The sequence below is a fragment of the Amphiura filiformis genome, chromosome 4 (genome assembly GCF_039555335.1).
Source record: "Amphiura filiformis chromosome 4, Afil_fr2py, whole genome shotgun sequence".
In the NCBI taxonomy this organism is placed as follows: Eukaryota; Metazoa; Echinodermata; class Ophiuroidea; order Amphilepidida; family Amphiuridae; genus Amphiura; species Amphiura filiformis.
Window position 1 is genome coordinate 46,370,145 of NC_092631.1, and position 55,374 is coordinate 46,425,518.

The following is a 55,374-nucleotide window of genomic DNA, read 5'->3' on the forward strand; positions in this document are numbered from 1 at the left end:
TTTAATTATAATGAACATTAGTATAATTTTGAGTTCAACGGAATGCGTTCATCATATTTTTATTTATCAAAAAAGCTCAAAAATCAACTATGGCATAGTCTATACATCATTATGTGAAGGTGACTTTAGGGAAATTCGTACGTCGTATAGAGAGTATATCTCTGCCTAGATTAGTGTGCTCAGCCAGAGGTGTGGGAATGATGGGTTAATAAGTTAATCTTCATTTATTTTCCAGGCGATACTTCGTACAATCGAAAAACTGAATAAAGACCTGACATCCTTTAATACAAAAAACGACATTGCAGACAAAAAGACAAGAGCTTATACTTTAGCATATAAATGACGAGAGCCGCAGTCGTTGCAACGGTCGACCCACGATGATAAGGCAACAGGCTGGACTATTATAGTGTAAAACTACGAAGAGTGCTATTGAGAAATAGTTCATTGGTAGGGTAGCCAGGACTTTTTCAGAAGGGGGGGCAAGGCAAATTTCAGAGAGGAAAACTTTGACGACAATGGTCAAAACTTAGAGCGGCCACCATCCCACGGGGGGGCAAGACTTCTCACAGGACAGGAGAGTGCAGCTGTCCTCCTTGCCCCTGCTACGCCACTGGATAGAACACCGTTACCATATGTTACCTTCGGAGCCTATTTTGTTCCGTGTTTAATATAAGATAAGCACTCTTGGTCATTCTTTGAATGTTTTTTTTTATTATTTTTTTTTATAAACCTTCAGTTTTTAAAAAATCCCCTCAAATATTAAATAATGCTTCTTCAATTAGGGGAAATTTGTCAATTTTGACTTCTGGATACTTGTTAGACATATTAAATGATGAATTTAAGACTAGTCTTTCAATAAAATATTAATTTTAAGTGAAAAACATTGATTTTTTGAACAAATCTGTAAAAATCATCATTCAAAAAAAAAAAAAAAAAAAATTGCGACCCTGATTTTTCAGGATTTAGGGTCGGTCGATTGAGGGCAACACAACAAATTTTTTGGCCTAGTTATACGAAGTGTGCTCTGAGGTTTCCGATCTTGGGACAAGACTTTGGTGAGTTTATCCTGGCGCATATTGCTGTTGTTATAGCTCTCCAGCTGTCTGAATGTCTTTGAGCTTTTGCATGACCAGATGATCATGATGATGTAACTCACTCTGAGTTCAATATCGGTTGCTATAGACGAATCCAACGAGCCAAGTCATGGTCAGGATTTGGTCGGTCATTTTTGGGTCCCCGCAGCACCTAACTGGTGTTGTGACTGCCCAATTGGGTGGATTAAAGCCGCTTAAAAATCGATATTAGATTCTTTTGTGTTGTAAACTGTCATCTTTCTTTTGTCTACGTGTAACACGGGTGATAGAATGCAGTTTAAAATACCCTCCACGGCCGCACACTGAAAACAAAAACTCGTATTATGTAAGCTGAACTAAGCTTTTGTTTAGTAGGACCACTAGTTTCCCCTGGTAAACTAGTTTTTAATGTCGGACTAAACGTCCATCTAGTATGCTTGGCTAGTACAGCATGCAGTGAGGGAAATTGTTAGTACGGACATGCCGAACTATGCCAAATTATGGTACTTTACTAATAAGTGAAAATTAGTTGCACCGCAAAAGTCGGTCCAACTAACTTTTCTGGCTTTACGAATTGGTAGAACGAATCATGGTTGTGGACCGTACCAAGGGTTGTACTAAAGTTGAATTTACCGCCCTTTTGATCACATGACATGACTCTTATGACAAATAAAGCTAGTAGAGCTAGTCTGATGCAGCCGTAGACATAGCACATCTAGCGTCTTGAGATGGACATTTTAGCCCCGATTCTAGCCCGTTAGAAATGGTCGAAGAAATGGAAAGGTATGTTTTATTGACATTTTTCCCAAGCTTGTTTTTGAATAACTTACAAACCGTTAGAATTTGAAATGAGATTGTAAATCGGAACACAAATGTCATGATCATGGACCGTGGGTTTGTGCATGCATGGTTGAGGCTGCCATGGTTGCCGAATTCGTGGAAACCTTCATCACGCCTTGTGTAGTAGAAAACAGGGCTCGAAAAACGGGGCCAAATCTATTTTTCAAATTCTAACCATGCTAAAACGGTTTGTAAGTTATTAAAAAATACAAGGTTGGGAAAAAATGTTAATAAAACGTAAGTTTCCATATCTTCGACCACTTCTACCGGGCTATAGAATTGGGCTAGTTCCACAGACTAGTTCAGTCAGCTGAACTAATCGAACATTAGTACAGAATGCCCTATTAAAAAAAATAGTCGTACTTGACATCGTTTTTGATAGTAGAGCCCATTAGTACACCCCAATATATTAGTAGAGTCCCTAGTAAGCATTAGTAGGTCTAGTTGAACTAATTTATTATATTAGTAGGTCAAGGTTGAACTAGTATTTTGATAGTTAAGTCCCTAGTGTATCCTGACCTACTAACATATAGTTTAGTCCAGTCCAGCCGTATTAGTTACAGGTTAGTCGTACTTGACATTGTTTTAACTAACTTTTCCTTAGTTAGTCACCCCAAGTTTCGTTTTCAGTGCATCATTTCACATTTTAGGTGAAATGGAGCCGACGGGGACCCATCTAATGGCTGCCATTGAGGTGTAGGAATGCGTGAAATTGGATTCGTCTATATCAGCTATGTAGCCTTATTCTTTCCTTTAGGGATGCCCAAAGGATGAAAGACGATAACCGATGTGTTACAGAACCTCTGCTTTCTATTATACTTCTACGGCGGAGTAGTACGTAGACCAATAAGACCATCCTTTGCTCTCGCAGTCAGCCACTAGATCTTGGTAGGCTGGCACTTCTTTCTGGTGTAAGCATTTGAATATTGTCGGGTCTATGATGAAAACCGTCTTTAAATTTGCTCTACAACGTGGAGAAGATGACGTGATATCTGGTTTCTTAACGGTCTTAAAAATTTCAGGAGGGAGCACTTTGTGTTCCTCATCCATCAGGAATTCGATTATTAGCCTTCTTCAGGATGCTGGTTGGGCACTTTCTTTGGAAGTGGCAGAAATGGATTAGAGAAGTTGTGCCATCAGCTGTACGCAAGGCTATTGTGGAGATGGAGTCCCACGGTTGTTTGATGTATATAGAATTTGCTTCATTATTAAGAAAATGCAAACTATAGATGGCGCTACTTATCCTAAATCATATTTCACAATTTGGAAGGGGTAGGTAATCAATACTGCCAATAAAACAGATGGAATAGGTGAAATAAGTAACAAAGATATTTTATAAACATATTTCATCAACAAAGAAAAGGAATTATTTGTAATTAAAGCTTGAAAGGGTAATTTGCAGTAACTAAATAGCGCCGCCAATCTTGTCATAAATAGATACATTTTATATCCGAAAAAGCTTTAAAAAATGATTTTAATGTGAATAATGTTGTAAATATGTGGAAATTAAAGTTGAAAATGACTAAAAAGCATCTGTATACATCAGCATGATACCGCTTTTAAGTATAAAATTAGATAGTACATGACGTTTTGTTTGAAAAACTAATAAATTATCGCATAAACAACCGCGTCCAGAGTCTCGGGCGTATTGAATTATTCTGGTGTGCCAGACTAGATCAATTGCTCTCAATGTTTGGTTATGGCGCCAGTTATGCCTCCCACTTTATAATGAGCAGTGGTGGCGCCAGGAATTTTTTCGGGGAGTGAATTTCAGGGGGGGCAAAATTGGCAAATTTTCCGCAAAATTGCCGCAAAAAGGGGATTTTGGGAGTTTTGCCTCAAAAGTGTGGGGGGGCAAGAAAATATGGGGGAATGCCCCTCCCCTGCCTTCCCCACCCCCATAGCGCCGCCACTGATAATGAGTAGCTCATTGAGGATATGGAACAATTTGCGATGACGATGATGACATAGTCAACAGAGTCAAGATTGGTCTTGCCCAGCAGTTGGAAGTTGATTATAAATTACGTTTAATATTGTGAAAGGACAGCAACTCTAGTGTTTCTATCATAACATGAGTACTAGTAACTACTGAGCTACATGTACACACACTGAGGGACAGCTTAGTGGTTAGACCGTCCTCCCGACAAGCGGAAGGTCTGGGGTTCAAATCCCCGCACAGGCATATATGTCCGAAGTTTTACTCTGGTTTATCTGCCTGCATGTTATGTTTTCATTGTAATTTCATGTCAAATTGTGCTAGTGTGCGATCAGTGGCTCTTCTTTCCCCTGTATAAATACAAGCGGCTAGCACACTAACACGGGCGTCAATCCTGGGGCAGAGGGGACGTGTCCTCCCAACTTTTGGCAAAATGACCAATCTTTTCTTCTTTTCAGCCACTCTTTGACAATGCAGTCGATAGCCCCCCCCCATTCAAGATGGATTGACGGTGATGCACACTAACCATGCTAACTAAAAAAGAAACCGAACCTAACCCTATACAGACAGGGATAAAATGCCTAGTTTGACACTGTCAATCAAATTCCCTACGATCCTTGATTGGTTAATAGCGCGTAAAAGGAAGGCCGATATATCTGGTGCCGATCGGAGAAAAGGAATAGCACAAAATGGCGAAAAATTACGTAATTTTACAAAGCAAACTTAAAGCAACATTTCTAGGCATTGTTGACATGGTGCCTTTGCGAAAGAAAGTTTCCTACTATAAAGATTTAAATTTTGAGATGGTTTGTATGTTTAAAGGTGTAAAATTAACAATAAGGCGCCCGGTTTTACCGCCGCGTTCAGCAACTCATATCATCACGCCACTTGTAAACAAACCGTGCTCGAGTTTGATTGACAGATGACGTCAGACGCAAACTAGTCTTTTTTTTTTATCTCTGTCTTCAATTATAACACATATTTAATAAAAAAATGTGAGATGAATTAATATTATTATTTATAATGTTATGAATACAAAATTATAATGAATAATAATCATGCTTAACTCATCCAAAATAATTTCACAAATCATGCATGGTAAGCTTTTGAAAGGATAGACACTGCCGCAAGTACACGATTGTATCCCTACATCGTATAAATTCAAAACATAACGTTGAATTTATTTACCAAATTGATTTCGAAGACAAGCTGTGAATACAATATTTCTAAATTTAGCTTCAATTTTGTGGATGCATTTAAATTTATTACATTTTAGCTACTACTCTGTGTGCATTGTTCTGCGAACAATTAACCGATTCAGTGAATCTTGCAGTTTTGCACTTAAGGGTGATATATTTATATGAAAAGAATTAAGTAAAGCCTGTGCTAATTTAAGCGGAATAACAAGATGGGGAAGAGGATGAGAAAAACATAATATAACATATACATGCATATGGCAGAAATATGACGGGAAATTTATAATGGCGAATGAAAGGGAATGTTTATTAACTCTCTTCACGCGGGTGTCGACTGCAGACGACATGTTTCAATTTTTTTTTTAAATTTCAGAAATGTTAATTTTCATGACCATATTTGGAATCAGCTTGAAAAATGTATTAAAATGAGTACAAACACGCCTAGTATTGGTGCAGTGGTTCCGAAGATAGCTCTTGATATTTTGAGAAAATATCTCAAAATTTCAACTTTTTCTGTTGAAGCGCACGGATAGCACGCAGAGCACTGCATTAAACAAAAACAACATAGGACCACTGTGGAAATAAGTGTGCTTTTCTGTGTTTTTTATCCTTGGTTTGAATCCTAAATAAAATGAAATTAAACATTTGTTCAATTTGGAGCCTGGCGATGAGTTGATTGACGAATAATCCGGGTGACGAATGTGACATATCCGAACAACAGGATGTACAAGTTTGCTATCTTATGGACCAGACAATATTTTTCAGTTCTTTTTTGTGTGAGGTTTCTATAACATTGTAAAAATAAAATAAAGCATCACTGTCCTGCGTATCCTGTTTTCTTCAGCGAAAAACAAAACAAAGCGTAGGTATTTTGGGCCAAAATCGGGTAAATTGCACAATATGGGCGCATTGGTCCATCAAACTACATGTACCATTATTATGTTTTATTATGAATCCACATGTGTGAAAATATTGGATCCAAAACATAATAAAATTGTATGTTTTACGTCCAATATTTTATTGGTCTCGCTATCAGTTTCATCTAATATTTTTCAACTCATCGCTCTACCAATAACTATGGGCTCAATCGATCTCAATTTTACGGACATTACTCGTTGCATGAACTATTCTCGATTGTAAAAACATTTTTTCAAATGATTAAGAACAAATCAACGGACGAGTTGATTCAGTTGAAAAGAAACTGAAGCCTGTTTAACAGGGTAACACCTCGTTATTTCGAAGGACCGTTGTTCCAAAGGAGGTACTCCAAAGGGTCGTTACTCCGAGTATTGACTATTCGGAATAACGAACCTTGTCGTAAATTTGAGGGTAATGACCCTTTGGAGTAATGAACATTCGGAGTAATGAACATTCGGAGTAATAATGACCCGTCGGAATAACGATATTTCATAATAACGATCTTTCAGAATAACAATCTTTCAGAATAACGATCTGTTCCCCTTCAAAAGACTGACACGACACACGCATATTTTTACTGTACAGTTGTAGTAATTATTAATTCAAGATTTATACAATGATACTGTCATTTTTAGATTATTCTTGGCAAATAATTATACAAAATTATCAAGACGTCACAATAATTAAGGTTCATGAACCCAAGCTGTCCTTTCACTGACACACCCCCACACACCCACACCCCTACACACCCGTACAATATGGCTTCTTGGCATCTATGCCTTCTTGCAGTGTTATTCCAATACATCTCTCTATTTAAACTTTGGTTTCACAAATTACGAAACCAACAATTTATTCATTCGTTCTTGTTTATCATGTTTATACAACAAATATAACAAAATAATATAATGACATTGATGAGGCATACTTAGGAAACTGCACTTTTGGAGCACGTTGCACATATAAAAGTGCACATATATAGCACAATTATATTTCATTTATTTCATCATCATCATTTGCAATAAAGTTCTTCATTTAAACAACAGCAATATCTCCATTCTAACTTCCGGACCGTAGACATGTTACGTCATTGTAACTTCCGTAAACAGTTGACGTCATCACATTATCATCACACCTTTTACTCTGTCGACCAGTGCTGCTACATTCTAGAATATGTAATACTGATAATGACTTGTCACAGGAAAACATTCTGGACACATTAGGTTTCACTGCCTGAAGAGATTTGATCAAAAATCGAATTCCCTCCTGAAGTTGGTATCTGTCAATAAGGTGACCAGATCACCAGGCTGGCATTATAGCTAGAGGCAGTTTATAACACAAATGGGTCAATGAGATACATTAAAAATGACCTTGTGTGGTATTTAGTTAGGGTATTTGTGGTTAAATGTTGATTTCTTACTACAAGAGTTATTACCGTCGATTTGTTGAAAAAGGAGGTGAGACATGATCAATTCTGTTCAGGTAGTGAAACCTAATGAGTGATCCCTCATATCATGGTAATGCAGACTTGCAATACAACATTGCAAGGATCAAGGTGGGGAACATCGTTTTTAATACACTGCTAGCTCGTTGGGGCATCCTTGCCTTTCTTCTGATTATGCCATTGATATTATGTAGCATAATGTTAGTCATGATCAATGATGACAGGCGGTCACAGGCCCCACCCATATCCAAAACATTGGATGAATTTCGTCGAATTTCTGGCAACATATACCTCAATCTAACAAATGAATTACCAGAAAGGCAGCCAAAACAGGTGGAGGTGCATCAGGGCCATTAGTCTTTGAATAAGTCAACACGAGGCTGTTCAGATTTCACACCACCAAATAGAATTATATGGCTGTGCGCCCGTAATTTCGATTCTCAGAAAAACTCATAGATAGCTAAAGTAAGCATTAAAATGAGCAGAATTTTGCATTATTTTGGCAAAATTTTGATTAGTCATGATTAGAAATGTTAAATACTGCAAGTGTACCACAGATGCGAGAGATAAAACAATTTTTAATGATTTTAAGCAGTCTTTTCTTTACAGAAACACTGGCATGATTTTGAATGTAAATTAGATGATTCCCGGACGGACATCGTAGACTTCGAGTGCCAGTCGTAAACATAATGACGATCAACCTATTTGTTTTCCCAGCCAGAGGGATCAGGTAAGGGCTGATTTCAACCATCATAGCTGTCGCTAAAAACTGAGTCGCTCATGTGAAGATAAAATAACGTTTTCTTAAGGCATATTTAACACATATCTCTATGGGACTCTGCTTTAGTGGTGTGAGATCTTCTCCAACCAAATTGCCTCCCTCGCGTTGCCGACCGCTCAATTGCTAGAGAATAGACATGCCACCAATGACGTATCCTAGTATAAATAACCTACACTCGACGAAGTAGGTGCTAGGATATCCGTATCACGACGCCTTGACCACGACACGGATGATGATATACTACCACGTGGAATGGCTGAAGAATAACGTCTTGGATTGTCTCTCCGTCCGGTGATCAATCGTATCAAATGCTTTCTCAAGGCCTTATTCGCCAAAGCGTAAATCCATGGATTGAGCGCGGTATTCAAATATATTATAATTTCTATGAAAGTTAACATATATGCATTATCTTGTGGTTTCACATAAAATACTGCTACTAGCGCAAATACAACAAGCCAAGACAATATATAGTATGCTGTTATGAAAAATAGAATCATCGCAGTTCTGAATTCTCGTCGAATAACGTGCATTCGTACTGTGGCAGAGTCTGCTGTCTGCGGATGGACTTGATCGACCACGGAACGAAGCTGCCTTCTAGCAATTATAAATATATGACCATAGAGTATCACCATTATGGGTAGAGGGATTATAAAATTACACAGTATAAAAAAGCTGTATCCCTGATTATCCACTAACTGGTTCATGCCACAAGATTCGCCCAGTCGGTTCTCATAGGAATCTTTTATTCCAGGAACAAGCACTAAAGATCCGATTCCAACAGAGTATCCCCATATTAATATCAGCGTCCATAGCACTAATCGTCGAACATTATCCAATCTCAATCGATGTAGCGGTTTTGCTATGGTTAAGTGGCGTTCAAATGTAACAGCCAGAAGGCTGTACACAGAGGCAAGAGCAACGGTGAGAATAAAGAATACAACGAGGACACAGGCGTAGTCTTCGGCTGAAAATACTCCGGCAATTCGAAGGCACTGCAGCGGGATTATTCCAACGGCTGTGATCATATCCACAAGGGCTAGACTGAAGACGAAATAGTTGACAAAATCCCGTTTATTTGGTGTGGTAATTACTAGGTACATCAAAATTGAGTTTCCAAAACGGACAGCACCCTATGGTAGGTAACACCACCAATGACGCAAGGTCACTGTCAGTTAATCCATTCGTACTGTTGTTGTTCATTGCAACATAGTTTTTAGTAGCTTTTAGTAGTAGTGTGGGATCTGCACAGTTCGATGCTCCTCACATTGCCCTACATCTCATGGACGACCCAAATGGCACATACCATACTACTAGTAGCACATCTGCAAATTACACACACAAAATAACAAAGTTATTAATCAATTTTTTTACTGGCAATCACACCCACGACACACACACCCCACTGTTTGTAAATACGTTCAAACGAGGACCTCGACTTTAGACGGATCTAACCGAGGACTTACACACCCGTTTTTAATCGACACACCGTGGACCTCACGCAAACACACCAGACAACTTACTATCCAACAGAGACCCGTCCTATACCCGCTATGGGGGACCTATCTTATATGCTATCTTATATGCATATTTGCATCATTTACGTCATCCTAGGCATAGTTTCAAACCGAGGACGTCCTCGTTTGGAGGTGTGTCCTCGTTTTACGGTGTGTATCCATATGTAGGTCCTCGTTTGACGGCATTTACAAACGCAAACACACCCCACACACACCTTACACCAAAGTACCTTCTTCAAACCAAAAACTTTGTGAACACATTCATTTGCTGAGTGTAGGAGGTTAAAAAGAATAATCGTGTAGTGTCAATAACAGGTTGATTTTTGAATCGTGATCTACAGGCAGGGAGTATTCGCGCAAAAATGCTTCATATATATATATATTGTTCTTTCATAAACTATAATTCTTCGCAAGAAAATGAGAGCATATCTGATCATGCAGTATTCGTACTGCATGGATGAAATTGGCTCTTACCTATAAAGCCAGAAATTACAAAATAATAGATTTACACCGCGACAGAAACATTAAGGAAAAGACGACAGAGGGTTGCCTATCATAAGAGAAGTCAACAGTATTTAACAACAGCTTCATCGAATCTGAGACGAATATAGTCTAGATATCTACCTCGAGTCACCGGCACTAGCTTTGAAGTTCAGCGTGTTCTGCGTTAACTTAGCGTTACTTGGTGCGTGTACATACTTTTACATGTGCGATCAACGTGCCGCATATGTATACGCAAGAAACCACGCTAAGCCAACGCAGCACACGCTGAACTTCAAAGCTAGTGCCGGTGACTCGGGGTAGATATACAGACTATAGTTATATTCGTCTCAGATCGAATGAAGTCATTGCTCTGTGATGTGAGCATTTCAGCATTAAGCATCTGTCGAAACAATCATGCACCATTGAATATATGATTAGCTTTACCTGAGTTCACCTTTGAAGTTTTACATTTACATTTATCATATCATATAGCTTTACAGAAGATATCCCATGTGAAAATATCATATCTAAGGGATATACACATTGAGAAAAAGCTATACAGTGTGGTGGGTGTGATGATAAATTGAAGCCAACTAACAAATCGGCCAGACAATTTACACAATTTACTTAACATGGCAAAAACAATAATCTAAAGGCATTTATTTTTTACCTTACTGAGCATCGTTCATCATCTTTGATGTTATCACCTCCCCTTTATTAACTCCAACCATGCATCCTTCACCATAGGTAATCGTTCATGTCCTAGTATTATTTACATGACCTTAGATGAACTTGGCTTGTATAAAATCGTATTGATAAACTGCACAAAACACGCGGGCTAGATAAATGGGCTATTCCAGTTGAAAACCCTACACCCCCTATTGAAGGCATAAAGTTAATCTCCCACACAGAGCTACAGAGGGGTGTAGATTTAAAATGGAGTCACCCATTCAGGTAACCCCGTTTGAAATTCACACTCCTTGTGTGGAAGATTAAGGTCATTTCGTCCATAAGGGGTGTATGGATTTTAGGTGGAATAGCCGAACATATTTGCCCTTGAACATGGACTTCAGAACCAGGTGAAACGTCAAATAGAGTTTGCGTGTGTCACTTTGGTTTCTAACCAACACTAATTAGGCATGTTAAACATCACGTTTGAATCCTATTTTCTTAAAGGACCACCAATAAATAATATGAACACATGGTTGTTACCAAGGATCTTAAATAACATGGATAGACAATATATTACGTAATGTATTATTCCTTTGATGGCGAATTGGTTTGCCGACAGGTTATTCATAAAAGTGGTACCATTGTTTCGGACAAAAGTATTCGGCCATTAGATTTGTAACTGAAGTGTGTATAATGTATCACGCAGCCCAGGGGTGTGTTTGAGCTGTCGTAAGCACACAAAGCCGTGTTTAGCCATATATTGTACAATCTAATGACAAGCGATTTGCGCGGAACTTTTTTTTCCGCGCAATTCCGCGCAATTGGCTTTTTTTTCTATGGGCAGGGATACATGATTTGCACTGAAAACAAAGTTCCGCGCAATTCCGCACAATTTGCTATTTTTTCCGCGCAAATCGCCTGTCCCTGCTAATGACTATTGATTGGCAACATTTTCCAATTTGTCATATTTTGACACATTTTAGCAGTGGTCACTAGCCCGTCTAGAAGGACTACTGACGGCGAGGATATAGTTCATCTAGAAGGACTAGTGGTCATAAGTATATACAAACATTTATTTTATTCAATGAAATCGTGGCTACTTGAGTTTCTATGCTTCAATTTTTAGGTGATGTTCAAAGTTTGGTAGACAAATTATAAGTTTAAGGTTTGCATTATTACAAATGTTTGATTTTCAATATAGTTTCTGTAGCTCAGATATTTTATTTTGTATTTTTATCAGGCCTATTATTAAAAGAAATTTTAGTCCTTCCTTAGCATTAATTTTCAAACTGAACAAATAAATTAACGTTGATTTGACTGGTTAAAATTATGTAGGCCGCTGCTTACTAACTAAGCTATCAAAAACATGTCATTATTTATTGACAGGACAATTGCTTATCTTCTCTTTTATCGACGAGTGTCATTTCTGGCATATCTAGGTGACATGCACAGAGATAAAGGCTTACACTGCATTTACAATGTAAATAATTGATCATTACATCCTTGAATTTCAGGTCAGTCTGTACTCTGGCATATTGATAGGTTGGAAGCCCGAGGCCTGAGGCAGACATGCATGAGGCAGAAGGAAAACCACACACCCCACACACCCAAAATAAGCCATACACAACAATCCGAAAACCCAACCACACCACCCCCCACCATAGTCAATGAATATTATACCACATAAAAACACGCCCCAGCACATTACAAACACACACCCACACCAAACACATAAATTTATATAGAACAAGTACGTCATATTCAAATTTTAATGTCACTTTACAGTTCTGAGCATAATCATAAGTTCTTTTTTCAGGATATATGGCATAATCATCAAATTGGCAAACATTTGTGCAAAATATCTTGTCAACACTTAAATAACAATATGTTGGAATGTTTTGCATCAAGTTTTCAAAAATGTTTTCTGAATGTTATTAAAACGTTTTATACCCTTTATATAATGAAACATTTACACGTTTTCTGTAAAACGTTTTGTGTTTGCTGGGGAAGTCCATTGTCAGATTGGCAAGCATTTGTCAATCTCTAAACGTTACTGGTGGACACATGATAATTCGCCCAATAAAGACTTAGTCACCGGCCAGTTCCAAAAATTGCTTAAGTACAGGCCCTATGGAGAAACCAATTCTTTTGTTGTCCATTCACCCATATAATAATAGCAATCAGATTTTAGGATGGATGTATACACAGTGATTTCAATATAACGTACAGAAACACATAGTCATTATTTGCGGGCATGCAAAATCATGCTGGGCTTCAAATACACATCTTATCAAGATGCTCTAGAACGTTGCAAATTGACTGAGCTGAGATCACGTCGCGATCAAATCTGTCTTAAGTTTGCCAACAAACTCCTGGAGCATCCTGACTTCCGTATCTGGCTTCCAGGTTACAGGAAGGAGACTGGTAGGAACCTGCGAAACGCTAACCACCTGTCTTTACCCAAGGTGCGCACTCAAAGATACGCGCGTAGTCCCATCCCATACATGGTTCAGCTGTGGAACAAGGATGCTTCAGGAGCAGGTCAATAATTTCTTGCTAGCTTGTTTGCAGTTATATATATTTTGTATGTGATTTCGTTTTGGATTTCATGCTGTTGTAAGATATATTTAGTGTTTTGTTGTTGCCAATTTCTTTGTAGCATGTATGTAATTCAGCCTTTTGGCTGCCATATGCATTGTTGTAATAAACCTTGAATAATAAAATTTGCCTTTATTATGGATGATTAACCAAATGTTGACATAACTGTAAGTTGGATATCCATGACAATAGAATAGCTTCTGGCATTTCTTTATCTTCTTAACTCCTTAACAATAGGCACTGACCTTAGTCAATGGACTAAATCTACAGAAATTATCCATGGCAAATCATGGCAAACTCTTTGAGCTGTGTGAAGGATCAAGAACATTTTCTAAGTTATTGTTGGGCCAACTATCGAGTGACCACCGAGTAATGATGCGTTAATATACGCTACTGTACCTTTGTATTTGGTGGTGATTCTATCTACACAAACTATATGTCCCCATTTGCTATGACGGTCCTTCTTTGCTGTCTTTGTCTTTGTCTGTTCTGTCTTTGGTACTGCTGTCCTGGTTAGTACTACTAGATGATGTGGAGGCACCCTGGCTGCTTGTTCCAGTATCTATATAGCAACATAAAAAATAAATAGATGAGCTCATACGATAATAATGAGAGAAAAAACCTAATCAAATAAAGATGAGAATTGTTAGAAGAGATCACGAGTCATCTTGTGAAAGGGCATTTCGTGATCTACAGCATGATCTCCCCCACTTTTCTCAAAAACAGTTGAGATTTTTTATATGGAAACTTCTGGCTACATAATGTTTGTGTACAAAAACAAAAACAATCTTGCAGATTAAATCGTTTAAAAAAGATATCGTGAAATTACAACACATTTTTTATATGGAGCACTGTAATACACATAATCATGCATCGCCTTGTAACTCGCAAACGCAAAATCGGAATCAACTGACATTTTGGGAATAAGCTTTTTTCGTGGATATCTACTGAAAAATGTCATAAAAAGAGGATGCTGGGATCACGAAATACTCCTTTAATCTGGATTCAAATTACATGTTTATGTAAATGTTCTAACTATGAAACGATGATGGGGGAATAAATTTTGTCCTTCCAACATCAAATTAATTCATGGAACTAAACATTAGAGAATGAATTTGGAGAAAACCTTCTGATAATTACAAACACTCGTTGAGCAGCAAGACCTTCCCTCTAAGCTTTTAATCCGATAAGCTGATTATCTATTTGTTTTCATGAATTGGAAGACATTCTTTGATGTATTACTAAGGTCAATCATCTGAAATTACTGGAGCGCGAGCCACCCAGGCTAATGGCTCAGCATAGTATTTTATTATCAGAAGGTTTTCTCCAAATTCATTTCCTAATGAGAACACGGAGAAAAGACAACGTATTACATCAGGCCAATCGAAAAAAAAAAAATATACACGCACGAGGCACAGTAAGTACTGCATGTTACCACACTCAAGCGAACTCAAATCAAATGTAAATTACTTTGGTCATGATTGTAACGTAGTTTTTCTGATTAACGAAATACCACGCACAACAAATCTTCAAATTGTGCAATGATTGCTATATTGGCATGAATGGTGTTTGCCTTGCACATGAATGAAGAAACTATGTCACAGTACTAATTTTATCTATTTATAAGTTTCCCTGAACTAAATTTTTCATTGAGTCTTAAACTGTGATGTCCTTTATTTTGGCTTGCATTATTAGGCAATACATGTAGTTTTATTTTCAGCACTACGTTTTTTCATGATTGCAACGCAGTTTTTCCACTTTATGAAACACCATGCATTACAAATTCTCTATTCTGCTATAATGGCATGAATATGGTTTGCCTGGTACAGGAAAGGTAGGTAGCTACATGAATGACGAAACTATGCCACAGTTTTAAAATTCCCTCATCTATACATTCTTCAATAACTTTCATTATTTATTCTTTATTTTGCCTTGCAGTAGACGATTTTGCCTTGCAATATAAAATTTTGCCTTGTATGTAAAAATACATTTTATTGATATTCCATTTTCTATTGCAGCACTATAAGTTATGAAACACATCACATTAAATAAACATCTCAAAAAAAGTAACTGACCCCCTTAATTAATGACCATTATTCAAAAACGGGTGATTGTATTACAAATCTGTAAAATGCGTTGGAAGCAGAATTTATTTCTACACATTTTGACACCTCATTTGTAGCATTTGACTAGACATTGACGTCACAGCGTACATTTAAATCAATGTAACCCAAGATCTGAACGTTGCAGTAAATTCTATTGATTTTGCATTCAGTGTAATGGAAGGAAATCTGTGTAATGATATCTGAGTGTTTTTATATTGTAAAAATTTGTATGTAAGTGCAACTTTCAAATCTGGACCTTACTACATTAAATTGACCGGTGTTTTATTGTTTTCGGGGCTATCGTATCAAATGAGGTGTTAAAATGCGCAGAAATAAATTCTGCTTCCAACGCATTTTTCAGATTTGCAATACAACAGCCCCTTTTGAATAATGGCCATTGTTTAAGGGGGGGGGTAGTTACTTTTTTTGAGATGTTTATTAAAGTACCGTATAATGTGCAAAGACTGCAGATGGTATGAACATACATGGCTTACCTTGCACATCAATGAATAGACTATGCTATCACAGTCATAATTTTATTTATCTACAAATTTACCCCATTAACCATGTTAACATTCTTCATCAACTCTTAAATTGTGGTGTCCTTAATTTAATTTTAGCTTGTAGTATAGCAGTAATGTAATTGACAGTGAATTCAATTGTCTAGTTTCAGCCCAATAAATTGATTTATTTCCAATGGTTATAAACATTATTCACGATCAACATTTATCATATTTTTTCAGGTGGTCTTAACATTACCTCGATCACCTATACCACTGGAAAATGGTATATTGTCTTCTGCAACGAATTTGTTGGGACCATTGAATAAACAATGATAAAAGGAGAAAAAAGCAAGTGGTCTATGGGTCGGTGGCGATGTTTGTACTCGAATATTGAACATGCTCAACTGATCGGTTAGAAAGAATCGTTTGTCTTTTTTATACCACCATTCTAGCTTAATATGTTCAAACATTGATATTATGAAAAACTTGAGGTGACCTTGGACAACTTCACGTGAATATTCAGATACATTTAAGCATCTTTTATTAAGTCCTCTAAAATAGTATGACCATAGATAATGTATATAGAAGTTAATTATCAATTTAAAATCACCAACCACTCTCATTACACTTGAACAAAACATAATCATTCCAATAAATTAATTTATAAAAATATTTATACCAAATAATTCACGTTCTAACATTAACCTATACAAGCTGTTGCGGCTTTCGAATGACAAAAAGTCAAAATTCGCTAGAGGCATCGCCCATTATACGGATAGGCTTTGTGACCAAAGAGGAAGCATCATCCTTGCGTCAGCGGGGTCATTGTCACAAGCTCTATTCATGTATCAGTTAATTCTCTTCACGCGGGTATCGACTGCAGACGACATGTTTCAATTTTTTTTTTTTAATTCAAAATTTCTGAATTCAAAATTTTCTTGACCATATTTGGAATCAGCATGAAAAATACATTAAAATGAGTACAAACAACAAACAAGCCTAGTATTGGTTCAGTAGTTCTTAAGATAGCTCTTGATATTTTAAGAAAATATTTCAAAACTTGAGAACTTTTTCCGTTGAAGCGCTTGGCTAGCACGCAGAGCATTAAAGTGGTATCCTCCATCAATAAATTGGAATCAAAGTCATGGTCTGGCTATCCTCGTTCATAAACATTCATTTTCTATTACTTTGAAACAAGGTCATCGTACTCTAATCGTATTCTATCATGTTTGAAATAAGTAGGCATATCATCAATATATTGCTCATTGCTTTTATAGTAGCCTGCCTAAAAATGAATAAATGAATAACTTGTACTTCATGATATGGATTACGACTCCATTTAGAGTGACACTGGCCTTGATTTCAGGTTACTAATACTAATGGTAGTACATTTATACCTACCATGTCTATTGCTCCAATCCATTCAGTATATAATATCACCCTGTTACGATAGTTACCATAGTTACCTAAAGCACGTCATTTTTTTGTAATTTTGAGGACAAGTACAAAAAAGTGGTTCAAGTATGCATTCAAACATATTTATTCACCAATCTTTGCACAAGAACAAATGTGATGAGACAAAATAAGGAATAATCAGAAATGAATAGGGTACTTATCGCTTACGTATTGATGCATGCTTGAACTATATATATTTTGTACTTGTTCTCAAAGTTACAAAAAACGATATATCCTACTTGTGGCTCAGTGCAGTGGTTGAAGCGTCGGTGTACAGTTATTCAAATGTCGCCGGTTCGATTCCAGCCTGGTGCACATGATTGTTTTTCAACGTTAACATATCCACTGGCCATTTAACTGTCAACTCCGCGGCCACGAAATAAGCGTAAAGTCGCAAGTTTGTAGTTTCGAGATATCTTGGCTGCTAAGTTGATGTTCTTTGTTTGCCGCGCACCTGTCTAATCCAGTAGTATGCCCTTTGTGAATGGCCCATTGTGTCCCCATTCACAGAGGGCATACAGACATACTACTGACTTGAACACATGCGTGTGAAAACTGTGAAACAAAGAACACCAACGCAGCAGCTAGGGCATCTCGAAACTACAACTTGCGACTGTACGCTCATTTCGTGGTAGCAGGTCAAATGTGCATGTGATAATTTAATTTTGTCTCAAGAAGTTGATGACCGTTGATATAAGTATAAAGCTAAGAACGTCTTCTCTTTGGGTTCAAACTGCAGCACAATTGTTTGTGCACTCTGAAGATAAATGTGGATGTAATTTAAGTTTTTATGAAAAATTGGCCATGTGGTTATTAAATTTTTTCTCCAACATCTATGAAATTTATTGTTTACAACGATAAAAATGTTATCTTTCTTTCATGTTTACAAGTTGAAGAAAAAGACATTATTGCAATGTTATGTTTTCTACTCATTCAAGCGGGCGGAAAGGCTGACCGCGAGTATATTATTTTTTGAATGGGGTTCGGGATCGGGTTCTTGTCATTTTGAATATAATAGTATACTATAATATTATTCTATTATTTATGATTAGGGTTTTGTCCTGGATGGAAAAATAACAGGAGCTCCGAGCTGGCTGTATCAAGACAGCTAACAAAAGATTACAGAATAAAGCTCATAGTCTGTCTGTAAATCTATTATTCATTAAATGCTGTTCTCTCATACCATGGAACTCTAGCTGTTCTCGCCTACAAACAGGAAGGATAACCCTAAGTGGAGGGATTTGTTGATATACTTACTTCTTTTCATTATATTTGTTTTCAGTCTGTTCTGAATCCCTTTTAACTCTCCTTACGCGGGTGTCGACTGCAGACGACAAGTTTCAATTTTTTTTTTAATTCAAAAATTTCAGAAATGTAAATTTTCATTACCATATTTGGAATCAGTATGAAAAATGGATTAAAATGAGTACAAACACGCCTAGTATTGATCCAGTAGTTCTTAAGATAGCTCTTGATATTTTGAGAAAATATTTCAAAACTTGAACTTTTTCCATTGAAGCGCATGGCTAGCACGCAGAGCATTACTATTACCCTATAGTAATAAATTCATTATTTAGTTATGTACGAGATTATATAGCTTCTTTTTATATATACCAAGGTGAAGTTGAAATGTCACTTTGAAAAACAGGCCATCTGAGCTGCATGTCTAGTCTTGATTAATAACTAGTGTAATATATCCCTGATAGCTGACATATTTATTTTTACAATTAGTTGTGAAGACCTAGTGGCACTTCCCTGGTCAGATTCGATCTGGCTATATTAGCTGATTATATATCTGATAACAACCCGATGGTCAGCTGCAGCATAGGGTAAACATGATAAAACAAGAGACATGTATTGGGCTATTCCAGTTGAAATCCACACTACCCCTGTGGAAGATTTTGGAAATATGTTCCATAGGGGAGTATGTTTTTCAAATGTAATTGGTCAGGGTTAATCATTTTGAAACTCAAACTCCCCCTGTATTATCGCTTTACCTTTATCTTCCACAACTGGAGTGAGTATTTCAAATGGAAGATACCCAATTGTCTATTTTATTCGAAACTCGTACTCCCTCTGTATAAGACTTTAGCTGAATCTTCCACAGGGGTAGTGTGGATTTTAAATGGAATAGCCCATTTTACCTAATGTCAGCTGGTCTAGCTTCCTCACTATTGTGTCTGGATCTGCTTTTTCATTTATATCAGAGAGGACATCTGGCAATGCATTTCGTCTTCCCGTCCTATTTGTATCGCTGAATTCTCGCGGGATTTCAGTGACCACCTCCTCCATGATTACCATCTGAAATGATCAATAATGATAATAATAATAATAATAATAATAATAATAATAATAATAATAATAATAATAACCAAAATAATGATAATAACAATTTTCCTTAATTTGACTATAATGTTAATAGTGTTTATTATGCGGCCGTTTCATAACACGGCTTCACATAATCAAAATAAGAATACCTACAACTACATGTATAATGCTTCACAGAATCAAAATACGAATACCTACAAATGCATGTACAACTGCATGTATAAAGAAATAATAATTTTGGTTATTATTTCTTTAATGTATATTATACATTAAGGGGGTACTACACCCATGTGGTAAATTTGTGGCTATTTTTGCATTTTTCTCAAAAAATAATTACACACTGGTAACAAAAGTTATGTATATTTTTGGGGCAAGGAATCCAATTACTACACTGAAATTTCAGTGACTCAAGACAAGCGGTTCAGTATATATGATAGGAAACGAAGTACATCCTAGCGGTACCTTATTTCTGATCATAAATAACAGACCGCTTGTCTTAGGTCACTGAAATTCCAGTGTAGTAATTAGATTCCTTGCCCCTATAACATACATAACTTTTGTTACCACTGTGTTATTAGTTTTGAGAAAAATGCAAAAATAGACACAAATTTATCGAGGGGTGTAGTACCCCTTAAAGAAATCATAACCAAAGCAAAAGAAAACCTCGTCGCTTTGTGACAGACAATGTTACATAACTGATTCATGATTAAAGAAACAGTCGGTCTGAAAACGTCTGATGTACAGGTACTAATTTAATACTGTTATATTATTCATATTATACAAGATGCTTGAATTTATACTCGCACGATGGAATTAAATTTGTGGACATTACGTTGTTAAGTTGTTAGGAATTGCAGATATTGCTTGGTTAACTTGTTTGGACCAATAAAGAGTAGCATACCGATGAATTACCGATGAATCCAATACTGGTGAATTAATCATGAGACAAATATTGTAACAACTAACAAAATGTCAAACACTCTTAGGTTTGTGTGTGAAATCTAATTTGCTGACTCATTAGGCATATTATGAGTTGATGTCATCGACATTGGGCTATTCCATTTAAAATCCACACCACCCCTGTGGAAGATTTAGCTTATGTCTTCCACAGAGGGAGTTTAAGTTTTGAATAGAATAGACAAATGGGTAGCTTGAATTTGAAATACTTACTCCAGTTGTGGAAGATATAGGTAAAGCCATAATCCAGGGGGAGTATGAGTTTCAAAATGATTAATCGTGACCAATTACATTTGAAAAACATACTCCCCCTGTGGAATGTACTTCCAAAATCTTCCACAGGGGTAGTGTAAATTTCAAGTGGAATAGCCCATTACATTTTGTGTGTAATAGAAAGCAAAGGATGCATAGGGCATGAATTCATATTTTTTGATATTTCGAGTGAGATGTCAGCAAAAATTATCCAAATTAAAAATAAAGATATTAGGTGATGGGAACATTATTTCAGACATTTACACGGCAAAATGTTCATTCTGTATAGACTCATAAAAGGTTAAGTCGAATTTGATAGTAAAATATATCACTAAATTTCTAGTCAAATTTGTCACGGATTGAGTCAATTTGACAAGGATTGAGTCAAATCCGTATCAAGTTTGACACGTATTTAGTTAAAATTTGACACGGATTGAGTCAAATTTAACACGGATTGAATCAAATTTGACGTGTTTTCTGGTCAAATTTGAACTACAAATCATGTGATATCTTATTCTACTACGACTATGTAGGCCCTATGTCAAATTCGACTAGACATTTCTAATAAGTGTGCACTATACTTTGATCAGTAATTGTTAGGTTTTCATTACTTCGCTGAAAAGTAAACCCACTTCAAAAGCGACGTGCTTGATATATTCTAGACTATATCTTAATGTTTGAAAAAGCAGACGACGCATAGGGCATGAATTCATAATTTGTGATATTCTCGTGAGATGTGCCAAGAAATTTCCCCGGAAAATTATCCAAATAAAAAATAAAGATATTAATCTGCGATAATATATAAATCTCGCCCAACGAAAGGATTTTCGTTTATAAAACGTCATCGAACTTTTGATTTGTTCCCTGAATTCTTGTTTATTTTTAAACAAAACATAGAACCAAATTTACGTTAAGTGACACCACGATTTGCAATGTCTCGTTACGGATCCAATCTAACAAAGTATCAGGCGTGATAAAACAATCATAACAGTTTATCCATAGCATAAAACACAATCTTCTCGTTACGCATTGGTACTGCTGGAATTGAATGATATAGCTGCATTGTAACGTGTTATCTCATCGCATTCTCATCGGAGGAATTAATATTTGAGGTGGTTTTAAGTAAAAGATCTATTTTCAATGATGTACGAACATTTTTAACTTTTTCATGATACAAAAATTATTAAATACAACCAATGAGGTTATCATCACTTTCCAGACACGAATGTTTGATGGCATGTAAAACTGTGCCATTTTAAAGAAAAGATGAACAATGATGACGCTATTTATCTTACATCTTGTTTGCATCTTTACAATGGGTAGACACTTGTATAATGGTATTAGGACATTAGAAAAAAAGACCAACAAATGGATCATGGCACCGTTTTTCCAAATGGGAAGGAAATTTTCAAAAAACTTTTTATCATGAAATATAAGAAATAACTCATATTAATTGCCTAATTCAAATTCAAAATATATGAAAATAGCGCCCTCAATTTTCACACAAATGTACAGTTTATGTAATTAAAATTACAAAAATAAAGTGTGGTCGCTGTTGGTATTGCCCAGGTCTAGAATTGAACATTATACCGTATATCATGTTGTTAGAAAAATTAATATGTAAGGAATAACTCATATTAATTGGCTAATTCAAATTCAAAATATATGTAAATAGCGCCCTCAGTTTTCACACAAATGTACAGTTTATGTAATAAAAATTACAAAAATAAAGTGTGATCGTTGTTGGTATTGCCCAGGTCTAGAATTGAACATTATATATCATTTTGTTAGAAAAATTAATAAATGATCACATCAAACAATCGTGCAGAGCAGCTATTCAAGATTATTCTTTTTCAAATCAAATGAAAAATCGTCTGCCAAATTGACCTCGTCAGTTGAAATCTGACATTAACTTGATACTTTATAGTAATACAAAGAACTGAACAACAAAGGTGGAAGATGTTACTGTCAGATAGTGTCGCAATGTAGTGTTTAGTATTTAGCACACGATTGATGGCCAACTTCTTGGATCTGAAACATCTTCATCTGTTTGTACACAATTCTTTAACCTTTTTGCTTATGAAAATGTAGAATGATTGTCTGTTATATAAAAACTGAATACTCCACAAGTTGATGTCAAATTTAAAACAATGATGGTCAAATGTGGGTTGCTTAAAAACATGTAGACTAGTGATCTCTAGTGCACTTAGACTTCTCCGTAGTCCACTTGTCCATTGTGCATACTCTTAAAACATCTGATCTTTTTAGTCACCTTACTCCCTCTGTTTGTTGGCTTCCCAAGTGGACTACTTACTTTGGATTGCGGTTAAGATTCTTAACATGGGACTCTACAGAGAGTTAGGCCAATTACTGGCCTAACTAAAATTAGCCATGATGTAATGCATCTTTAAATGGATCTGGCTTGTGATTGGTCGCCCAGATCTCGTTATGGTTTAAATCCTTCGGGCACGTGCCGTTACCATTGATAACTACATGGTACACAACTATGCGGCCCTTTGTGTACTAGGAGCATGAGCGCGTCTTGTACGTACTAGGCTTGCGGTTAAATTGGATTAATAAACAAGTATGATTGACAGTGTGTGTTAGGGACGAAGTCCCCGGTCAAAGTCCTGTTAAAAATTCAATGTACATAGTCGATTTTTAACTCGGGCTTTCGCGATTATTAAACTGGTAGATTCTAAAATTAGAACTGTTCAGTATTGAAGTGCCATTATAATATGTAGCATTCAATAAGCCTACGTATATATACTTTACTGTTAATATAATTATATAAACTTTTTCATAACCATTTACTAGTATTTTGATGTAATAAAATAATATCAGTATAATATCGAGTTCAACTGAATGTGTTCATTATGATTATATAACATATTTTTATCTATCAAAAGTCGACTATGGCATAGTCTACAGTGCACTACGCACAGGTATTAACGCCAATTCGGCTTGAAGGTTGCTATTATGGATATGATTTGTGACATTTGACGTAAATAGAGTAATTATTACTACAATTATACTATTTAGTTCGCAAGTCAATAATGCTTTGCGCTTAAAATGTACTTATTTTGGTAACCCCTGTCTTAATAAGTGAATTTCATGCACAATTGTTTTGAATATTAAATAAATAGATTTCCAAATAGCAACCAGACGTAAAAAAACCCAACGTAAATGCGATATCAATTACGCCAATAACGGAATTATAAGGTGAAACTCAACCGCAGTATTTTTACATATATTTGAGTACACTAGATTATTTGAGCTTAAAATAACCTTCTTGATAAATAATTATTATTTGCCAAAGAATAACAACATTAAAATTTGACCCAAATTGTTGATTATGGCTTTAAGATTAAAATAATTCTATCGCTATAGTCATGTTGGATGACCAAAGACGTCATATCCATAAATATATCGAACATCTTTACAGATAGCAGTTTTGAACAGTGCACAAAGCATTGCTATCCACAAAGGTTCTCTGTACAGAAAAAAATCACAGTCCAAACAGACATAAAATAAAATAAGTTGAGTACATATTAAATCCAACCAACGTAAGAAAGCAAAAAAGTACAATCGCAGTCGTGGGCTAAATATAAATCATTTGGTCGTCCCAGGGATTCAGCTTTGGTAATTTATCAACTGAATTCAATGGTCAACCTGTCTTAACATTAATGACTATAATAAAGCGAAGCCATTTTCACGATTCATTACAACAAGCTATTATGGACGAGGCTCTTACTTCCATGCAACAAGTCAACAACATGAAATAGCAAAAGGTAATGGCTTCGACGATCACGTGCGCGCAGTCCAATTTTGTTTATGAAACAGGTGCGTGGATGGAATAGTCAAACTAACGTCGTCTTTCCAGTACTCGGAATGCCTTGCGTTATACATTGCGCAATTTGGCGATGTGGTACATAGTGCAGTTATGTCCACGGCAAATTCACCGTGACCTTTCCAGCCATAAACCCGCTTAGTGAAGATTAAACCGATATAATACAGTACTAAACCATTATAGTAATCTATTGTCCGATGCAAATTTATTACCACGTGATAATATTAATCCAATGAGCGATCGAATTGTCCGCTACGGTCGACTAATCTAATCGATAATGTCGCTATTGACATGTACGGACGGAGCTCCACTGACCGAGTTTTGGGGTATTTTTCACTGGTTTGCTGTCATTTACTCATCAAGGCGGTCCCCCGTTACCATAAGGACTATGCTAATGATTTAAAGATTGACATGTACAGAATAAATCTGGTGTCTCAAATCAATCTGTCGATGCACACCGACATCGCCCGGTTAATAATTACATTATACAGCAGAGACACTGAAATGAATACCCGGGATCGATACACGTGAATGTGCTATGCACGATTTGATATTCAGACGATAAATCTTTGGATACTGGGGTAGAAAATGATGAATAACTCCCGTAATTGATTTAGTCTAAAGAAGCCAGATTTTGTTCCTTGCACTTGAATATATGTGTTCAACGGATATGATAGTCGTTAGCTTGCGTCTTGAGAAAGAACCATTGCGTCTTGAACTCAAAAACTGACAAAAATATTCAAGCAGTCTAAAAGCATATGACCATTGACCTCATAATGGCGTATACATGCTCACACACAGAGAGGTAAATTACCAGGCTATTGTCAGTAGCCTTAGTCGGATGTCCCTCGGCTCATTATGCGTCTCAAAGGTCGGAACAAAATGGCCATGCGTGGCTGTGGATTCAACCTACCATGGCGATTTCTGCCATGAAGATATCGGGGCGATGACATTGTGAGCGATGTCTTATACAGAATTTTCAAATGAGAAAACTTTCCCTTCATAAAACCCATAGCTTTGAAAACAAGCAAATATGCTGTAGTTCAATAGTGCAATATTGAATTTAGCGGTATAATGCAAGTTTTGTGACCAGCTGCTGGTCTTTTTTAAATTCTTTTCGATGTAATAATAATGTTGATTTAATGTACTGACTGCACTGGTATATCAAAAGAATATATTATACATACATGATTTTTGTATCAAAGACTGATATTGATAGATTATTTGCAATACATGTAGTCAGTTGAAGAAAGAGTACTAGTAGTGCAGCAGTTTTAATATTATCGCTAAAGCAATTACTGAGGCAATCTGAGACATGCTAGAATAAAGAAATCTTATCTCCATCCAACATTGTCCAAGGAGTGATTGTTTTCTATTTTTACTCAGCAAATCGTATTTTTTTTCCTATTCACTAGGATCCACAAGATGCTTATCTACCAGGGGCACAGTTCTTTAACCCCAATACATTAATTGAATGACCTTTGAAAATTTGGGTACAAAAACTCATACTTGCAACTTGAGGTCAAATTTTGCACTATGATCATGTAATTGAGGTTATTGGACTATGCCATTGGGATGAGGCTCTTGTGGTCCATAGTGATTTATATCAATTCATTGGATTCATTCGCCTTAACTTTAGATCTCTTGCCGGATATATTGTCAATGAGTGAGATAATTGCAAAAGCACTCTAAGCTGTATAATTTGTGTATGTAATGCTTGAGAGGAGGGTGTGTATGGAGGGGCGAAGGGGTGTGTTTGATCATGGGGGAGGAGTGGGGGGTGGGGTGTGTGTATGGGGAGGGGGAGGTATGTATGTATCTGATGCGATTTGGAGTGACTGGTCGTTGTAGGTAGAAATGGGGATTATGTGGTTATTGAATACTTATATAGTATAGCTTGTAAATGTTTGATCCACGGTTGTTTGATATAATAGAATTGGCTTCATTATTAACTAAATGTAAACTATAGATGGCGCTATTTATCCTAAATCATATTTCTTTATTTGCAGGGGTTAGGGACCGTTTACAAACACTTGTAAGGGGGCCTGATGCAAAAAGGGGGGCCCTGAAAATTTTGACCCTCCTAAGGGGGGGCCTGAAAAAAATAACCACAAATTTTCCTGGAAAAATTGAGTTTATATGCTTTTCTATGGGGTTGACCCATAATTTTCATGTCAAAAAGGGGGCCCTGAAATTTTCGAGGTCTGTAAAGGGGGGCCCCGAAAAATTTTCGCGATAATTTTTTTGCATCAGGCCCCCCCTTACAAGTGTTTGTGAACGGTCCCTTAGGTGATTAATACTGCCATTAAAACAGCTGGAATAGGTGAAACAAGCAAGAAGGAAATTTTATAAACACATTATATCAAACAATAAAAAGGAATTATTTGTATTAAAAGCTTGAAAGAGTAATTTCCAGTAACTAAATAGCGCCACCAATTTTGTCATTAATAGATACATTTTCGAAAAAGTGAATAATTTGGTAAAAGAGGGGAAATTAAAGTTGAGAATGACTCAAAAGCATCTGTATACATTAGCATGATATCACTTTTAGTTGTTTAAGCCTAAAATTTGGCTGTACATGATGTTTTGTTTGAAAAATTAATAAAATGATCCATCAAACAACCATGGATCAATCTCTTATTTACCTTTGATTACTAATCTGTTTCCCGTATCGCACAGTAATCTTCACCGAAGTGAAAATGAAGCTATTTTATACCGATCAGCTCAACCTAGCAATTTATATTGTTACCTGTGCGATATAGTCACTCCTAAATCCAGATTTACTAAGTCGTTGAAATAGAATCAAATTTTCAACAACAAAAAAGCATATGTACGTGGGCTTGTCGTGGTTTTACTGCCGTGTAACGATTTTCACCTATAGTGGTCTAAATTCTGATCAGAGAAGTGCAATTTTAATCATTAAAATGTCTGATCACTCTGATCCACTGGTATAAACTCTAACTACTTTAGAGTGATTTATCTAGATCTAAAAGTGGCGTATGAATAGCACCAATATGAAATCAAATCACAGTCGTCTGCAATTTGAGTATGTACCAGGCAAGTCAATTTAGAAGCTAAATATAGCCCAACGATCTATCACTTCACACAAGCCAGGTCACGCCTGTGAGTCTTGCAATCATCCGGATAACATCGGGCAATTTATTAAGCATCAAAATAGATAGTGAAATGAGCTACAGGAAGGTTAATTAATACACAAAACAACATAATTAGTAAGAAGCCAGAGCATGCGTCTAGGATGTTGGTAATGTAAGTTGTTGTGATCGCTAATTTTCCGAACATATTATGTTGTAGGCCAGTGTAAATTATTATTTATGAACGAATGAGCATTGCGCTTTAATTTAATTCGGCTATTAGTTCAATCTGTGTTTTGTTCTTATTTCTTTCTTTCTTTAAAATTATTCTTATTGGTGCTTGTGTATTTATGAAAGAAATTATTCATCGGTCTTTTGCCAAGCATGTTTTGTACAAATTATTGTAAGTAAAATAATAGGTATCATTCTCCATGAAGGTCATACAAGTTCTATAAATAGATAGCCCGTATAATGAATATGGTACATTGGTGGATGTTTTTGTTTCATCAAGATTTGAACGTTCGCATTGTTTCACCAGCATGACAAGTGAGGAAGCCAAGGGCAGAGTCGATTTCTGTAGACAAGGGGCAGTCTTCAGTGAACGGCTCTTTTCAGAGTCACCAAACCTTTAAAATCAGCAGATAGGGGAGGTCTGCTTGTTTCTGTAGACAAGGGCAGTCTTCAGTGAACGGCTTTTTTCAGAGCCACCAAAACCTTTTATATTAGCAGATAGGCGAGATCTGCTTGTTCTCTGTTGACAAGGGACAGTCTTCAGTGAACGGCTCTTTTCAGAGCCATCAGTAGGCAAGGGGCGGTCTACATGTCTCATTCTTAGGTACTTTGTCCTGAAGAAGTCAGAGCTACTCCTGACGAAAGCTTGGCAGTTCTAAACTTGTCCGACGGCGAACCCGCTAAAAACCCACTAATTGTTATGAATTCCCGTCGTAAAAGCCTATCCCACAAAGAATCGATTAAATTCACTCGACTGATATAGTTACTGATATCCCCTATAGAAGCCAAACTGGAAAAATATTAATGTAAAATATCAAACCCCTTCCTTCCTCGACTGGAGAGCGTGGCGCAATGGTTAGGGTACTTGCCTTTAGTGCATGAGGTCCCGGGTTCAATTCCCGGCGGTGACGATTTGCTGGGATATTGACTTGGAAAAAAAAAGTCTGAAATTAATTGGCAACATCTGTAGATTATATTCAGACTTCCGCTCTCCCCATGGTTCATTTAGAATTGGGTTAATGAATCATGAAAGTACTCCGTCCTTCGGAGGGGACGTTAAGCCGTCGGTCCCGTGTGCAGAGAGCCATACCTGTACATGTATCACAGCCAGTTTCGAAAAGAGTAGGGTGTTAACCCCTGACTGTTCCCAACCCGTCCCGGTATTCAAATGGACCCCAGTGGAAATAAGCTTCAATAGAGGCTTTCTTGGGTTATCCAGGGTTGTCAAAATCCCGAACAAATAAATAAAAAATAAAATAAATAAATAAAATTCCCCCATTTGCGCACACAGCTGATCAAGATTATTCTAAGCATGCGTCGTATCTTTTAGCAAGAGCAGATAATGGTGCCCAAATATTGGTGGCCCGGATTGGCGGTACATGTTCCTTTTTAAATTGGCCTACTACATTTTACAGCAATTTGCAAAGCAACTCCGGAAAGAATAACATGACATAAAATTGTATATCGTGCAATTTGACATTATCAAAAAATCAGCTGTATGTTAAGGATATTATAAAAACCGTAAATCACATTTAAAAAAAAGGCACTCCCGCAGGTATTGTGTTTATTATTTTGCAAGTGTGCGATTCCAATAAGAATATTACACGTTCACGCGAGCTGTGAGATTGCTATGAAATAAAAACATTTTGATATCAAATGAATATAAATATTTGTTATTTCTAATTAAAATGCGGTCATTCATCCGTACATTTGTTGACAGTACAAAAATCCAACCTGAAGAAAATACACAAACATGACAAAGCTATCACTATATAAAGGAAATTGCATAGCAAAATTTCTTTTTCATAATTGTCACACGATTTTTATTTACGTTTTGCTTTCATTTCGGAAAACAATTGTATCTTGTAACTTTGGCAGCACGGTGAGTCGTAATTGGAGTTAGTGTTGCGGAAGATATTTTTGTCCATAGTTTGTTTTTGACTTTGGTTCTCTTGAGACATGTGAGATGTAATTATGGGTCCAAACTCATCAAAGACTTACATGGTCGTAAGTGCTTTCTTATTGATATACGCTTACCAACGAATATACAATATTGCAAATGACACATATGCCAATTGAAACAACTCAAATGTTTCAATTTTATTTCAGAAACTTACAATGACGTGCTTGGACCACATGATAGCGTTACAATCAAATATATTAAAAAGATATTGTTATTATAATATGAAAATTAGATCTATTCTATTTACTATCATCTTTAAAATAAAAGACGCGCTTTGAGTTTTCGGCATCGGCACATTATATCTTTACAAATCCGACAAAGGTGCTTGCTAAGCTGTAGCCATAGCGTCACAGCCTTATAATCATAAGCATCAATTACTTTTATTTATAGTGCGAGTGTTATTGCCATATGCCTGACGTTATAAATAGAAAGTTACGCTACAAGAAGCTTCAAATGTCGTGTCTATTTATAGTCGAATTAAATCTATCTTAGCTTCGTAGGATATGCACAAAGTTAAAGACAAATAATATTATCAGCTACATTTACAAATACAATAAGTCTGTGCATATAACATGATAAAAGATTGCAAAAATAAGGCAAAACCAATATTTGCTGCGGGTGATTTGATTGAATTCTCTTTATGCATAGCTACGTTAAATTCACATAGAATGAGGGGAAAGACGGGTTGTTTTAAAAGATTATCAATAACTATTTCTGTGGAAGAAATTAAGCCGAGTATCAGATGTAAATATTTTACGTCGTATTCGTGGTATTTGATATGGACTAAAAGATCTGACAAGTCACGCACGGGTTTAAGACTGGGTTTTGACACAGCAATAATGCGCGATTCCAATAAGAATATTTATTGCACGTTCTAGCAAACTGTATGCTTCTATTCAAATGAATTTAAGTATTCGTTATTTCTTACTTAAGATGCAATCATTCATCCGTACATTTGTTGACAGTACAAAAATCCAATCTGAAGAAAATACACAAAGCTATCACTATAATCATATATTTTATATATAAAATGAAAAAGAAAAGAAAGAAACTGTATAGCAAAATTGCTATAAAAACATGTCACACGCCTTTGCGACAAAACGATTTTTATTTACGTTTCGCTTTCATTTCAAAAACATTTGTATCTTGTAACTTTGTCAGCACTTGAGTTGCAATTGGAGTTATTGTTGCGGAAGATATTTTTGTCCATATTTTTTTTTGACTTTGGTTCTCTTGAGATGTAATAATGGGTCAAAACTCATCAAAGACTTACAATGCTAGAAGGTCGTAAGTGCTTTCTTATTGATATACGCTTACGACACTATTGTATTCAACAAACGAATATACAATATTGCAAATGACACATATGCCAATTGAAACAACTCAAATGTTTAAATTTTATTTCAGAAAATTACAATGACGTGCTTGAACCACACGATAGCGTTATAATCAAATATATTAAAAAGATCTTGTTATTATGAAAATGAAAATTAGATCTATTCTCTTTGTTATAATCTAAAGTTTTCCTTACAAATCCGACAAAGGAGCTTGGTAAGCTGCAGCCATAGCGTCACAGCCTTTTATTTATAGTGCGAGTGTTATTGCCATCTGCCTGACGTTATAAATAGAAAGTTACGCTACAAGAAGCTTCAAATGTCGTGTCTATTTATAGTCGAATTAAATCTATCTTAGCTTCGTAGGATATGCACAAAGTTAAAGACAAATAATATTATCAGCTACATTCACAAATACAATAAGTCTGTGCATATAACATGATAAAAGATTGCAAAAATAAGGCAAAACCAATATTTGCTGTGGTGATTTGATACAATTCTCTTTATGCATAGCTATATTAAATTCACATAGAATGAGGGGGAAAGATGGGTTGTTTTAAAAGATTATCAATAACTATTTCTGTGGAAGAAATTAAGCCGAGTATCAGATGCAAATACTTTCCGCCGTATTCGTGGTATTTGATATGGACTAAAAGATCTGACAAGTCACACACGGGTTTAAGACCGGGCTTTGACACCGCAATAATGCGCGATTCCAAGAAGAATATTTATTGCACGTTCTAGCAAGCTGTATGCTTCTTTTCAAATGAATATAAGTTATTTCTTACTTAAGATGCAATCATTCATCCGTACATTTGTTGACAGTACAAAAATCCAATCTGAAGAAAATACACAAAGCTATCACTATAATCATATATTTTATATATAAAAAGAAAAAGGAAAGAAAGAAACTGTATAGCAAAATTGCTATAAAAACATGTCACACGCCTTTGCGACAAAACGATTTTTATTTACGTTTCGCTTTCATTTCAAAAAACATTTGTATCTTGTAACTTTGTCAGCACTTAAGTTGCAATTGGAGTTATTGTTGCGGAAGATGTTTTTTCCATAGTTTGTTTTTGACTTTGGTTCTCTTGAGATGTAATAATGGGTCAAAACTCATCAAAGACTTACAATGCTAGAAGGTCGTAAGTGCTTTCTTATTGATATACGCTTACGACACTATTGTATTCAACAAACGAATATACAATATTGCAAATGACACATATGCCAATTGAAAGAACTCAAATGTTTAAATTTTATTTCAGAAAATTACAATGACGTGCTTGAACCACACGATAGCGTTATAATCAAATTAAAAAGATCTTGTTATTATGATAATGAAAATTAGATCTATTCTCTTTGTTATAATCTAAAGTTTTCCTTACAAATCCGACAAAGGAGCTTGGTAAGCTGCAGCCATAGCGTCACAGCCTTTTATTTATAGTGCGAGTGTTATTGCCATCTGCCTGACGTTATAAACAGAAAGTTACGCTACAAGAAGCTTCAAATGTCGTGTCTATTTTTAGTCGAATTAAATCTATCTTAGCGTCGTAGGATATGCACAAAGGTAAAGACAAATAATATTATCAGCAACATTCACAAATACAATAAGCCTGTGCATATAGCATGATAAAAGATTGCAAAAAATAAGGCAAAATAAATATTTGCTGCGGGTGATTTGATACAATTCTCTTTATGCATAGCTACATTAAATTCGCATAGAATGAGGGGGAAAGATGGGTTGTTTTAAAAGATTATCAATAACTATTTCTGTGGAAGAAATTAAGCCGAGTATCAGATGCAAATACTTTTTGTCGTATTCGTAGTATTTGATATGGACTAAAAGATCTGACAAGTCACGCACGGGTTTAAGACCGGGGTTTGACACAGCAATAATGCGCGATTCCAATAAGAATATTTATTGCACGTTCTAGCAAGCTGTATGCTTCTTTTCAAATGAATATAAGTGTTCGTTATTTCTTACTTAAGATGCAATCATTCACCCGTACATTTGTTGACAGTACAAAAATCCAATCTGAAGAAAATACACAAAGCTATCACTATAAAAATATATTACATATTATAAAAAGAAAGAGAAAAGAAGGAAACTGTATAGCAAAATTGCTATAAAAACATGTCACACGCCTTTGCGACAAAACGATTTTTTATTTACGTTTCGCTTTCATTTCGGAAAACAATTGTATCTCGTAACTTTGTCAGCACTGTCAGTCGCAATTGGAGTTAGTGTTGCGGAAGATATTTTTTCCATAGTTTTTTTTGACTTGGGTTCTCTTGAGACATGTGAGATGTAATTATGGGTCAAAACTCATCAAAGACTTACAATGCTAGAAGGTCGTAAGTGCTTTCTTATTGATATACGCTTACGACCCTATTGTATTCAACCAACGAATATACAATATTGCAAATGAGACACGTGCCAATTAAAACAATTTAAATGTTTCAATTTGATTTCAGAAACTTACAATGACGTGCTTGGACCACATGATAGCGTTACAATCAGATATATTTAAAAGATATTGTTATTATGATAATGAAAATTAGATCTATTCTATTTGCTATAATCTTTAAAATAAAAGACGCGCTTTGAGTTTTCCTTACAAATCCGACAAAGGTGCTTGCTAAGTTGCAGCCATAGCGTCACAGCCTTAAAATCATAAGCATCAATTACTTTTATTTATAGTGCGAGTGTTATTGCCATATGCCTGACGTTATAAATAGAAAGTTACGCTACAAGAAGCTTCAAATGTCGTGTCTATTTTAGTCGAATTAAATCTATCTTAGCTTCGTAGGATTAGCACAAAGTTAAAGACAAATAATATTATCAGCTACATTCACAAATACAATAAGCCTGTGCATATAGCATGATAAAAGATTGCAAAAATAAGGCAAAACCAATATTTGCTGCGGGTGATTTGATTGAATTCTCTTTATGCATAGCTACGTTAAATTCACATAGAATGAGGGGAAAGACGGGTTGTTTTAAAAGATTATCAATAACTATTTTCTGTAGAAGAAATTAAGCCGAGTATCAGATGTGAATATTTTACGTCGTATTCGTGGTATTTGATATGGACTAAAAGATCTGATAAGTCACGCACGGGTTTAAGACCGGGGTTTGACATGCAATAATGCGCGATTCCAATAAGAATATTTATTGCACGTTCTAGCAAGCTGTATACTTCTATTCAAATGAATATAAATATTCGTTATTTCTTACTTAAGATGCAATCATTCATCCGTACATTTGTTGACAGTACAAAAATCCAATCTGAAGAAAATACACAAAGCTATCACTATAATCATATATTTTATATATAAAAAGAAAAAGAAAAGAAAGAAACTGTATAGCAAAATTGCTATAAAAACATGTCACACGCCTTTGCGACAAAACGATTTTTATTTACGTTTCGCTTTCATTTCAAAAAACATTTGTATCTTGTAACTTTGTCAGCACTTGAGTTGCAATTGGAGTTATTGTTGCGGAAGATGTTTTTTCCATAGTTTGTTTTTGACTTTGGTTCTCTTGAGATGTAATAATGGGTCAAAACTCATCAAAGACTTACAATGCTAGAAGGTCGTAAGTGCTTTCTTATTGATATAGACGAATCCAAATACACGCATTCCTACACCTGACTAGCAGCCTTTAGTTGGTTAACCGTCGGCTACAATGCACTCAAAATGTGAAATGATTCGGACTTGGCGGAAATTTTAAACTGCATTCCATCACCCGTTTTACACCTTCCGCGAAAACACAGGCAGACAAAAGAATAACACAATACAGTTCCCTTCGACAAAACACACAGCATGGTCTATTCGCTGTTGAAGTGACATAATAATCGGATTAACTACACGCGGTATCTATGCATTGATGTACTTGCGAACAAAAGGACTATATGTATGAATAGATGCGACGGGATTACCTGCGGAATTATCTCCATTATATATATTATTAGCTATTATTCTATTAACCCTCCTCGTCCTTGCATCTTCTCTAGGTGTTAGGCGGCTTTTATTTGCACAATTGGACGCTCAAAGCACCAGGTTGGTGCTAGCGGCTACCCAAAGATGTCCGACCAAATCCTGACCATGGCTTGGCTACTTGGATTCGTCTATACGCTTACGACCCTATTGTATTCAACAAACGAATATACAATATTGCAAATGACACATATGCCAATTGAAACAACTCAAATGTTTAAATTTTATTTCAGAAAATTACAATGACGTGCTTGAACGATAGCGTTATAATCAAATATATTAAAAAGATCTTGTTATTATGATAATGAAAATTAGATCTATTCTCTTTGTTATAATCTAAAGTTTTCCTTACAAATCCGACAAAGGAGCTTGGTAAGCTGCAGCCATAGCGTCACAGCCTTTTATTTATACTGCGAGTGTTATTGCCATCTGCCTGACGTTATAAATAGAAAGTTACGCTACAAGAAGCTTCAAATGTCGTGTCTATTTTTAGTCGAATTAAATCTATCTTAGCGTCGTAGGATATGCACAAAGGTAAAGACAAATAATATTATCAGCAACATTCACAAATACAATAAGCCTGTGCATATAACATAAGGATTGCAAAAATAAGGCAAACCCAATATTTGCTGCGGGTGATTTGATACAATTCTCTTTATGCATAGCTACATTAAATTCACATAGAATGAGGGGGAAAGATGGGTTGTTTTAAAAGATTATCAATAACTATTTCTGTGGAAGAAATTAAGCCGAGTATCAGATGCAAATATTTTACGTCGTATTCGTGGTATTTGATATGGACTAAAAGATCTGACAAGTCACGCACGGGTTTAAGACCTGGGTTTGACATGCAATAATGCGCGATTCCAAGAAGAATATTTATTACACGTTCTAGCAAGCTGTATGCTTCTATTCAAATGAATTTAAGTATTCGTTATTTCTTACTTAAGATGCAAGCATTCATCCGTACATTTGTTGACAGTACAAAAATCCAATCTGAAGAAAATACACAAAGCTATCACTATAAAAATATATTATATATAGAAAAAGAAAAAGAAAAGAAGAGTGTGAGTGTTATTGCCATCTGCCTGGCGTTATAAATAGAAAGTTACGCTACAAGAAGCTTCAAATATCGTGTCTATTTTTAGTCGAATTAAATCTATCTTAGCGTCGTAGAATATGCACAAAGTTAAAGATAAATAATATTATCAGCTGCATTCAGAAATACAATGAGCCTGTGCATATAACATGAAACATTTGAAACAATTCTCTTTATATTCTACATTAATATCTCACTATTTATGCCTGCATATAGCTACATTAAATTAACATAGAATGAGGGGAAAGACGGGTTGTTTTAAAAGATTATTAATAACTATTTTCTGTGGAAGAAATTAAGCCGAGTATCAGATGTAAATACTTTTCGTCGCATTCGTGATATTTGATGGACTAAAAGAGCTGAAAAGGCACGCATGAGTTTAAGGCCGCGATTGGACATGGCAATAACGTGCGATTCCAATAAGAATATTTATTACACGTTCTAGCAAGCTGTAAGCTTTTTTGCCTGTAAAATATGAATATTGAGTATGCAATGAAATATTGCCACAATTTAATTGAACTCAACAGACTAGGTTATGCTGTGTACATTGCAATTCGCCGTGGCTCTAAAACAACAACTGAATTGATCTTTACTGTAATGGAATAAAGGTAGCTACGTGTAATAACACACACCTTGTACCTACATTTAGATTGAAAATATAGTTTGGGGTCATTGCCATTGTAAGAGCTTTCCTATATACATTGCAGGCCTATTATTACACAATATGTTAATAAAGTCTAGAAGTCACAGCGCATTGAAAAATACATACATGTATGTTCATGACTTGTCATGTCATTTTTTAAACTGATACTGATAAACTATTTTAGCCATGCGTTAAGGGACCATTCACAAACACTTGTTAGGTGGCTGATGCAAAACAAAATTATCGCGAAAATTGTTCGGGCACTCTTTTTCAGACCTCAACAATTTCAGGGCCCTCCTTTTTGACATGACATGGGTCAACCCCATAGAAAGCATATAAACTCAAGTTTCCTCGGAAAATTTGTGGGAATTTTTTTCAGGCCCCACCCCCTTTTAAGGGCCACCCTTTTTGCATCAGCCCCCCTAACAAGTGTTTGTGAACGGCCCCTAAATACTTTTTATCATATGAAGTCTTTTAAGTTGAGTGAAGTTCTTCTAAAATGCATATTTTGTAGTAGCTATTTAGGAAAGGAGCGAGCAATAGGCGTCTTTAAAAGGGTCAAGCTTGTTGCATATTTTTGGGCAATGATATTCAAAGCGCCAATCAGCATATGGTTGACAAAATACCCTACATGTTTTACTGTGTCTACCTTGCAATAATGTACGATTCTCAGTGGCAGCGCCAGGAATTGTTTTTCGGGGGGCAAGGGGGGGGCAAAGTGAATTTCGGGGAATTGGCAAATTTTCCGCAAAAAGTGGAAATTTACGTGATTTGGGGGGTTTTTGCCTCAAAAGTGGGGGGGGGGGGCAAGAAAAATTGCGATTCTTGTAAGAATATTAGACGTTCACGTAAGCTGTAAGACTTCTATTTGCCTGTAAACAGTGGTAAAATATGACTATTGAGCAATGAAAATATTGTCACAATTTAATTGCGTATCAAATAAAATATTTTGATATGAAACGAATATAAATATTTGCTATTTCTTATTAAGATGCAGTCATTCATCCACACATGAGGACAGTCCAACAACAATTTTATCAAAACAAAATAAAATTGTACATAATATATCAATAATTTATTTTAAATGGCAAATGTGTCTTGCAAAATATTTTCTTTCCTTATTCTGATGAAGAGTTCATTAATCTCACGACACTGCGAAGTGTTACTACTTATATATGCCTCATGTTATAAATAGAATAAGAAAGTTACACTAGAGAATCTTAAAATGTACTGTCTATTTTTAGTTGAATTAAATCTTAGCTTCCTAGCATAGGCACAAAGCTAAAGACAATAATATTATCAGCTACATTTACAAAAACAATACGCTTGTGCATATAAATGTAAAGAATTTGGAAAAAAATAAGGCAAAATCAATATTTGCTGCGGGTGATCTGAAACAATTCTTACTATTCATGCATAGCCACAAAAATTCACATAGATGGAGGGAAAAGTTGGATTGTTTTAGCTTGTTTTAAGCTTATCAGTATATCTATTTTAAGCCGAGTATCAGATGTAAATTACTTTATGTCGTATTCGTGGTATTTGATGCACTAAAAGAACTGAAAAGTCACGCACGGATATGACATAGCTACAAAAAGGTACGATTGTTAAAGTTAAATGTAAATGTATTTATATCCAAAATTTACTTCAACCTTGTGATTTGGTGCACAATGTTGTTCTTTCAAAAATACGAAGATAAAATAACTTTATTTGTTAATTCGATAAAGAAGAGGAAGAATAAAGAATTTCATCAAGTACAAGACGTTAACAACAACTGTCAAATAATCACAATAAATCTCTTAGTATATCCAATTTAGAAAATCAAACAATACTGTGTTAGAAAATAAAGAAATAAATCGACTGTTTTGATATTGTTCTACTGCAGTGATTGTAAGGAATCGAGAGATAATTCCGTTTGCTGATAAGCGCTTTTGAACAGAACAGAATAACTTATTTTTGTGCTATTTTAGACATTGCAATTCCTTGAGGCTCTTAAATAACTGATGAATTGATCTTAACAACGGGAATGTAATAGTATACCTTTATACATACTACACATCAAGATATAGTTATAGTTCATTGCCATTGTAAGAGCTTTCCTATATACCGTGTATTATTACACAATAATTATGTTAAGGTGGTACTACACCCAGTGATAAATTTGTGACTATATTTGCATTTTTCTAAAAAATAATAACACACTGGTAACAAAAGATATGTATATTATAGGGGCAAGGAATCCAATAATACTACACTGGAATTTCAGTGACTCAAGACAAGCGGTACGTTATTTATGATAAAAAAAGATGTACCGCTACAATGTACCTAATTTCTTTACATATATAATGAACCACTTGTCTTGAATCACTGAAATTTCAGTGAAGTCATTGGATTCCTTGCCCTATAATATACATAATTTTGTTACCAGTGTTTTATTAGTTTTTTGAACAAAAAATGCAAAATTAGTAACAAAATTGATCACGGGGTGTAGTACCACCTTAACGAAGTATGAAAGTTACAGCGAATTATTGAAATACACATGTTCGTGAATGTTCGTCATGAAATATATTCAAACTGATGCTTAGTAAACTATTTAAGTCATTCTTTATCTACATTTGATCTTTTGAAGCCTTTAGCTTGGGTGAAGTTTTTCTACAAATTAATGCATTTTAGTATTATCTTTTAGGAAGCTATGGAGCGAGCAATATGCTTATTTAAAAAGGAAGGGGTCAAGGTATTTTGACATATTAATCAATGACATTTTGTTGAATCTTACAATTTTGTTTATGTTTTCAAAAACTAATTTTTTAAAGCACTGACAGAAGTGCAGTTTAGGATTTGCCACTTTGAGAGCATTTGAGGCCTCTTTAAAGTTTTCATGTGTAAACTATACATACATTTTATTTCGTGTCTAAACCAAGTAACACGCACACAGAAAATAAGCGATTTGAATGACTTATATCCTTCAATTTTAGGCAATTTTAAATAATTTTAATTGGACCGTTTAGAAAGCATATGAGGTCTCTTTAGAGTTCTTATGTGTAAACAGATATTTTATTTCACGTCTGAACCCAGTTGTAATATGACAAGGTAAAACGTAAGCAGAAAATAAGTAAAAAGTGGATCGATTTTGGTTTTTGAACCAATGCAGCCAATATCTTGACGTTTACTGAAATAATAGTATAGAATTGCAGCAATATAAGCAAATATATTGCTTATTGACAGTTCTATTCTGTGCTAGGAACGATATTTCTGAAGCAATGCGGACTACAATAACAAGGACAGTGAATTTTCACTTGGTCTTTCAGTATTCTTCTGTAGGCTTGGTTCAAATTTGGCAGTTATTCATGAGGCTAATTTACAGATTGTATATAAAAACATCACGCTTGCATATCCTTAAATGTTTTGAAAGCAGATTTTGAAAGCTGACAGCTAGAATTTCTACTGGTGTATTCATACCATATGTCATAATTGACTAGTTAACAACAGATGGATGGGTCTGTATGAACATAACATCATGCCCTCTGGTAACTTTCTTGGGTCAGTCTAACCTTGGCTCTACCATGCACTAAGTACTGATATTTGTATCCTATTTTTATCAATGCGCAGGTTTCGCCACATTGGGCTCATTCAGTTGAAATCCATACACCATGGACGACAGGGCCTTAATCTTCCACACAGGGTGTGTGACTTTTAAATGGGACTACCTGAGTGGGCAACTCCATTTGAAATCTACACCCTCTATGTGGGATATTAAAGTCATGTTGTCTATAGGGGTGTATGGATCTCATCTGGAATAGCCCATTAACATATTCTTCATTATAGGTTTCACTGCCTGAAAAAAATTTGAATTCCCTCCTGGGATTAGTACCTGTTAATGAGATGACCAGATCACCAGGCTAACATTATAGACGAATCCAACGAGCCAAGTCATGGTCAGTATTTGGTCGGCCATTATTGGGTCCCCGCATGCACCAAACTGGTGTTGTGACTGCCCAATTGGGTGGATTAAACCCGCTTAATATTCGATGTTAGATTCTTTTGTGTTGTAGACTGTCATCATTCTTTTGTCTACGTGTAACACGGGTGATAGAATGCAGTTTAAAATACCCTCCAAGGCCGCATCATTTCACATTTTAGGTGAGATAGAGCTAATGGCTGCCATTGAGGTGTAGGAATGCGTGAAATTGGGCTCGTCTGTAGCTAGAGGCATTTTATGACACACAGGTGGGCCAATGAGTTACTTAAATTGACCTTGTGTGGTATTTAGTTCCCAGGAAGTGAGTTTTGCCTGAGGCAATTTATGGTTAAATGTTGATCCCTCACTACAAGAGTTATACCATCAATATGATTGAAAAAGGAGGAGAGACATGGTCAAATCTCTTCAGGTAACAAAACGTTATGTGGGACGCTCGACATCAAAAATCCAATTTCATAACCTTGGTTACATTTTATGCTATTGTAGAGTGGTTTCACACAAATATGACCATACTCACATCATATAGAATGAATTTTAAAATAAATTCAATGCGCAGATGATACAGATGGTGTACTCAAGGTTAAACAAAATGAACGAGTCGCAATTATTATGTCATTCTGTCTTCTCATAGACATGTAATTAATGGTGGGGCATAATACAACGTTTAATTTATTAAAAAGCTCTAGACCACTTTAGCTCTAGACTATATGTTTTACATCAGTTTTCAGTAATTATGGACAAGACTGCCACATCAAAATGCAACATAAGATCCATTGCTTCAAAAATATCGTTCCTAGCACAGAAAAGAACTGTCAGTAAGTAATATATTGCTGCAATTCTATACTATTATTTCAGTAAACGTCAAGATATTGGCTGTATTGGTTCAAAAACTAAAATCGATCCAGTTTTTGCTTATTTTCTGCTTACGTTTTACCTGGTCATATTACAACTTGGTTCAGACGCGAAATAAAATATCTGTTTACACATGAGAACTCTAAAGAGACCTCATAATATGCTTTCCAAAGGCCCGTTCAATGATTCCAGCGTAAGCGTAAAAAAATTAACTTGTTTAAAAATTGCCTAAAATTGAAGGCTAAATAAGGTTAACACTTTCACAAACTACTGCAATATTTTAAACACATGTCACATCGCATAAGTCTCTCAAGAAAAGTCCACAAAATGTCGATTGAGTGTTGCCAATAATAAAGATTTGTATTTACCTTCGATTTATGGCACATATTCTTGAGGTGTTTGCTCAAACACTTCGATTCATTTCCATAAGCACTTATTTCTGTGAACCTCCTCTTAAGATCCGTGCTCATACCTGAAGGACATCGTAAAATGGAAATAGTAAGGACGTCTTAAGGTGACACTGACATGTTCAATCTTTTTGAAAGCGTGCTTTATGTCTGAGTAAGTGAACGTCTTCATTTACAAAATTGTGTATGAAACAACTAAAAGAATATCGTCTTGTGCGCCTGTGCGGTGTCTGAGTTGTATACTGTCTGCTTGTACTTGTCAAGATATTATCTCCATATGTCGTAAAGTGGTATATTCTATATTTCAAACTGACTATCATAAATTTGTGCGTGTAAAACACCTATCATTGACTGAATACCGTCTACATTTGAAGACCTGAGCGCAAGAAGACCGTAAGTCCACTTGGCCCCTGAACATGTATACACTCCAGTTGCGTATAGTTTCGTATAGTTTGGTAATGTTTTATACATGTTCATGGGCCAAAACAAATCTTTCACAACCTTTCATGATGTTTTCACCCTGGAACATGTATTAAACATTATAAAACCCTAAGAAACTATACGTAACATTAGTGTATACATGTTGAGGGGCCAAGTGGACTTACGGTCTTTGAGGGGCCAAGTGGACTTACGGTCTTCTTGCGCTCAGGTCTTCATTTTTACTCAAATGTGACTACAGATCATGTAGAATGTGGCAAAGTATAAATGAGACTGGTGTCATTCAATAAGTTCTACCTCTACTCTTATAACTTTGGTTCTGTAAATGGTAGCTTCTTCAAAGTCAACATGATTATACGTTGGAATGTCACCTATAAATGAGAGCAAATGCCCTCTCCAGATCTTTATAGGTGACTTCAAGAGCTAAATAAGATTTGATACACCGGAAACGGTAAAAAATTGTAAATCAATTACATGAGGATGTGTGTGTCCCTCCTACGAGGTTTGCTCGAGTTATGATTATGCTAAAAGATTGTATACGAGGGTCATATAAAAAGTTCTACCTCCGTCACCACAGCGCTGTTATCTTACATTTCATGATATTCAAATTACATTATTACATCTTGGCTACAAAATAACAAAGTTATTTGATGAAAATGTGATATTTGGTTTTGTTTAGATATGTTGGTTAAAGCAAAAATACAGATTTGGTACGTCGGAAACGGTTAATGAAGCCAAAAGTTTAGTACGCATCAAATTGTAATAAAATGTTTTGAAGATGCAGTTGTCCAACTGCTTAGGATAAATATGTTGTTCCTATTTGAGCTCCTGAACATGCCTTGGGACTTCAAAACAAAATAAAACCCGTTTTATATGAGAATAAAGCATTGAAGGGTTCAACAGACACCCAAATGTTGGTGAAATATGCCAGATTTCGACTAGATTATTTTAAGGGTAATTTGTAATTATGTCCTTATTTTAAGCAATAGATGCATCTTGACCTGGAACAATTTGTTAATAGTCTTGTATATGAAGGAGAAGAAGAAGAAGAAGAAGAAGAAGAAGAAGAAGAAGAAGAAGAAGAAGAAGAAGAAGAAGAAGAAGAAGAAGAAGAAGAAGAAGAAGAAGAAGAAGAAGAAGAAGAAGAAGAAGAAGAAGAAGAAGAAGAAGAAGAAGAAGAAGAAGAAGAAGAAGAAGAAGAAGAAGAAGAAGAAGAAGAAAAACGAAGAAGGAGGAGGAGGAGAAGAAGAAGAAGAAGAAGAAGAAGAAGAAGAAGAAGAAGAAGAAGAAGAAGAAGAAGGAGAAGAAGAAGAAGAAGAAGAAAGAAGAAGAAGAAGAAGAAGGAGAAGAAGAAGAAGAAGAAGAAGAAGAAGAAGAAGAAGAAGGATAAGAAGAAGAAGATTACGCAAGAAGATTGCGTAATATTACGTAACTAAGTCAGTAAAATGCAAAGGAGTCTTTTCCTGACCCCGTTATGCAAAAGGGTCTTTCCTGACCATATTTTGCTTCAATGACAAATCTACATTGAATTTGACTGTACTTCGATTGCAAAACAATGCATCTTATTGATGGGCAATGTTCCTCATTTCTATCAATATAATAAGTTGTAAGTGAGTGCTGACAATGATAAGAGAAACCTGATGGTCAGTTCATCAACCGAGAGAAAACTTCAAGCTTGATACCAGCATAGACTCTATCCCAGAAGCCGAATCTGTCAGTCAGTATAGATGTTATGTGTGTTCAGCTGTCCAATGCACCCGTTTGGTTATCACTGGTTATAGGTTCTTGAGCTTGTACCATTATTAGTTCATAGTATGTCAAATAGTTATGGCATGAAATCTCTAGCTTTAATAACACATGCAATGGTAATTTAACCCCGAGGCTAAATGGGTGACAAGTAAGCATGCATGCTTGATTTCAATTAAATGACAATTTAATTTAGACCTAGACATGATTGGAACTGAACTGAACTGAACTGATCTGAACTGAGCCATGGAAGTATAACTGAGCTGAGAAGAACACTGTTGATAGTTCGGTTTCTGTTGTTCGGTTTATAGTAACCGTTAGTTCTTACTGCATCATGTATTATGGCATATCCATAGCTATTATTTATATTAATGCATACATCAATCATTACTTTCACTGCCATCGGCCATTGTTTAAATATTAAATAAATAGCCAGTTTAATTTTTAACACGCATAGAACCAGGTTTTCATCTCGCTGGCAGGCATATCGTCTGCTTTGCTTAGCTGCCTCATCGTCGCAACTTCTAGCTCCGTGTTTCATCCCAGGTTTCATCCCTATCATCAATAACGCCAAATTGACATGATGTATATTGGTAAAACAGAATAACATTAAGCAAAGCAAACGGGTGCTTTAATATAAATACACACATACACACATAAAGCAAAATTAAATTCCACACATAAAAAACACTTACATTTTTCGGTGACTATAAATAATATGTAGGCTTCCAACACGGGTTTATGAGTAGTTATGGTCCAGGCACCTATATGCTGTTTTTGCTTCTTTACACACAGTGGCCAAGCGGCCACAATACGACACTCGTGTTTTTAATACACACATCTACGGTAGACAGCACTCATAGCAACGATATCCAATCATCCCATGTAAAAGAGGCGTTACTGTGATTCGCCGAGTACAACGCCCCGATGACTGCTATACAGATATGACAAAGAGCAAAACTGATGCTTGGATGAGACTGCATCATAGGCTAAGTCTATCTTCACCATGCTATCACTGATGTAAAAATTTATTGGTGTCAAATAAAAACAAAATATATATTCTAAGTGCACAACTACAGCTCTGCATAAGCTCGTGCATCGCATAAAATGTAACGCATAATATTTGAAACCATGCAAACATACTAACAGTATTGAAATTCGACCCAATAAACTCTACAAAAAGAATCGATTTTAAAATACCGAGTCTTGGTTAAAGACTAACTGGTGGTTCCATTTACATATATCTAAATTTAGATACATCGAGCTTGAATTTCCTTAGCTTTTATGTTCCATAGAAAATCCAACATACATGATAGCAATTATATAATTGGATATTTTGTTCTAAAGAAATATAACGTCACAAAAATCTGTGCATCATAAATCGATTTCAAGGCTACTGCAAAACAAAAGAACCATTTTGGGATCCGCAAGCCTTATATAATTTCTATCCATGGTATTAACATCATGAATCATAATTTGACACATTCTGCTTCCGTCATTAAGTCCGTGATTAGACGCTATATTGATTTGTAATGACTGGTTAAAACACTAACACAAGGTAATGATGATCATTGCTATCCAATTACAACAATTGGTATAAATAAGAAAAATAAAAGGTATATTTGTAGGCTGGTTACTATTTGTAAAATAATAATTTGCTTTTTTTTTTATTCGAGCAAATATGATCTATTTTTAAATCAAAATTTAAAGTATTTCAGTATACATATATACATATTTTTCCAAGCCTACCTAATATTATTGAGTAAGCATCAAGACCAGAGTTCGATTTTGTCGGCAAAAACCTGGGCAAAAACCTGTTTTTGCCTTGTTTAAACTGGCAAAAATTGCGAAAACTGGCAAAAACTTACATACAGTTAGTCAAATATTAAAAAGTAATACAGAAAAGCTCATAAATTGAAAGGCACCACTTCCAATGAACCATTCAACATATTTTTTGTCTCATGCATCAAGTCGTTTAAAATAAAAAAAGTTTTGAATTTAATATGCCGCATTTCAGTTAATTGCACTAGTGAGCAATGAAAACCCATGCCTTTTTTTGCTTAATATTTTACATATAATTACAAAATCTGACCTTGTTACACTCAGCAAAGTATTTTTGTAACTTAATAATTTGTTTTGAAATGAAAAAAAGTGAACTATTTATCACTTTTTAGTTTTTGCCATTTTTGCCAAGCAATCTCAAAATGTAAAAGAAATCCACTTTTTGGAAAGATTTCAGAATAAAACACAAACAATTTTATCAGCTTAACCATGTTAACCCAAAACATGCTGAACTGACCAATCTCTTCTAAAATAACATATTCGCGTTACTTCTAATTTATAAGTTTCGAAACATTTGAAACATTTGTATTGTTTTGATACGAGTGATACCTCATACATGATCAAATTACTTGTTCACTCTTTCGCTCATGCATAGGATGATCGAGATTTTGGCATCTGATGTTTTGAAAAGAAGGTAACAGAAAAAAGCGTAAAAGGTTAGCAGCCTCTCTTTCCATGATAGTATACAGTTAACCATAAATTATATTCATTATGAGTATTTGTGCTTCTAATATAACCCCGGAGCAATTTAACTCAAAACTTGAGAGTGTTGGTGATGTGCTCCAATGTAAGGTACAAAACACAATGAAAGCATCTCAGGTCGTTCACCTTAATCGTGTTAAGGGGCAAGACAATACATTATGTAGTTGTTTAATACGCAATTTTGTAAACGAAACCGTTCACTTACTCAGACATAAAGCAAGCTTTCAAAAAAAATGTCAGCGTCGCCCTAAGACGTCCTTGTGATTTCCATTTTTGCAACGTCCTTCAGGTATGAGAACGTATCTTGAGAGGAGGTTAACAGAAATAAGTGCATATGGAAATGAATCGAAGTGTTTGAGCAAACACATCAAGAATATGTGCCATAAATCAAAGGTAAATACAAATCTTTATTATTGGCAACACTCAACCGATCGTAGACCTTTCTTGAGACTGAGAGACTTGTGTGATGTAAGATTTGCTTAAAATATTACAGTATTTTGTAAAAGTGTTAAATTCTTACAGCAGGTTTATGAGGAGATCTGCCAGAAGTAGCATTTTAATTTACTGACATGTATGGAAAGGAAAGGAAGGAAATGAAAGAAAGGGAAGGGAAGGGAAAGGAAAGGAAAGGAAAGGAAAGGAAAGGAAAGGAAAGGAAAGGAAAGGAAAGGAAAGGAAAGGAAAGGAAAGGAATGGAATGGAATGGAATGGAACGGAACGGAAAGGAAAGGAAAGGAATGGAATGGAATGGAATGGAATGGAATGGAAAGGAATGGAATGGAATGGAATGGAATGGAATGGAAAGGAAAAGGAAAGGAAGTTGAAGGAAAGCAAATGAACGGGAAGAAAAGGAAAGAAGTGAAAGAGAGGGTGAAAGAGAGAAGGCGCGCCGACTAGGGGCGGAGGTAGGGGAGAAATGCCCCTGGTCCGGTATCAGGGGAACAGAGACCGACAGCACAAAGATCAAAAGTTCACAAATTTCAAAAAGGTCATGCACTTTGGTGAAGGAATAACCCCGTATGTTTTTCGCGCACATTTCCTTAAGATACATCCTATCTTTGTCATGTCTCTATTGCTATCGAACTTGAATTTTCTTACCCTTCCTGTGCCTATTTCTTGGCGACCCTCAGACTAGAGAGAGAAGAAATAGGCAGACATGAGACGATGAGAAGGGAAGCGAGATGATATAGACGTAGTACGTCGAGTTTCAATACATGTACTATTAAGTTACAAACGAAGAGGAAATGATTTATCATGCAAAATATATAATGCAATTTCATTTGTGTGATGTGAAGCCCTGCAGGCAGAACACCAATCATAATGAATTATATTACGTTTATTGCATGTAAATTTAGTGTTCCGTGAAATTGCAGCGAAAATTTGCAATTTCACACTATTCTATACCCAATTCGAGGGTTTATCAGATTTGTGAGTGTTTAAACGGTACTAAAGAACAAGGAATATTTCCTTTTCTGTTTTTGCTTGACAGTCAAGAAGCAAGCAAAATCCCAGATTAATGGTCATAATCTGATCTCAAGGAATACGAAGCCAATACGTTGGTACGCGTAAATTTTGACATTAGGGGGGATGGGGTTGGAAAAAAAATCTTAAATCCAGCACTTTTTGGCGACAAATTAAGTTTCTGACACAAATGCACACGAAGCGCACGAAAAATTTTGCCATTTTGAAACTAAACTGTTTTGATGATACGCTTATATCTAACATTGGGGGCCCTGGACCCATACTAGATGACCTTCTTGTATTTTGAGAATGTGTAATGCACCAATTCGTAGTTCTGATTCTATAGAAATTGTATTCCCAAATATTAAATTTGGGCAGTTAGGGCCCTTGACTTTTGATCTCTTGCTGTGGCCAAAACGGGCAAAATTTAATGAAACTTTTCAAGAATCATAAATGCAGGCATAAATAGAATCTACCAAAAAAACGTTGACAACGTAAAGAAAGCAGCAAGTTTAAAAAGCCCCACCTCGGCTCACTTTTTGAAACTTGGTCCCATTTGTAAAACGTACTGATTTCCTGGGACTGATTTAAACTTTATCATAATATTATCAACTTCAAACATTTCCAGATGTGTTATGTGTCTTTAATGTGCCGATGCGATATTAATTTGTAAGATCAGAAAGGTTACAATCTTGCTCTTGCATGGTAAGCCAACATCCTACATATGTTTTGTTTTATAATATTAATTTCATGATTAATGATCGAATTAAATGAATAACAAGTAGGCATATAATGCCAGTCATGCGATTATTAAAACGTTATAACTTGTTGGAAACGCTGCATTTTGTTTAAAAAAATAAATTAAAAACGCCGATTTTGCTGTTGATGTTCAAAATGGGACCAAGTTTCAAAAAGTGAGCCGAGGTGGGGCTTTTTAAACTTGCTGCTTTCTTTACGTTGTCAACGTTTTTTTGGTAGATTTCCTTTCTTTTTATGAATGAAGCCGAGCTAATTTATAGTTAAAACTTGCTGGACATCCATATTTCGCGGTGTGTGGTTCTTTATAGCCCTGCGGGGCAATCTAGTTGGATATCCAGATTTCGCGGTTTGTGGTTCTTTGTAGCCCTGCGGGGCAATCTAGTTGGATATTTCTATTGAGCGGCAGTTGTTGGCGGTTTTTCGGGTTTGTGGTTTTAATTTGTAGGATATCCATATATCACGATTTGTGGTTCCTGAGTCCTGCGGGGCAATCTAGATGGATATCCAAATTTCGCAGTTTGTGGTTCATTGTAGCCATGCGGGGCAATCTAGTTGGATATCCCTATTGAGCGGCGGTTGTCGGCGGTCTTTTGAGATTTGTGGTTTTAATTTTTCCTCTAATTTCGGGCCGCCCCCTCCTCTACATCCCGAGGATGCTTTTCAATAATTTAAATTATACGGTGTCAAAATTACTATTACTTGGTATGATAATTTATCTTACCATGTTGACTTATATTGTTTGTTAAGGCAACTTTCGCGGTTCGTGGTTATAATTTCCCTAATCCTCCAAGCCTTGCCCTCTATCGAGGGCTAATTTATAGTTAAAACTTGTTGGACAGCCATATTTCGCGGTGTGTGGTTCTTTATAGCCCTGCGGGGCAATATAGTTGGATATCCCTATTGAGCGGCGGTTGTCGGCGGTCTTTTGAGATTTAATTTTCCCTTTAATTTCGGGCCGCCCCTCCTCTGCATCCCGAGGATGCTTTTCAATAATTTAAATTATACGGTGTCAAAAATTACTATTCCTTGGTATGCTAATTTATCTTACCATGTTGACTTATATTGTTTGTTACGTCAACTGGACGTGATAAAATATCCTGCTATGTAGACATTAATTTGTTGCTAAATTGACTTGGCATAATAATTTATTTCGGGAAGACGACATCCATTTTTGGTATGTCGACTTAGCATGATAATTTATCTTGCCATGTTGACTTGTTTGTTCAGTTGTCTTGGCGAGATAATGTATATCGTCATGTTGACATAATGCTGATAATAAGTCGACATGGCAAGATAATTATCTTGTCAAGTTGTGTCACATAGACGCTTCCGTACTATATATGCTTGATAAATGTTATTTGGATATTTTTTTCCTGCTGGCCTTCCATACTAGCGGAACAATTTTCCACACCTACAGAGTGTTTGTAATCAACCTACCGGGACGGTATGACAATTGTCATGTTATACGATAGCTGAAGATGACAGAGAGTCAGGTCTCTAAATCGATTCAACAACCATTTATACATATCACATATCATGTTTTATTGTCCTATTATCATGCGAATTTGCCCGTAGTAGGACAAAATATATTTAAATGAAAATAACAATGAGTAATGTCGTATTGCATACCCTATAATACCTGATCTAGTTTCTTGTGTTATTCAGATTTCTTTTGATCCTTGATTGTGTTGTATCACACTATGCTAGTCACGATTATGCACTTTCAGTTTCTCACGCGTTTGAACGGGAATTGGATTGCGTTCTTTTTCGATGTCTAGTGAGCAAATTTCTTCAATATTTTGAGAAAATGATGTCAAATTTTCTATTCTATATTGTTTGGTAATAATGTCTTTTGCCAATAGTATGTTTAAAGTTGTAATTTTGTGTTTTTGATCGCAAAGATCGGATATTTTCGTTCCCGATTCGAATTCTGAACCCTTCGCAAGGGTGCCGATTTCGGCAGAACTTTGACGATAATTTTGCCTTTTTGGACACTAAAATGCATTCGATCCTTAATTTTGTTTCAACCGAGTCTTAAATTAGCAAGCACAATAAGGTTGGTACCACTTTTATATACATTAATAAAATGTTTAAGATTTTTTTTCAAGTTTCTAACCGGCGCAAATCGTTAAGTGTGTATTTCCCATTGACATCCAAAATGGGAAATACGAGTCTGATGGACATAGGAACGGCGTCCATGAGACTCAGCGAGTCTACACTATGCTGTGTTTTTAAATAGGCCCTTAACACAATAAACAATTTCCCTGAGAATCAAACAAGTTGCTTTAATAAAAAAAATAATATTACAATAGCACTGGATGTTTAAAATTATGTTATCCTTGATTAATGACAATAAATTTTTTAATAAAACATTGAAAAAAAATCAGTTGGTCACCGGGTTTCGAACTCGGGATAGCGTATCTAGAGTCAAGCGCCCTAACCATTAGGCCACGGGCCTCTGCTATAACTTACTTTGTCGAAATACAGCATTTATTATATAAATGGATGCGTCGTCCGATAAGAACAAAAGAATTGTGAAAAACTTGATTTTTTGGCGAATGGGGCTCATAATTTGTATGTAGGGTATCTCAGAAACTGCTAGGGTATATTTGGAAGTGAATCTGAAAAAGTAGTGTGAAGGTGATAACCAGGTAGACCTGTAGCAGTGTCTAAAAATTCTGGATCAGTATGATTTGCAACTAATTTTCGCTATGAAATACCGCGTGAAATGGAAGCAAAAATATTTGTTTATTACTAACAATGATTGACTGTAGGATTGGTGGCCCTTTTTGAATTAATGAGTTGTCAAGATATTACACCTGGGACTATAAATAACATTTAGCAAGGTTTTAGATACATTTTGTACCCAGCGAAAAATAACATCGAACAATAGAAGTCAAGTGTTTTAATGTTAGCTGTAAATATAGTCTCGCGGGAGCATCTGTTATTAGTCTTCTTTATCAGTCTTTTTTTTTAAAACTTGCTGGTCACGGCTACCGCGTGACTCTAATGTCCTCTTGCATGCACGGGCATATTATATAACCTTTTCAGTACTATTCTACCCACCGGACCTTTGAACCTTGCAGAAAACAATTAAAGCAAAAAAAAAAAAAAAAAAAAAAAGCAGGGGGCCCTTTGGCCAAAATAACAGGGGGGCCTTGTCAGCACTTGCTGACTTGCTGACAGCTTAAATCCGCCACTGGTAATACTCATACAAGTCCGAACCGGGATGACTAGCACACAATCATTGCACCGATAGACATCCTGCACACTGAATGTTGTACTTTAATTGGTCACAGGTCGATAGAGTCCGAAGGGCCATTAGCCCTAAAACGCAATAACTTGGTTATAAACCTTAACCCTAAACTTCACCCAACCCTGCCCTATAACCTAAGCCATAATCTTAACCCTAAACCTACAACACTAACCTTAACCCTAAGCAGCACTATAGTATAGAGGTTATCCACGTTACTCATGTGTGACTTCTAGCAAAAGGCGCTGGTTCCCGTAGTATTCCTCATTCAAACCAATTCAATGCACGACCTCGGCGTTACTTGCATGACTTTGGCGAGCTATTTTGAAACAGTCATGGTTGCACATGCAGGTACTTCTTTTGAAAACCCTAAAGAAGGTATAGCAGTCGTTGTTAGGATATGCAGCTTTTAGAACACGGATAACCTCTATTAAGCCAACAATGCACAGCAGAGGATGATTTAAGGAAGCCCCATCATGCACTGTAAAAGTGTTATCACTAGAGTTTCAACTGCCACTTTACTTTTCAAATCCCATTGAACTCTGTGCAAAAGATGTTGTTTTAGAATTGCCCGTGTGTCATTATTACTTGGTCGATTTCAGATCTAAAGTGATGTATGCATGAAGGATAATTCACACCTTCTGTAGATAACATAAAATGTGAAATCGACCAACCTGTTGAAGGTGTTTTTGTTGTAAATATATCTGTCAAAATTCAAATTTCACCATGCACGTGTGTATGCAGTGGGCGGGCAGTGGTGTCATGTTCACTCACACAGCTGTGCTAACCGCAAGACTGGCTGGGAAGTGCTTAAATCATCCTCTGAATGCACAGGCCATCCTTCAATTTTGGAATATTAATTACTCGATGCCAATCTCCCTTTCCTTGCTCAACGCCGTGACGTTGCTGCTCTTTGCAATCTCTTCAGGATCTGCCACTCCCTCTGTGCTTCTCCAAATCCTTACAAACCTCATCCCAAACCCAATATCCAGAACCTTAACAGCTCTGCTCTTGATCATCCTTTTGTAGAATTGTCAAGTGCCACACTTTTCCTTGCTTACTTGCTTAGGTCGACTTGTCTAGTCGGACTCCGCTGATGGCTCTCCACACGACTCTGTTCTACATGCAGTTCCTATAAAATGTCTTGTCTCTCTAGCCCAGTATCCTTGATTAGGTGCTTAATGTAGTCCTTCCGTGGTTGTCCTCTTGATCCTTTATGCGTGACTGCCACAGCAACACTCTGGAAGCTGTCTCTGTTTCATTTCTGGCACAGTGTCCAGCAAAGCTCGGCCTTTTAGTTTTCAGCCTTTTGGAAATTTGGGAGAGATTGCTGTACAGCTCCTTTTTGTGGGTGTGCGACTGCCAGGTAACATTAAGTGCTTTTCTCAGTAGTCTTGTGTAACAACCACCAAGCGCCTTCCTAAACTTTGATGTAATTGTCCAGGTTTCTGCACCATGCATCAGAATTGATTCGACTTTGGTGGTGAAAAGCTTGGTTTTTAGATTTCTAGGCAGGCTGCTCTTCCATATCTTGCTCATGCTGTTGCAAGCCCTCCATGCCTGGGGTTCCCTGATGTTAAAGTCCTTTTCACTGCTGCCAATCCAAGTCCCAAGGTATTTGAAGTCGTCAACTATTTCAAGCTCGCTTCCATCAAGTGTTTGGATTGGGGATGCGGTCATATTGCAAACCATTGCCTTGGTTTTCTTGGCATTCATGCTGAGACCGACTGCTAGTGTTGCAGTCTCAAGAAGATGGAGTAGCTCTTCGGCATCTCTGAGACTGTCGGCCAATAGTGCCACTTTTCCTAGCCACCATATTTTGTAGTCAGTTTTTTTACCCATTTATTTTGTCTGGTCCTTTTGTGTTCGTTTGTTTGTTTCTGTTTTAGGCATCCTTTTAATTTAGTGGCCCTGAGCCACTATTGGGTTTTTTCTGTATTAATTTCATCAACAGAATTGGACCGTGTGGAATTGAGCACATTATTCATGAATTATCGTTTGTTCGCTATAAGTATAATAGCCGGGTATAATAGTAATGCAAATCGATCCGAGTCTTTGAGAAAACAAAAAGAACAAAAAGAAAATGAAAAAGAAAGAACAGAGATGTGATGATGGAGGTAGAACTTTTTGAATGACCCTCGTTATCTATACTGAAATCAACACAAACCTCGCGAGAGGTTTCGCGGTTTCTTGACAGTACTTCTAGCTACTTCTATATTACATTGGAGTTGGCAATGGATAGTACTTCTCTTAATTATGAGATGAATCAAACGAGTCTTGGGGCTTATAATAGGAATTGAATTGCCGTCATGCTATATGCTTGTAATAAACTTTAAAGAAGGAATTTTCAGGGGTAATCACATTTGATTTGTTAAAGAGCTGTTCTTGAAGGGATCACCAAAAGGGGAAGATTCAAGTGCTGGTTATTGATGAATGTAGTAGGTGCACGTGGTTCTTAACTGATTAAGGGTACAGCTTATAGACGAATTCAACCAGCCAAGTTATGGTCAGGATTTGGTCGGCCATCTTTGGGTCCCCGCAACACCAAATAGCCGCTTAAAAATCGATGTTAGGCTCATTCTCCGATAAAGCGTCCAAGTTTGGTCTCGGTAATTGCAAAATTCCAACCACGAAGAATTCATGAAAATCATTCAGAATCGTAAACTTTA

General features: G+C 36.0%; 1 protein-coding gene across 1 annotated transcript; it reads right to left on the bottom strand.

Moving 5' to 3' along the window:
* Positions 1 to 6,524: 6,524 nt before the first annotated feature.
* On the bottom strand, positions 6,525 to 45,628 carry LOC140150965 (uncharacterized). The gene is made up of 4 exons (XM_072173128.1): positions 45,384 to 45,628; positions 19,660 to 19,816; positions 13,852 to 14,014; positions 6,525 to 9,507 (listed from the first exon to the last, which is right to left on the bottom strand). The coding sequence occupies exons 2-3, from the start codon at positions 19,814 to 19,816 to the stop codon at positions 13,902 to 13,904; spliced, it is 270 nt and encodes an 89-aa protein (XP_072029229.1). The 5' UTR covers positions 45,384 to 45,628; the 3' UTR covers positions 6,525 to 9,507; positions 13,852 to 13,901.
* Positions 45,629 to 55,374: the final 9,746 nt, after the last annotated feature.

What these genes read in the sequence shown, in the direction of transcription:
- LOC140150965 (XM_072173128.1), bottom strand. Translation starts at nt 19,816, where the DNA reads ATGGTAATCATGGAGGAGGTGGTCACTGAAATCCCGCGAGAATTCAGC. An exon ending in GCTAGACCAGCTGACATTAG is followed by an intron (nt 14,015 to 19,659) that starts GTAAAATGGGCT and finishes GTTGCTATATAG; the next exon opens with ATACTGGAACAAGCAGCCAG.